We start from the raw sequence: 72,089 nt of genomic DNA, 5'->3' as shown, positions 1-72,089 counted from the left end.
TCACGGAAAATCTGATAAAGAGATGCCAGAGTTGTATTGCAGCAGATGGCAACCTCTTTGAACATGTTCTGTAATCGCGGCTTAATTTTACGAGCACCGATCACCGAAAACAAAAAAATGGCCGCGTATCTGCGTGCTTCGCTGCAAATGTCGTCTAAAGACGATAGAAGAGGCGCTGCGTGAGATATGGACGCCATCTGGCAATACGTGGGGAAACATGAGTGCTGTGTGGCGAGCTGGTAGTCCCGGCGCAGCAGCAGGCGAAGACCGGCGGTGACCAACGCGACCGGCGGGGACGCCAACCAGCCCGAACACGCGGTTTGGCGCGAAGCGCCGAAGCAGAAGAAATATCCGCACTCAACGAGTACTCTCCACACACTCTTTTATTTACACGTCACCTGGGTAAAACAGGAATGCCAGAGCGGCGCCCCATGGCATTCGTACAGTGCAATACTGAACCGAAACCGAAGTACAACAATGAGCTCGTGCAGAGGGCACGGAGGAAGGCAAGTTTCAGCGCAGATTAAGAAACTAGGGTCTCTAGAATTACGTATCTATGTATTTTTAAAGGAACACACCACCTAATACTTACTTAGTTATGTTGCGCCTCATATATACGTAATGTTTGCTTTTTTGATCAACAATGTACACAAGTATGAACCTAGTCAGTCGTTCAAGATGGCTGGCCTTTGGGCAAGTGGTTCAACTTTGGCCGGTTCAACTTTAGCTGAATCGAGTGACGTGCCGACAAACAGAAAGACAGACCAAAATTTCTGCGTTTAAGTTCCCCAAGAAAGACTATCGTCTTTAAAAAAGTCTCCTCATGCCGTTCGCCTACCAACGCCACCCGTGACTAGCTTCACGTCGTCGCCTTCTTTTACGCATCTCAAGTTCAAAAGAGACAATAAAGCTATTTTCTTGTTTTATTTATCCGCCTCGGACGCTTATCTCGGCAGCGCTCGGCCAGCAGCGTACATTTGCACCGTCATTCAACGAAAGACGGACGCCCAAACATCGGCCACCTTCAAGGCACCCTGTCGCTTCCCCGTGGCAGCCGCGGGCGACCTCGTTCACCGGTTGCACGTTTGAGAGCAGCACTATAGCAGTACGCTCGCGGCCCGTCACGTGGCCTCTTTTCAAATTTCGCGGGCTTTCTTTACAACGCGGAAAAAATAACACCGCGAGTCGTATCGTACAGGAAACAATTCAGTCCATGGTTTCTAAAAGTGCTCTACAGCTCAGTGTTCATATTTCGTGTTTTCAGCCAATAATTAAAAATTTAAGTAATTAAAAATAATTAACTAAATAATTTAGGGGAAAATAAAAAATAGCCTGAGTATCTGTAGGCTAGTACGAGTAGTATACGTTTGGTTCAATTTGCCTCTGAAGTGCCTTTCATTTTCAAAGTCTTGGCTCAAGTTATGTGGGACAACCTGTATATATCACCTTTGAATTCCAAAGCGCCGAGGAACTGGACGTGCTCACTACATTGTGAATGATTAGATTCCTTGACGCTGCCTTTATAGGAGGATCGCACAGAGAGCATTGACTTCCATGAATTCAAGCGGTTGCATAACGTGACAGAAGTTCTAAGGGCAAGTACCTATAATATATCCGTGTTCAATTTCAGAATACAATGTCACTATATAGGTTACGCAGATCGGTTAGTTATGCCATGTACACCGGCGTCACGGTCAGGTACACTTGTATTATTCTTCACACGCTTGGAGCCCCGCCACGGTGGTCTAGTGGTTATGGCGCTCGCCTGCTGACCCGAAGGTCGCGGGATCGAATCCCGGCCACGGCGACTGCATTTTCGATGGAGGCGATAATGTTTGAGGCCCGTGTGCTTAGATTTAGGTGAACGTTAATGAACCCCAGGTGGTCAAAATTTCCGGAGCCCTCCACTACGGCGTCCCTCATAATCATATCGTGGTTTTAGGACGTTGAACCCCAGATATTATTATTATATTCACACGCTTGGAAGATACATCGCATTCTCGGTGTGTAGTATGGAGAGTTATAAAAACAAACAAGTACACACAGACAAGCGTACAAACAATCAAGCAAACAGGTATGGATAAATCTCACTCTTGACACATGCAAGTCATAAATCGACGTGATTCGATGTTTGCGAATATTTATCTTTCATTTTTTTGCAGCTAGCTTTCAACGAGTGTGACCCAGACTCTAGCGGGAGTGCTAGCTTGGAAAAATTGCGAGATTTCGCCGATACTGGTGGTGAGTCATTGCTTCGTTTTGTTATGGGGTTCAGCGAAGAGCATAGTGGCGATAACGGAGGCTGTGCGAAGCTTTCCTCCTTGTTATGGAGTCACATTAATTAATTGCTGTTGTCAATTAGGCAGAGATGAAAAGAGCCGGCCGCCAGCGTCGCACGAAGGACACATGCGATAGCATCGCCCCGCGTGCGAGGCCTGGCGTCGATGGCTCGTCAAGCAGAGAGAAAACGCCCCGCGAAGGAGCGTGAAGGGGCGCCGCGGGGAAGGGGGGATGAGTCGCTTGATCAGCAACTGCGAACTTTGCTCAGAAGGGTGCGGTCGCGAGCGCTGTCGCGCGCACTGTCTCGACAGAAATTAGGAGACGGCTCGTAAGCTTGCTGTGCTCTCGACGTTTACTTCGCGTTTAGAGGACAGACAGCACGGAAACCACTTCGGTTCCTGGAGCGGCCGTATTCCCTTACACCAGCGTTTTCTTGAGTTGCGCGAGATTTAATCCAAAATAGTTAGCTGCTAGCCTTTCTTCGTATAACATCCGAATTCATTGCTTCAGCCTTGCGGCGAAATTGTGATTTTTTGTTGTTACCGCAGCGGCGGTATAGGTTACATGCCGCCGGCGTAGCCTCGCTAGCCGTAGGGATGGCGGGCCATGCCGAACTTCTGTTATGCTTCTTCCGGACAGCCAAGTCACTTCTTATTTCCAACTCTGGTCTGTACTTAATTATCCTCCCGTCTACACTTCACTTGTCATTATAGCATAGCAAAGGAAGGCCTCCGAGACTAGTGGTCAGAAATTATTGTCAGCACCAAAGACACGATACCCCATTACAGAACGTCGGTGCAGGGGACCTAGCGAGATGTCTCGTGTCGTGCGCATCCGAGCTGTGCGTAGACGCCAACTGAGAGGTGTGGACACAGAAGGGCGCTTTGGATATCTGCTTCAATTCCCCCTCCCCCCACTTTAACAGCGAAGCTGTTTAGCAAATCGTTTCTTGTCTGGCGAACCAAAAAACTGTCATCAGAAACGGGTATGTGCCGCAGAAATTGGGTAAATCCCATTACTCACCACTGTTCGACTAAAAGTGAAGAAGGCAACAGTCAGCCCAACAAATGTTGGGCTAACTGTTAGCTCGAACGTTAGCCCAACAAAAGCCGAAGACCCCGAGTACGTACACTGACAGAATAGACAGTTATAACTCATAGTTTAGCGTTAGCGTGATAGCGGGGGTTAAGGGAATAGCGTTACCGTGCCGCAAGCGTTCGTTGTGAACAGCGCGTTTTAGATTTGCGGGATAGTGTTTACGTCTGTTTACGTGCCCAAGCTGTGACGATGGCGTCATCTAGCGGAGGGCGAATGCGTTGAAAAAAGTGAAAAGAAAATTCGGCAGATCCCACGCACTGTGGGAATCGATGTAATGCGAAGCAGCCAGCAAAGAGCTGCATACATCGCCTTGTTTGTCTTTGAGCCAAATGAAATCATTCATGCCATGGCATCTAGTCCACCATATATCGCATTTTTGCCATGCACGCATGCATGCACAATCTAGTGTACACCAGGCCAATGAAACGCATATTCTGGTATATAAATGCATGACCCGTCGTTTATGTTCATCACGCACTCGTGTCATGCCATACCAATTTTGGTATATATCACGTTAACAAAACGGCCGGATGCGCACCATGACAGTGGCATGTAAATCATACCGTACATGACATGCATAACATGATTCGCATGTTAAGACCGCTCATTTATGTTCGTCATACAGTCACATCGCGCAATACCAATTTTGGTGTATATCAAAGGAGCAAAATGGCCGCGAGTGCACCATGAATAGAGCATGTAAATCATGCCGTACATGACATGAATATTATGGTTTTTCATGTTACCACCTGTCACTAATGTTCATCATACGGTCACATCGCGCAAGTACCAGTTTTGGTGTATATCAAGCTATCGAAACGGCCGCGAATGCACCATGAGCGTGGCATGTAAGTCATGACATACATGGCATGCATGTCATAGTTTTCATGTTACCACCTGTTATTCATGTTCTTCATACAGTCACATCGCGCAATATCAATTTTGGTGCATATCAATCTAGCGAAACGGCCACGAGTGCGCCATGAGCATGGCATGTAAATTATGACGTACATTTCATGCATGTCATGATTATCATGTTACCACCTTTCATTTACGTTCGTCATACAGTGGCGTCGCGCAATACCAATTTTGGTGTATACCAAGCTAGCGAAACGGCCGGGAATGCACAATGAGCGCGGCATGTAAATCATGACATACATAACCTGCATGTCATGATTTCCATGTTACTACCTCTCATTTACGTTCGTCATGCAGTCGCGTCGCGCAATACCAATTTTGGTGTGTCAAGCAAGCGAAACGGCACGAGTGCGTCATGAGCATGACATGTAAATCATGTCGTGCATGTCATGCATGTCATGATTTTCATGTTACCACGTCTCATTTACCGTCGTCGTACAGTCGCTTCGCGCAATAGCAATTTTGGTGTACATCGAGCTAGCGAAGCACGCGAATACATCATGAGCGTGGCAATTAAATCATGACATACATGACATGCATGTCATGGTTTTCATCTTACCAACTGTCATTCATGTTCTTCATACAGTGACATCGCGCAATACCAATTTTGGTGTATATCAATCTACTGAAACTGCCGCTAGCGCATCATGAGCGTGGCATATAAATCAGGTCGTACATGACTTGCATGTCATGATTTTTATGTTACCACGGCTCACTTACGTTCGTCATACAGTCGTGTCGCGTAACACCATTTTTGGTGTATATCACGCAAGCGAAACGGACGCGAATGCACCATGGGCGTGGCATGTAAATCATGACATACATGACAAGCATGTCATGGTTTTCATCTTACCAACTGTCATTCATATTCTTCATACAGTCACATCGCGCAATACCAGTTTTGGTGTATATCAATCTACTGAAACTGCCGCTAGCGCATCATGAGCGTGGCATGTAAATCAGGCCGTACATGACTTGCATGTCATGATTTTCATGTTACCACGTATCACTTACGTTCGTCATACAGTCGTGTCGGGTAACACCAATTTTGGTGTGTATCACGCAAGCGAAACGGACGCGAATGCACCATGAGCGTGGCATGTAAATCATGACATACATGACATGCATATCATGATTTTCATGTTACTACGTGTCAGTTATGTTCGTCATACAGAAATGTCTCGTCATACCAGTTTTCGTATGTATCCCTTCATTTAAACGGCCGCGAGCGCCCCGAGACCATGTCATGTAAATCATGCTGCACATGACATGCGCGTCATGATTTGCATGTTAGGACCTGTCATTATGTTCGTCGTGAACTCTTGTCACGCCGTACCAATTTTGGTATATATGAAATTAACGGAACGGCCGCAAGAGCCCAAAGGCCGTGGAATGTAAATCATGCTGTTCATGACATGCGTGTCATGATTTTCATGATATGACCTGTCATTTATGTTCGTGATAAGGCCATGTTATGACACACCAATTTTGGTATACATCCGATTAACGGAACGGTCAGGGAGCCCAAAGGCCGTGGAATGTAAATCATGCTGTTCATGACATGCGTGTCATGTTTTTCATGATATGACCTGTCATTTATGTTCGTAATAAGGCCATGTTATGACACACCAATTCTGGTATATATCCGATTAACGAAACGGCCAGGAGAGCACAATGTCGTAGGCGGCTAGATAGATAGATAGATAGATAGATAGATAGATAGATAGATAGATAGATAGATAGATAGATAGATAGATAGATAGATAGATAGATAGATAGATAGATAGATAGATAGATAGATAGATAGATAGATAGATAGATAGATACGCTCAAAGTCGCAGAAGTTCGCTAAGAAATGCTTCGCATTTAAAAAAAAACTGAAAATGCTCGCCTGTATCCCCGCACGCAGCAGTATTACCACTTTTTTTTTTAGTAACAATAAAAGTAAATAAATGTGGACTACGCACCAAAAGCGAAAATTTTTATCTTGCAGATTTGTTTACACCGATCTTCTAGTTAGGCCTAGGGACGTTCAAAAGGGGAAGCGATCTCAGAAACTACGCTAAGTTATCCGTAATACTCGGGCGTCGAAGCTACCTGAAGGCGAACGAAGCCATTCTACGCAGTCATTTGCTGCGAAAGAAGTGAATCCGTCCACATCAACGCTAAATTCAGTTCGAAGCGGGCGTCCAAAACCGCCGCCATGTTTTACGTACACTACGTTAACCACGCAAACACGGTAACGCTAAATCTGAAAAATAGTGTGCGTACGGTAAACGCTACGGGTCATTTAGCGTACTGCGCATGTGCATTTTGGCCCCGCTATTCCGCTAAGCCCGCTATTCCGCTAAACCCGCTAAACTGTAATACCAGGGAACGGGAAAGGCAACGGCGGCTACGAGAAGACCCCGAAGCGATGGAAGGCCTACGCCATCGACGACGTGCCCGTAGATCTATGAGAGGTGCTAACGCTTAGTTTCAGAGCTACGTTCTGTCTCTGCAGTTTGGACATCCGTGTCGTGTCTCTGTCTGCAGTTTGACTCGAACCTGCCTGCGCTGAGAATCAACGTAGAAACAACCTAGCATCACCTAGATAAAGCCTATAGCAACGACCTAAAAGCTATAGACCTATAAACAACCAGATTAGTCTTCAGAATCGTCCAGTTTCAGCTGCTACAAGCCTTGTGCGACTTAGTGCAAGCTTGGCCAATTTTTTTCAGTTCAGAACATAGCGACACATGTCCTGTGGTAGCACAGACCCTGTGGCACATACCATGTTGGTGTTTCTACAGTGGTATCCAAACTCACGCCCAAGGCGACCTTTCACCCTGAATGCCAGCCACCAATCTCAGAGGTTCTGCTTTTGTGCATTTGCACGCAACGGACTCAATCCGCCTTTTCCATTTTTCTGTGCTGCCCTCTGCCGTTCTGGTAGGGTTTTGGTAGGGGCTGGGACAACCGGCATTGCCAGAAGCAAAGCCTCCGAGATTGAGGGGTGTTTCGCGACTTCTCCGCTAGGGGAAGGGCGCATGCGCCACGGCATCGTGAAAAAGGTGAATTCTGGGAGCCAGGAACATGTCTTGGGCGTAAAGTTTTCGACACAGGTTTAACCGTAGGTTCGAGTGAAACCTGTCCATTATAGGAGGGCACACACACGTGCCTAGAGGGAGGGCGGACATATTAGTGTTCACGATCTTCGGGCTCGGGCAACACCACCTATTGGATCGGGAGACGAGAACGACCAGATGGCAGATATCCCTTGCAGAAAAACATGGAGGACGCTTTCAGGGCGGAATTCTTCGGTAATGGTTCAGAATAAAAGGGCAGTTGCTTAACTTAATCGTTCTTCACGTGCACCATCCCCAGGGTTGCCAATGGTGGCTACTTTTCGCCAAATTGGCGAATTTGAGAGGCCCGGGGCGACCTAAAATTATGAATGGCGACATGGCGAATTTTTGGCGATTTTCGGCTTAGGTCTCCACTGAGCAATGCATCCTAAGTTCAGTGTCTTTCCAATGAATGAGCGGCAACATTCCCGGTATTTTTCTTGGTTTTAGAGTAGAACGTGCACATTACGCGTCATTCGGTATGTCCGTCCTGTAACTCGTGTGTATCTCCTCAATTCATCCAAGGGCGTCCGTAGAACTTTTTCCAGGGGTATGCATCAGCAGAGGGTGGGGGAGGGAGAGGGGGGCATACAGCATAGGTTGCTTTTGTTTCATTGCCGTGACATGACCGGCAAGATGTAACGTGCATTGTTGGCTGGTAATCCTGAATGATGTTTCACGCAGATATGCGGGACTGGAGTGTGCTAATCAAGCTGTGTAGCTTACTGCTACTGCATAGAAAATTATTATCCAAAATTCCAAGGGGGGGGGGGCAGCTGCCCCCCCTTGCACCCCCCTCCGGACGCCTATGAATTCATCTAATTTCAGCAGGTACTCGAATGTCCCCCAGCGACATTTTAGCAAAATGTAAGTCAGCGGACTGCCTCGCAAACCGCGAGGGGGCAGTGTTTGACTATAAGTATATAGCTTTAGGTGGTTTAAGCTTCTCTAAAGTTTCGCTTCTGAAGGGGCTAGACGAAGGGTTGGCCGCGTGTTCCGACCATTTGTTCCGCCAAAGCTCCAACTGTTCTGAATAGCTTGGCGACTTATTCACTGTTGCAGTACCCCCAATTTAGCTTATTTATCGAGGCATTTTCCACTGCTCTCGGTGAGCGTGTGCAATGAAAACAATTGCTATAAACATTCTACATTGTCTACCTGTTCATTATTAACGCATCGGATTGACACGTGTAGATGTAAGTGACTATAAGATAGGGTCGGTGGCGTCCTTTATCATATCAGTTCACACTTAAAAAGTGTAAGTCTCACTAATGATCGGTTCCTGCAAGAATTCTGTCGTGTTACCGTCAATGAACCTTTTAATCTTTTTAATTCATATAAGGGTACGTAAAGCTGCCTACAAACAGCGCTTTCACGGTTTTCGCCCAAGGTTTACCACACCTTTAGCTTTGAAACGAGCCGACAGGGATGGAAGGATATCATGAGCGCTTCATTCATTCACCCTTGCGCCACCACGCACATCTTGCGGCTAGTCGGAGAAGCAGCACCATGCACTCCCATGGTGAAGCGGGCGATACGACTAGCATTGAGAAACGTCAATATAATTTAAATTCTACCGAGCTATACGTGAGTGGAAAGTTTGATTACTATGTATGCCGCACATATCTAGGATGGCGACTTTTTTGGCGAAATTTGTAAAAAAATGGCGACTTTTGGCGACTTTTTGCTCGTCGTTTGGCGACATTTTCTCGAAAGTCAGTGGCAACCCTGACCATCCCCACGACAGAGCACTTCAAGCGGTCTGACTGGTTGCGTGGTCTCATCATACGTATCGTAATGCGTAACTGCAGATTCTGTAGCTGCGAAAACCGTACTTACATGCAGTCTACCCGTTGTACTGTTGTGTTTTTCAGATGTCGACCTTGACACGGTCGTGATGAAGATCCTCGCTCGGAGATGTGGCTCAGAAAAACGAATGGAATTCATGGATTTCATTACTTTTCGTCTGAGGCTAGCGTGCATGATAAGTGCGTAGAATATATTCTGTGCTTATTTGTGGTGTTTTTGCGTATACCGGGTGTTTCAAGAAATCTGTCCAAAATCCTCAAAAATCAGAAAAATGCTATTGCTAGCTGCCTTCACAATTGCTTCTTCTGCAGTGGTCGGCATCCTAAGATGATTAAAGGCATCATTTGACACAGTAATTACAAAAGTTAACCTAATTAACTTTTTAATTAGTGGAGTTCGGCGGTTATGTCAAATGAGAGAATTGAAGTTCTTCATGCAAAGAAACCATCGCAGCCTTGAGATATGGGAAAAGCGGCCTCTAATAATTATTGCGGCATATAAAATTCAACCAAATTCAACGGCGAAACCGAAACCGAAGCATCAATGGGCGCAACAAGTGGACGACCAGAATGACGTCACTGTTCAAGACAATGATTACAGAGGTGTAGTTGTTCCGCGTTCGTTAGCGTATGTGGACCACGCGTGCTATAATTGCAAGCGCAGCCCGCTCACCCACAACGAAGTCGGTTGGGGGTTGGTATAACAACGCTCACTCATTTTGGACGTCTCAGGAGAACTTCCGAGTTTCGGTTTCAAATTCGCCGCTCAATACGGGTGAATTTCATTACTTCGCAGTTATTAATAGAGGCCGCTTATTTATTTATTTATTTTTTGAAATCTCAAAGCTGCACTGGGTTCTTCGCATGAGAGAGATAAACATTTTAATGAAGCTGGAGATGTTTGCCTGGCTGTTCGCCTGACATGCTACTCCAGGTGCTGGGTGACGATTATGATATATACAGTGATAACCACATAACACATACAGTCACACAAGTTTACAAAGTTTTGCTCAGGCTCGTGGCCCGCAAGAAATTCAACAGCGCTTTCGTGGAACGTAGCGCACAGGTGCTGCTTTGCCATGGGCCCAGAACATGTCGCAACTCTAAGCACGATCCCCGTTGAACATGCAAGGCTGCATTCAGAGACTGTCTCTCTGATGCGTATCGCTTGCATTCACAAAGAACATGATGTAGATCTTCTTGGACGTTGCATTGGACGCACATTGGTGAGTCCGACAGCCTTATCTTGCTCCTGAAGTAGTTGGTGTATGCGACGTTCAGTCTGATGCGGTGCAGGCATGTTTCATCTTGCCTGTTTAGGTCTCGCGGCATGTCAAAGTTACACGATGGGTCAATCTTGTAAAGTGGTCCATACTGGTAATTAGCATCTGTCCAGAGGGATCGCTGAAGTACTTCGATTCTCCCATTTGCATTGCCTCCACGATCGGACCGCCTTCGGCCAACCTATGATGCGATGATGATGACGTCATTCCGTGATGACATTTAGCATCACTCGTCCCCGCCGCCGCAGGACGCGAGATTCCGCCTACGCGGGACGCCGACGGTCAAATTTCGCGTTTGATGAGGCGTCTAAGGCTTTCGCCTTAATAGAAGCTAGTTGCCTACAACCTGTCCTGTCGGGGACAAAAACTGCTCAGTACACGAGATTTTCGGCGAATCTGAATGAGAACATAGTGTCGGCATGAGAATGCATGAGGCTTGAGGCTTGGCATGAGAACATAGTCTCTGTAATTAAATTTTTTCAGCCTGCAGTAGTTGCTCGAACCAACACAGTCATGCAATAAATTGGAAAGATCGTGAATTAAAGGAGCAGGGATTCGCATTTGCCGCGGAGCCCGTCTCCTGGATACTTTTGTCCCTACGGTTCTGCATACCACTCGCAGAGCGAAACAGCGGGCGCTAACCCTTGCCGCTACGTTGGACTCTTGGCATGGTGTGGAAAGTGGGGGAAGCCGCATTTATGAAGTTGTGAGACCTATGGACGACAAAACGTAGCGTTTCAATTAAGGAAGGGCTAAATATGCTAGAGAAATTATTGATAATTGGACACTATTATTAATACTTTTATATGAAGGGGCACGAGAACGATTCCTAGTAGATTTCAACTGTCGTTTTTAGAGCGGAGCTTTTAGGCGCCCGCTCCTGCGTTGAGCGCCGTCGCCGTTGGCTGGCGCCAGCGGCGTAACCGATAGAGCGAACGAGGACGAAAGACAGCGAATGTCGAGTCTGTCGATATCGCGAGCCACTGGCCTCTAACCTCGCTTTCTTCCTCCGTCATGCGCGCTGGCCCCTCGGTTGTAGTAGAGCTCGTGCTCATACAGAGCTGGCACGTGGACTGCGACTGGTTTCGCTTGTCGTAACGGGGCGGTCGGTATTTCGCTTGGTTCGCGACGCCCGCATTGCACAGAGTCCATGGTGTGCGTAGCACATGAGCGCTGTCGGCGTTTCGCTTGGTTCGCGACGCCTGCAGTGCACAGCGTGGTGTGCGTAGCACTCGAGCCCTGTTAGTTTCTGTGGGAATATGTAACGAACGTTGCATTGCTACAACTGCGGATAGCGCAAACTTCAAACACAGTTACGCACACGCCAAGCGAAACGCCGACCGCGTTCGAGTGCTACGCACACCACTCTGTGCATTGCAGAGGTCGTGAACCCATCGAAACGCACGTGCTGGCCCTGCATGCGCACGAGCTCCGACCGAGGGGCCAGCGCGCGTGACGGAGGAAGAATGAATGAATGAATGAATGAATGAATGAATGAATGAATGAATGAATGAATGAATGAATGAATGAATAGTGAGTAAGCGCGACAGACGAAGACGTAGAAGAAAACCGAGAAGGACACAGCGCTACTTTCAACTGATGTTTTATTTTCTCACGAACCGATAAATATATACCGAGCGAATGGAAGCAACAGAAACAAAATAACATTCAGTGGATAATATTGTTGAACCGAGCACGTGTACACAGTACCATCATGACATAGCAAAGTTATGTTATCGCGACAAATCAAGATATTGTAACTCTTTACAACTCATTCATTCATGAATGCAAACCAACTAGCCCACCAACGTGTTTTAGCAATGAATGAATGAACAACTTTATTTGACCCTAGTTAAAAGGAAGGGGGCAATAGGACAGGAATGGAAGGGGGGGGGGGCTACTTGAAGCAGGCCCTTCTACCCTCTCAGCCCACTCCAGGATGGCCTCCTGAATGTCGGGCCTCAAGATGTCCAAGGCAGCCTCCCACTGATCCTCACTAGAAATTAAGCGTTTCAGGAAAGGGGGGAGAGGGTGCTTAGGGCCGCTCCACATGATGTGGTTTAAGTCTGCTGTAGAGGAGGCGCAGGAAAACGAGGTTAGAGGCCAGTGGCTCGTCGTACCGAGACTCCGCGATCGCTCTCTTTCGTCCTCGTTCGCTCGATCGGTTAAGCCGCCGACGCCAACGGCGACGCCGCTCGACGCAGGAACGGGGGGCTAAGAGCTGCGCTCTAAAAATGAAACATATGTCGACACTTTACAACCACCGCATTATATCCTCGGGACACTGTTAAGTCACTTGTGCATTCAAATCATTTGCGTCAATGCGGCAAAGAGATCTATGCAGTCGTTTCTTTCTTTCTTTCTTTCTTTCTTTCTTTCTTTCTTTCTTTCTTTCTTTCTTTCTTTCTTTCTTTCTTTCTTTCTTTCTTTCTTTCTTTCTTTCTTTCTTTCTTTCTTTCTTTCTTTCTTTCTTTCTTTCTTTTGAATCTCCTCATATATCCAGGTTTCTTTGGTTTTGTTGTTTTATACCTCACGTGTCTGTACTGTTTCCTTTTCTTCCAGACCTTTACAAGGGTTTCATTGCCAACACGGCTAAGCCAGTTCCCTTAAGCCTAAGCATGGTGAGTCGAGAGCTCTTGCTGATAGTTCAAATGCTGCTCAACTAATAATGTGTCTGTTCTTGCGCAGTTTATAGCATTAACCATGATCATCTAGACGTTGGACGTTGTCTCCACATTACATCCATGGAGTCCACAGCAAAGAAGTCTTCGTGGGTGACGAGTTACGGCGCTGAAATTTGATACCAATAAAGTGCAATCGGAGATATACTGTCTCTCTTCTTCGCTCTTTTGTTCTTGATGCTCGTCCTGTAAGAGCAACGCGTGAATTTTGTTTACTGTAGTGCGCCGGAGAATATATGCTTAATTGGCGCGCAGGTGCACATCCACGTCTTCATCAGGGGAGGAGGGATCCGACATTGTGATGATCATTGATGATGATTACTATTATTATTAGACGGATGGCTACGATCGGTACTACTGCTTCTAATAAAAAAACGTTACAGAGAAATCCTACACCCTAAAGAAAATCTAGTGTTCCGGGAGTATTTCTGCCGCAAAACTATAATCGTCAGCGCACCTGCCTTGCGTTCTCACCGCGGTCCATGCACTTCCCGGTCACGAACGGCGAGCGCGCTATCAGAGTGATATAGGAATATTTATAGGAAAGTGGCGAGATCCGGGTTTTCAAGAAAGGAAACGCGAGGAAGCCAGATGGCGATTATAGTTGTGCGGCAGAAATACTTTCCGGGTGTCCGATTTTTTCCTTAGAGCGTAAGCATACTTTATGAGATTAAAAGACGAAAACGTTTGAACTGCAGTATAGGGTAGACATTTGGAGTGGCTGGTTCGTGATCACGAGTAGAATAACAGCGCAAAAAATGCAGGACGAAGACAGGACACAAACCACGGCGACACTTTGTGTCCTCTCGTCTTGCTGTCATTTTTTGGGCTGTTTTTCTGCTCGTGATCCCTAAAGCGTTTCTTACGAAGTGCGCCGCCTATTCTTGCTCTTGTTCGCTTAGTCACTTACTCACTGCGACTCTCCTATGAGTCCTCCTTCTTTCCTTCGAGTTGTGACTTCTCCTTCTGCTGATTTCCTAAGCCGCGGTTCCAGGTGGTTGCTGCTACATGGCAGAGCGCACGCCGAGTTGTTGGCGCTAGCGTCAGCAACGATGGGAGAGGTCACGTGCTTTGCGCACACGGCTTTTGCGGACGCCAGCCGGGTGCGCGCTTTCGCTAACCTAGTAGTCGAAATAGTCTTCATTTAAGAGAGAGCATACGGCAGAGCCGTCCAAATGGGGCGGCGTCCCCAGTTCGGGATGCCGCGGGCCTGGGCTGACAGCTTGGCCCTGGTCACCAGACGCTACCGGTCTTCACGCCTTGAGGCCATCAGCTGGCTTCTCACTGCTCGAAGTTTGGTTTCGTGATGGCACGTATCGATGTGTTTAACCCGCATTCCCATATCATATGCTAGAGTGCACTTGTTCCAGAGCATAAGGTACAGTCGTTTCTGTAGCTGCATCCTATCCAAGAAAGGCCTTTGCGTTAATAATAGCAAATTCGCGTCCCAATGAGCGTTATAACGAAGTAGTAACAACACATCAGAACACACGAACAAAATTAGTGAATGATGGTGCCCGGAAGTTATAATTTTCATGCTTGCCACCACTATATCTGTGTAATGGTTGAACTGTAGCCCTAAGCGTAACCACAAATTAGGAACTTTAAAGCGACTAGTGGTAGTGCATGCTGAGCCAACGGTCAATTAACTTTCATAAAGAAGAAATCAAATTCTTTAACAGTTAGTTTCACGTGTTTTTCTTTATTTTTCTCTCACTTGCTTCCTCTCCTTATTTTTATTTTTCTGTGTTTTTTCGATCTTTTTTTGTCTCTGTTTCATTTCTATTTATTTTTTCTCTCTCTATGTATTTCTTTCTTGCCCTTCCTATCTTTCTTGCTCTTTCTTCCCTTTCTTTCTCACGCTTGTTAATGGCTGGGCCTTCAAACCGCCCCTCAATGCAAAATTCTCATCTTGTACGCTTGTAGAGGCGGTCTTGAGTATTTTGTTTGCTATGTACACATACATTAGGCACATTTGTAATAAACACCATGAAGGAAAGAAAGAAAAAGTGCTGGCGTGGCTCTGTGGTAGGACACGTGCTTGCCACGCAGAAGACCCGGGTTCAATTCCTGCGCGGAGCATGCTTACCTTAGAGCGCAGCTCATAGGCGCCCGTTATTGCGTTCAGCGGCGTCGATGTCATGGTAACCGGCAGAGCGAACGAGGACGAAAGGGAGCGAACGCGGAGTCTGTCGATATATTTCTTCCCCCGCCACGCGCGCTGGCCCCTCGGTCGGAGTTCGTGCGCATGCAGGGCTGGCAGGTGCACTGCGGCTGGCTTCGGTCGCCGTAAGGGGGCTGCCGGCGTTTCGCTTGGTTCGCGATGCCTGCAATGCACAGAGTGGTTTGCATGGCACTCGAGCGCTGGCAGTTTCTGTGACAATATGTAACGAATGTTACACTGGTACAACTGCGGATAGCCAAAACTTCAAACACAGTTGACGTTGCCCCAACATGAAACGTATACATCCGTTCTCCTAAAGAGCAGCTCTTAGGCGCCCGTTCCTGCGTTGAGCGTCGTCGTCGTAACCTGCAGAGCGAGCGAGGACGAAAGAGAGCGAACGCGAAGCGCAGCGGAGGATGGAAGACGGCGATAGCGAGGAGAGCGCGACGAGGAGGGAAGACAGTGGCGATACGACAGGTTCCGCGGCGACCACTTGCGGCGCCGCAGTAGTGCGTGCCGTCGTGGGGTCGCCAATGACGTCATCACTAAGGTATGCAGCCAGGGCGTCCACCGATACCATATATGGAAATAAAGCGCTGCATGAACGGAGGCCTGTCCGCGGTGGCTGTTGTGGAACGCGCCCACGCGCTGCCTTCCGCGGCATTCCGGCGGAAGGCAGTCTGTGGCGGTTGATGTGAAGTGGGCTGCACGTAATTGTCCGCGCCAGTTACGCCACTCACGGCGGGGTATGCAACTGTGCGTACATACATGTCTCTCTGAAACTGTTTGCCTCAACTTATCGCAAAATCAAAACACCGAAACAGCTGCGCTCAGAATTCGTATTAGGCAGTATCGTAATCGTCGGTGAATTTTTTATTTGCATTTTTCGCGATTTCTCGCTTACAGCCAAAGAGGCTGACACCGGAATTTCTTAGAAGCGAGCTCTTTAGCGCTATCGCATACTTTTCATTGCACTCGCTTGGCGCTGTTGTGTACGGGAGACTTCCCACAGTCTCAGTGGTTAAAAAAAAAAAAAACGAATAGAAGCTTGCACGGCGAGCGCGGCACATGAACAGCGTTTCGTAAACATGGTATACTTCAGCGGCACTTCAGCGGTTAGAACATCTGGACATCTCCCAGGGATCAGCCCAAGACGCGCAATCTAAGTACAGGAGATACACGAGTACTGAAATGCGGGGTATGCAGCCTGCAGCGGACAGACATCGCGATCACCGTGCAGAATAGGGTAAGACGCTTTCACCCTCCGCGTTGGCTTGTTGGCCGTGGCTTTGGGCCACTGAGTGCGAAGTCGTGGGTTCGATTACCGGACACAGCAGGGGCCGGACACTTCAGTTAGTTTCGGTATTGGAAATAGAGTGTCGCCATGACGCTGGTAGCCAAGCGAAAATTCGTTAACATTTGTATATGTCTGTTTGTCTTTTTAAAGTGCATAACAATAAAGTGATGCAATTATGTGTACAAATAAAATGTGTTTTTGGCTATTTTCTATTGTTAACGTAATATACCTTTACTTAGTCGCATCCTTCGTTGAGCTAACGGGTGGCGCTTTCGTTCCTATCGCTTCGGCTGCCACAAGCAAGGCGAAATTTTTCAGCTTCCCAGCGGACGACAGGTAAGCACGCCTTTTCGTCAGTCGTTACAAAGAAGCAAGCTCTATCCTTATCAGAAAGTTAGTTGCAGGATGGAACGATAGATCTTCCACGCTTGCTTTGTAGTGGGCATAATTTTTCCGTTTGGCGTAGCGCCTTTTTCAGTGATCTTGTAAGAACCTGAAGCTACCTGACCGTTATTTCACAAGCCGATTGATGCGATAGCTCACGCGCAGACGGAAACTTCGCTTCGATGTTGGCGGGCGGTCGATCTTCACCTTTTCTGCGAAAACAAAACTTGCAGTTTATGTTTGCCGAATGCACGTAAACTTTTGCTCCACAAACTGGTTTGGCTGGACGGCATTCCGATGGCCAGTTTTTGTCGTCAGTTAGCATCTTTAAATATTCATGAACGGGGCAGAAAGAAAAATTGCGTTGCAGTCACCATTTGCTTTTTGAATTGCAAGCTCGAGTTACCTAGCTGACGACCGACGTACGCTTCGCTTTTCAATGTGTGCCTAGAACGACAGGCTTTTCTCGTAGCTTCTTCGTAATCTCACCTTCAGTTTCGATTTTGTGTGTGGTTTATCCGTGTTCACTGTGATATTTCGCGCGTTTTCCAAGTGTGTCGTATGGTGGAACTCTAAAAGAGGATACCTGGCGAAACTGGCATGGGTGCAAATGCACGGTGGCTACTGCATCTGCTCGGATCACTTCACAGAAAAGGCTTGCGCCGACACGACCAAGACAGGACTGTTGTGGCCGGTCGTTTCGACTGTTGGAATGGAAGAGTGGTCCCCGATCGATAGAGATAAGACAAACAAGTTATTTGTGGTTCCGACACTCTGCGCTGCCGCAGTTCATTATTTTCGGGCACTTTTATTGTCTAATGAGAAATTCACGTGCCATATTTAAACCTGAATTCAAAGGACATCATTGACGTTGGATATTGGGCCACCGTCTTAACGTTCAAGTGATTATCAACGCTACGTTCCTAAAGGTGATTCAAAACTTCTCTGTTTCCATTATTCTCTCGGGCAGAAGCCACTGCTGCTGCATTTCACGACTACCACGACCAAGAAAGCCCTATATTTGCCCTATGCTCCAAACAGAGTGCACGAAGCTCAGGACAGGAAACAGGAAATGCACAAAATACGGTCAGCATATTATATGAGTCTTGAAAACCACTCAAAAGAGCACCGTTTCGATCGTCGCTGTCCTGATGCATCGAATGCAGTCGATTTGAGTTTCTTTTAAAACTGCTTTTTCATGCCTTGAAACTAGGTCAACCTCAAATGACGATCAATCATCAACTGAAACTTCCTTTTCCAACATTTATTGTTACATAAAAAAAATAAACGTACCGCGTACTACACAGTAAACCACTTTACAACCTTAAGGGGGTTTTGCCGTGTCTATAACTAACACCCTTACATCCTAGGAAAAAGGTGTTTTCACGTATCAAAACACCCATACCATAGGGTGTTTCCAATGGCCTAAACACCCTTATCACTGAAAAATGTGAAAAAACAATCTACCAGTCTGGGAACATGCACTTATAGATGACATCAGCATAGAAGGTGTACGCACGCGCCAAACCGCACACACAACAGGGCGTATTGTAAAATACCACATGGACGGAGCGCTCGTGCTACACAGCCTTACACTGACCATCCGGTATATATAGCCATAGTATCTTAAGCCACCGTTCAGTACTGGTGGAGATATTCCTGTTCCGTATAAATGAAGATTACACATTAAGAGAATAGGCGTAAATTTATGGTATGCTTGTAGATAGCCCTAAAAGAGACATATCTTTTAATCCAAACTCGCCTAAGATCCAACGACATTTTAATCAGCGACTCCCAGTTATCATCTGGCACGCTGTGGTATGGGCCATAGGTGTTTCGATAACACATAACACCCTTAACTCCTAAAGGGTGTTTAGTTAGAGCATTACCCCTTAAAGGCTATTTTGGGGAAGGAAAACACCCTTACACCCTAATTTTTGCAAATTTTGGTTAGGCAAAAGGGTGTTTTGCTTGCTTGAAACCCCCTTAAGGGTGCAAAGTGGTTTACAGTGTATTTGTTTGTTGCATTAAAAATGCGTCAGTAGTACCTAGACCAGGGGTCTCAAACACGCGGCCCGCAGACCTTTCGCTTGCGGCCCGCGGCCCGGACATGACTGTCTTCGTCCAGTTTTTTTTTTTTTTTTTCTTAGGAAGTATGTTCGTGAGCCTTAAACCCGCTATGGACAGCTGTCCGCACCAGAAAAGAATTTGGTGGGCAAGGCCGATAGTCGGCTTTCTCTTCGAATGTTTTTTTTTCTCCTAAAGCAGCACCCAGACCAGCGTGTCGCGAACGGATCGTTTCCTCCCCGTGTTCGTGGTCGTGGCTTGCCTCGTCGTTCCAGAGCACTGTTATATAAACTAAGAGTCGGTTCAGTATTGGTGCGCGAACGCTTATTCCGTCAAGGACGTGTGAACAGTCCGTTGTGTGCAGCTTGTGGCTCATGTGAAACACTTGAGCATCTTATAATACACTGTCCCGCGTTTGCTACGCAGCGGGCTTTGCTGATTAAGGAATATAAATTCCTCGGACTTAAATGCGCGACCATCGACGATTACCTCTTTCCGAGAGGTTGTGTATCTCGACGCGACCAGGCCCATCGAGCTCTGCTGACCTTTATGGACCAAACAGATCTGTCCACCCGTCTATAAGCGTTCCTTTTTGTGTGTGTGTGTGTGTGTGTGTGTGTGTGTGTGTGTGTGTGTGTGTGTGTGTGTGTGTGTGTGTGTGTGTGTGTGTGTGTGTGTGTGTGTGTGTGTGTGTGTGTGTGTGTGTGTGTGTGTGTTTACCTATTTTTGTCCAAGTCTTCGTCAATTTTTTTTTCTTCACTTCCTATCTCCTTTCCTCTTTTTCTCCTCCTAACTTCCTTTCCTCTGTCTCTTCCCTCCTCCCGAAAGAGCAGGCAGGCGTTGTGCCCCTCTTGGTGGCAGTTGCCAGCTTGCTCTCTCCCTCTTTTCTCTGTGTCCTTGTGCTTGTATGTATACAAATCAAATAAATAATAAATAAATAAATCAAGAGGTAATTTCGTAGTGACCCAAACCCTCCACCTCCAAAATACCGGGTTTACCCTACCTCCCGCTTCGGGAGAAAGATAAGACAGAAGGCGGCGAATAAAGGAGAAGGCCTGGTATTGGTTTAGAATAACAGAGAGCTGAGCTAGTTGGTAAGTATTCGGCGTTTGTGGTGTCCTGACTTCTTTCTTGTGTCCGTGTTTGCACGCCCTGTCTTATAGAATGAATACTGGTATTGGTGTTTTTCTCAAATCCCGACGCCAAGTCGCCTTCAGAAATGACGCATATATGAAAGGTGGCTCTTATATGGCCTCCTTCATATATTGGTCATATAAGGCCTTCTTTCAAATGGCAAGGTTAGCTGACATTTTGTTCAAATTGCCTGCAAATTTGGCGTGACTGACGGAATTCCCGCTTACCTCGAGGGTATACCAGGTGACATAGGCGTCTCCGCAGCGGCCGTGTCCTCAGATGGTGTGAAATGCGAAAGTAATAATGTCCGTGTATACGTGCCTCATAAGCCACCCTGCAGTTATGGTGTACGTTAACCGTACACCCGCCACGTCACAACACCCATTCTATAGTTTACTGTTTAGCGACGTACCGTCTTCAATGTTTCTGGGTCATGGAGGCCACTCCAATGGTTGAGAACTTAATTGGTTGAGTTCTTTTACTTTTTTTTTACACTGGATTTGTCTTCATTGCTGAAAGCTGGTCCTTCCAGGGCGCTATAGGCAATGCGGGCACGTGGTGCCCGCGATAATTGCCGTTTCGTGAACTTCGCTTCACGTGTGTGATGCATGGACGATTCATGTACATACGCATCCAGCTCGGGCTTTCGAACAAACCCAGATATACAGATATACAGAGATAGCTCTGAGCAAGTGTGATACTCGGGGAATGCTGATAAGATATTTTATTTTGACATTAAAGTCAATTTTCGCTGGGCGCACCTACTGAGTGTCAATTCTGGTGACTTCACGCACCGGTATGGCTGGTTGTGATGCCGCCATTTACCAAACCATGCAAAATGACCGTTTGTGCGTCACCAGAGGAGCCAGGGAATGGAGCGACCGTGGAAACGTCCCGATATCTTGCGCGAGCACGTGACGAGAAGCTCATACCGCGTCGTGACATCAGGGTACAGTAGGAACCGAATCTAGCTTTTAAGAACATGTTCCAATTATTTTTCAGGGCGCACTCACGCTTACCAGTACGTTTTCTAGGTTTTCAAAAGCTTGCTTTTTGTTTTGACGCAAAAAAGCGACTACTGAAAACTTTCGTGTCAGTATCCCTTTATTTATATTGCCACACATGGTCTCTACTTAGTCTCCGTTTTGCATTCTCACCATTCTGGCGCGCAGAACACAGACAAACGTCGAAAGTAAAATTATTTTATTTTCCGGCGTTATTATAATGTAGTCCCGCATGCTATAAAGCGACAGCTGGAGCTCGGACATCCGTTTCCGAGTTTAACACCATAGGAGCGGACGCTCAGCAGTACATCGTGTACTTGAGCCACTGAAAAGAAGAGATAAAACAAAAAGCGGAGTAGTTGTGTCAGATGAACACGCCATTCGTCCATTACGATTTTCGTGATCTAAAATTCAGCTTCACAAGTGCGCAACTAACCTCATTCCGACTAACCACCACCTCGTTCTCCTTTTCTGGGTCCCACGCTTCATAAATGTCTGGAAGAAGAAGAAAGGAAAATGACATGAGTCACTTGATATGCGTATATGCAGGGTTTTTCACGTAACAACAACCAAGGTTAAAAAAAAATGTGGTCAACTGCAACTGAATGAAAAGGCGCAGCAAACATTGTCGTTACTAAACCCCTTCTTTCTTTGTTAAATGCGAAGAAAAAAAAAAGAAGTTTGGGGGCGGTTCTCACACAGCTATACCAAAATCGTAGGTATGAATAAAAGAAAAAAAAACGCGAACTCATTCGCAATGCTCATAATGACAAAAACACGAACATGGAGGTGCAGTTTAGCCCTTGGCTTGTTGGCCGCCTACAGCGCCGCCACCGTCAGTTAGGAAAAGGCGAAAAAAGAAGCACGACAATATTGAAAATTGTCACAGTTATCCTTACCCACTCACTTTCTGTCGATGTTACGGCTCTCATTTTACATTCTAAGGCTCGTTGTCACATGATTTAACACGGCAACATGTTGGGGATGATACACGTCATCTGTGTTACGGAGGTTTTCACTAGCGGCGTCAATTACTTCACGGTCTGATATAACCGATAAACCGAAAGCGCTGCTGCGTTAGCGTGGCTTGTACGTGAACATTGGACAGAAATCTGTGTAGTTGGCATAGGTCGGCAAACTTACTCATGAGTCAGGGGCGTAGCCAGCAATTTTTTTCGGGGGGGGGGGGTTCAACCATACTTTATGTATGTTCGCGCGTGCGTTTGTATGTGTGCATGCCTATATACGCAAGCAAAACTGAAAAATTTCGGGGGGGGGGGGCTGAACCCCCCCATACCCCCCCCCCCTTGGCTACGCCCCTGTCATGAGTTCACTCACTCAGACTCACATCGAGCCGGGAGTCTGAGTCTGAGCGAGCCCAGTGAGTAATATTTTGGTGAATTTGAGTCCGAGTGAGTCCGGCATATAAAACTTTTAGTGAGCCTGAGTCCGAGTGAGTACAGTTGAGGAAAATTTTGCTGAGTCTGAGTCCGAGTGAGCTCTAAGGGCAAAATATATTTCATGAGCGAGTCTGAGCGAGCTCCACATTTTTTGCTGACCTATGGTAGTTGGAAAAGAAGCCATATGCTTAAGTAATAGAAGACAACAACCAAGAAGTTTAAGGCAAATTTTACTGGGAAGTTAAAAGCCGTCGTGACGGCTTTACCAAGCGTTTATTACAAATCCATTCGTCATTTCGCAGAAAAAAAAAATGAAACACCCGCGCGTAGTAGGGAGCCAGCTATTTATACGTTGATTTCTGTGGGTCCCGAAACGTCAGGTTTCAGTCCTTGAGTAAAAGCGTTTACTTAAACTGCGTGGTCGGTCTCCTTTATTAGTCGTAGGTTTTAGTTAAAAATTCGTACGCACCGATCATGCACATGAGCTTGACGGCGCAGCCTATGAAATCTGTCAGGCTGATCTTGCGGTCGTGGCCGTAGCGTAGCACGAGGGCCTTCAGCACATGCTGGTTTACGCTGTAGCCTGCGAAGAAATATTACGTCACTAATGATTGCGTTGTTTTCACTAGTTTTTTGTAAAGCATTATTTTCTAATGAGTGTCGGCAGCTGCCTTCGTTAATGACAACGCCTGCATAAGTCAGCCCCTACAGTACCCAAGACATACGATAGTTTGTTTGAAATAAGTTTCCATTGATTCGGACGTGGTCAGGCGTCGTCCCTTTATTGGATGTACGTGACTTCGCAACATTGCAGCTTCGAGGAATTTGGCGCAAACTGACGCCACGAAACATGCCTTTTATTCGTTTATGAAGAGCTAAAAGAAAGCAAGGGGATTGATATTCACGTTTATGTTCGCTTATCCATAAAATAAACAAAGAAAAAGGGGGCGGATGAATGCTATTGGTTCGGCCACTTCGAAGATTTTAATAAATGCTGCAGATTTATTCGCAAGCTATAGTTCCTCTTTCCACAGACTTTATCTCTATCTGGAACTTGTTTCACAATACTGTACCTACAGAAACTGTAATGCTGCGTTCTTTGCTTTAAAAAAATGCAGTTATTTTCGGTGTACGACCGATATACGTCTGTACAAATGTTCTTTCGAGAAACTCCTGAATGTCTCAATTTCCTCACATAAATTGTGCAACAGAAAATGTCAGATTGCTTTGAGTTGCACCCCTCAGCTCACCTGCGGACCGAAGAGCATTTCTTAATGCATACGTGCTGAGGTATCCAGTAGAGCCCTTGTCGTACGATTTAAACGCCTCCTGCAACAAAAGAAAGCACGTAACGGATCGATATTACCGTGAGCATAATTCAAGTCCAATGCACGTCACCTCCAAGCGATTTCCAAATACTACTGTCTTACGCCAGTGGGCTCCTTTTCAACGCCTGTAAATCGTTTTGTTCTATCAGTCTACCCAATCATCTGCGTCCTCTACTGTTTTATCTGGAACAGAGCAGCAAGTTGGGCTAGTTGGTTGATGATCATTCTTCAAAGGTATACTGCGCTAAAAGGAACAAGGACACAGAAAAGGGGGGACAACACATGCCCCCTTTTCTGTGTCCTTGTTCCTTTTAGCGCAGTATACCTTTGAAGAATGTTTTATCTGGGGGCATGGTCATCTACATTACGTGTTACCTGGACTCCTCTGTAAGGTTCACTGAACATGCCCTTTTCAAAAATTTTGGCTACAGGCTGGATGTAGTCGTGGCCATCCAGAAAGTGCCTTGCCGAAAGAATTTTTCGTATTGGTTCAGGATTGAACAACTTAAATGAAATTGAACGGTTATGTGACTATGGATCTCTGAGGCGAGCTTCAGTGCCCATAGTACCTTCCCTTGCTTCGGCTAGTGTCCCCAACTTTCTCCACGGTTGTCCCCGGCAGCGTACTTCCTCCTGATTCTCCCAAGTACCGGAAGCAAGGGAGCACATGATGTTCACGTCACGAGCCGCGTCTTATATTTTGCTTTTTTTTTAATTTTGCACCGCAGAGCATTTCCAGTGGCGGCATTGGCGGTCCTCATTGGATGACGCATCGTCCACCATGGGATGAAGAGCCAATGCCACGCGTCGCGGTCAGTGACGTACAAAGGATCGCTTCTTACGTATGGGGCATGCGTGCGAGTGACTTCTTCCATCTTTCGAAGCTAAGCTCCGCTCCCTCGACAGAAAGTGAGCGTGGTCGTTCGTGTTATTTTTCCACCGTTTTCTTGTCACGCGGAGGTTTTATGCTGCGCAAATACGATCGGCACCAACTGATATTCGAGTCAAGATTCTTTGTTTGCAGTGCCTAAACCTTTTGAACGGGGCATTTAATCTCAACTTCCATCGCTGACTGCGCACTATTCAACTTCCTTTCGCGTTTCTTTGTTATCTTACTAGTTTTCAAGTTTCGAGTTGTACGTTTACAATTTTCGCTTCACGGTGTGTTAATCTCTTGCAAGGTGGTCAGAGTATATCGTCGCTTCGGCATTCCAGCCACATTTTGCATCATTTATGCTGGCCGCGGAATTTTTCGAATGTCATCAATTGTATATACTACTGTTTTCCAAACGAAAGTTCATCATCACTTGCCTTCCACTTCTGAATATGTTTGTGAAGTAAGGCAAACTCTTCCACTGTCAACGTGCCGGTGTAGTCGTCCTGTGACAAAAATGTCAAGGTAACACGAGCAACATTCATTGGTGAAAATGCACAGTTTCCATCAGGGTTGTGGGAGTTTTTCCATAAAAGCTTTTTCTTTCAATGACAGCAGTAATCAGTTTTATTTTTGCTTTCTTTGTGTGAACTCATAACGGGCGCCAAAGCAGTGCCTCGATGGCAGCATGCCTTAACCTAATATCATAAAAATTACTTTATCGGTGAAGTTTTCACTAATTAGCGCGAGTTGCGAGTGTTTAAAGTGGGTGTTTAAACATAAATTTGCGCTTATTAATCATTATTTAAAAGATATTACATTACGTGTGCTACGCAAAGGCTTATGACATGTGGATACATTTGTCGAATTCAATATACGAACAGGCACATTCAGTGTCTAATATAGGCCACATACGTATATGAGGTAATCTTACAGTACTTTCCAAACTGTTTTCCTTCTTTTTTCCTTTATCGCTTTTTTTTTTGCATTGAAGGATACATCAATGAGTGCCACCATGCTTCGGCATATGTCCAAGGAGAAGTCCAAAGGACCACCATCTGAAATTAGAGAAAGATTATTCAGAAAGAGAGAGAGAGAGAAAGAAAGCAAAGACAGGAAGGATAGCAAAGCTCTCCTGATTTGCTACCCTGCACTGGAAGAAAGGGAAGGCTGGTAACTTAATGTATGCCTGTTATCCTAATGAGTTGGTCGCAAAGAAAACCGAGACAGTACGTGGCGTAGCTCGACTTCACTATATATTCTGGTCTCTTTCTATTCTATACTTACCCTTGAGCTAACGGCTGCATTCGTATAATCTAAGATTCAGCATAATTGCCCCCTCGCTGTGCGGTGAGTGTGCTGCTCAAGTGAGTCAATGATATAGCTATATTCGTGAAATAGCGCTTAATGCTATACAGCCAGCCAAATAAATTGATGCCAGTAAGTGTTCGCCCTTTGAGTTCTCTTCCGTTTGTGCATGTCAGCTACCGCACAATAAATTAAGCTTAAGGGATGCACGCGCATTATGTTAAGTGAATAAGGAATGACCAAATCGACTGGTCATCGTTCAGCACTCTTTCTCTCTCTTACAACACTCTTTCCAAGGCGCACGGGAGGGAAGGGGAGTAGCATACTGATAAGGATGAAGCTTCTACACCTATTCCTTATGCAAGCTTCCAAGAGACATGCAACATGCTAAGTGCAGTGGATTAACACCTTCCGTTATTTCTACGAGAGTGATCAAGGGGTGTATACTCCTTAACTTACTCTGCTCGGACACGTTCTTGAGCAGCGTCTTCAGCGCGTTGCAGCAGACGGTGCCATCTTCAGCGGCCACCTCGTTGAATGCGTCCTTCAGGTTCTGGTCGATCTCCTCTTCGCTATCGTCACCGCCGTCTTCGCCCTCTTTCTTGTCACCGTCGATCTCGTTCTCCTCGTTTCCGGTAGCTTTGCCCGGCTTGTCCTTGCCGTCTTCTTTCTCTTTGTCCTGCGCCGTACAGGTAAAACACGTTACAGCCGATAACGTCCTCTAAGTGATGACGCCTTCTCCTCGAAAACGCTCAGTTTTCTATCGTTACCCATGTCCTCGAAATGCAGGCTGTACTGCACTTTGCTCGGTAATATCGAAATGCGAGGTCACTTATATTATTAGAAGCTCTAACTGCCTGTGTTATTAACGCTTCTTCGCACGGGCTTTTTGGTGCTTTTCTTGCAGCCGAAAAAAAAAAGCACGTGAGGTGTTCCATGCTGTAATCGTAATTAAAACATCCTTTCTTTACGGTGAAAGTGCCTTTCCAATTTCTTTGTGTCCATATCAGACGTGTAAAGAAAAAAAAACACACACTCAGAACTCATTTTATTCGCGAGTTTGAGGAGACAGTTCTCCAGCTTATTCAACTGTCTACGAACTGCTGTAGCCAACGATATGGCTTCGTATGATTGCACCAGTTTTCAGAGATCGTGTTCAATGGGGTTCAACCATAGAGACATACCTCGATGGGCTTTGAAATGATGGCAGGTGCTTCGTCATGTTCCCTGAAAGAGAGTGTCATTCATACGGTTTATTACTGCACTGTCGGTAGAAACACGCGGAATTGTTAGTAAGACACAACATGCACCCTTTCTTTATTCGCGTGAAAGTATACGTACTTGCATCTCTGATGAGTTATTACTTTTTAAGCAAAGCTTTAGTGCTCGTTACCGGGGCATTGACAAAGTAAGAAACATTTACAGGATCTTTCTTTATGCCACTTCTCGATTATTTTTTTTTACTCTGGAAAAGATGTAAGAGATTACACTATGTAGCCCTTTTTATATGGTGTATATTGGAACCTTACCAACTAGCCCAATTGTCGACCTTGCTGCTATTCAGCAAACAACAACAACAACAACAACAACAACAACAACAACAGCATTTTAGGAAATATCAAAGGAGGCTTCGGTTATCATCGAACCACGCATACGCGCGGGCTTCACCAAGTTTTCAGATACACATTCACGGTAAAAACGTGCAACTGCTGACCTGCACTGGCACTTCTTTTCAGTGTAGATCCTCAAAAGGAAGTCTCCCGCCTTGTCGGATTCCGCTGTGCACGGAATTATGCAGAAGGTGCCCGGAAGCAGCCGGAACCGGGTGGTGTTTTCGCGGGTAGGGCTCAAGTTTTTGCTTTGGCCCACTTGTCGGTAATCCGCCATGTACTCGATGGTCAACGGCGCCGGGCAGTTGTCGGGGTCTTCGATCTGCGATAAAAGGAAACGATATTCAGGAAAACAGATGCTGCAGTTCACTCCAGGTGATAATGTCTCAATCCAGTGTCGCTACATTTCTCCATGACAAATTAAAAGTTCGAAAGTTTGAGCGGTACATTGCAGTACGTCCCTTTTGCATTATCTTTCTTGCTTACCTTCCGAGTTCCCTCTCTCACACTCCAATGTAGGGTAGCAAACTGAATGTTTGTTCTGAGTAACCTCCCAAACTTTCCTATCTTAATAATAATAATAATAATAATAATAATAATAATAATAATAATAATAATAATAATAATAATAATAATAATAATAATAATAATAATAATTACTATATGATTATGATGAAAATACTTGCATGGCTCTATAAATGTAGCCTATCCCCAGCGCCGATTATCAGTCGCCCTGTGTGCTTCCTTTTACTCCCTGTCTTATTCTCGGTAGTAAAATGTTTCCAAGTCAAAACCAACTAGCAAAACTTTAAGCTTTAACTGCACCACTCATAAGGCTAACTGCATCGGATGCCACAGTTTACCAAAACTTGCTTATTCCGTATGCATGAAGCTTTGGAAAGCGACGGAGAAAGACGGGAGGCGGGCATGCTTGGCGGCACGCCCGCTACTCCGGGTGAGAACGATGAAGAATGACGTGGTATACACAGTCCGAGACAAATACCGAACCGTACAGAAATGAACACCACAACATTCAACAAAATGAGGTGTTTCAGTGAGACCAGTGTCTCTATAGTACAAGCGGTCTAAAAAAAAATAATATCCGGGGTTTTACGTGCAAAAACAACGACATGATTATGAGGCACGCCACAGTGGAGGGCTCCGGAAATTTGGCCACCTGGTGTTCTTTACCGTGCACTGACATCGCACAGTACACGGGCTTCTAGCATTCCGTCTCCGTCAAAATTCGACCGCAGCGGCCGGGATCGAACCCACGACCTTTTGGTCAACATCCGAGGACCATAACCACTGTACCACCGAGGCAGACTACAATAGGCCTATTGTTTTCGAGTGTTCTATATAGGGCGCCTTGGCGACAACAGTTACATTCGGATTATAGAAATCGAGAGTTTTGACTACATTCGGCGGTAATTTTTTTTTTCCAGAGCACCATGCCCTAGCTCAGAGTGCTACGAACGCTGGGCGCGACTGACATGTGAAGAGTTCCGGTCGCGTGAATCCTGCGGCTTCCGCTGTTGGCATGACATCATCGCGATGGCATCCCCAGTGCCTGAGCACACTGTTTGCAACAGCGATTATCTGTTTTCTTTTCTGGCTTACAAACGCTCTGGCGAGTAGCTGAAAACTTCTTCAATGGCACAGATCAAGAACGGTTCCCTGTCATTGCAGTACGAGTCAGAGCACTGTAGCTACCAGCTGAATGTGCCATAAGGATGTTCAAAAGGGATCATCGTTTCAAGCAAAAGTGAAGCGCATGCATGAAACGTGCAACTACCTCGTAGAGTACGAAGCCGATGTTGAGCCACATGTCGTCGTGAACCTGGAAGACGCGACGGTTTTTCTGCAGCAGCGCCACGATGACCGTGCACTCGCCGTCTTGGTCTTCATCGTCCGGCTCGTGAAGAGTGATCATGTACTGCGGATTGGTGGCGAACTTTTCTGCGGGTCAAAGACAGTTATACCTTAGAAGGGTAGCGGTTGGGGCTAGTTGGTGAGTCATGACAATTATTACAGCGTAAAACAGTTATACCGCTTAGTAGTTCGTGTTTCGGTCGGATATTACGATTCTTTGCAAGCACACTAAGAAAAACTATTACTGAACTCCTATAAGTACATATAGAACTCCCATAAGCAATTGGAAGCTTGTTCTTACTTGTGCTTACTTAACGCCACTTTACAACTTGGGCGCAGTTAACACACATTTAGAGTTTTCTCATGGGGTACCATCATTTTCGTCGGCGCCGCCAGCCGTTGTTCCAGGAACCCAGGAGCCTTCAAACTTCGCCACCTCCCACGTTTTCTCCGTGCCGGATTCCTTTATTTCACCAACCGTGGAACCGGGATCGAGATGGCAGAAGTCAATCATCTGGAAATACTTGAGGAAGTCCTCCTCCGAAATCCTGCGTAAATTGCAATATCTTTGTTACCAAGGTGAAAGCCATAATGTGGCTATGTTAGCATTCCCCTCCGCGAGACTTTGAGATAACGCAAAGGCTCGCAAAGATCTCGTAAGGTCTCGAGAGGTCTTGCAAGGCTCCTTCCAAAAACCCGCGTTACCTTCTACCATAGAGCGATGACGTCTCAGCATGACGTCATCTTGTGATGTCATCATGAAGTCACCGGTCGCCAGAATAATGACGTAATCATGATGCCATAATGACGTCACACGTTGACATCACTACATGGCGTCATCAATCGACATCGTCGATCAGTCGAAGGTGGGCCGATCTCGGAGGCTGTGCAACGCCACTTCAGGAGCCGGAAGCTGGAGTGGAGGTGGGAGGAACATTACAATCGAGTGTGAACATACAAGTAATTTATTGTGTGTCTCTCACACTGCGACTCATTACGTCCTGCAGAAAGTCTTATCACCAATTGTATAACAATGCATTGCCAATTGTACAGCAGGCTTCCGCCTTCATACATGTTATCTAGAGTGTAACATGCTGTTCTTTTTTTTTAATTATAATCCGCTTATAATTTTTTTTCTATGATGGCTTAATGCCTGTCTATGACGCTATGGAGCTGGTCATGAAGGCTGTTGGTTTGACTCCCGACTGCGCCGTGCCGCGCATGTATCGATAGGGACTAAATGCATGAAAACATAAAAATATGGTGCGCACCATTACGACGTCTTTCGAAATATATTGTTCAGTTTCTGGACACGAAGCTTCGTCATTTTATTATCGGGCAGCGATTCAAACTGAAAAACATCAAACTCAAACATCATACTGAACGAGATTAGAGTATATTTGGTGGCATTCAGATTGTATGTTTTCTTTGGAGCGCTGCGAAGCTGAGAACCACTATTTGCCGTTTTTGTTACTGAGACGCAATGGACTGTTGTTATATGTGACAGTTATCTTATCGTTCTTATATTGATGCCACCCTCATTTGCCAAAACGGTAAAGGCGTACTTCCTATCCAGCTGTTGATAGAACGAATATAGGATGGGTAAAGGGCGAAGCAGTTTCTGTTAGTGCTTTTCTTTCTCGTACTACACAGTGTCGTCCTGTTGGGATACATGCATATCATGGCGAGACAGTGCGCGTGCTTAGGCGACACACACTAGGACGGCAGCCAGAGCTCTCCTCTCCTCTTACAGGCTCCCTCCTCTCTCCCGTGGCTGCATTTTCGATGGAGGCGAAAATGTCTGAGGCCCGTGTACTTAGATTTAGGTCACGTGAAAGAACCCCAGGTGGTCGAAATTTCCGGTGCCCTCCACTACGGCGTCCCTCATAATCATATCCTGTTTTTGGGACGTTAAACCACAGATATTATGAGACGACGCCCAGTTCAGTAATCGAAAGGTTATATTTCAATGTCCAAAGCGGCGCAGCCCGCGTGACAACGAAGATGATGATTACAATGGTTTCTGTACAGATGAAGATGAACTATATAGTCAGCGCTCACACTATTTTCCCCCTTCGCGAAAGCGAGCAGCAGGTTAAGGGTAGGAACGCCGAATATATGGTTTCAGGCGAGAGACATGAGCGATCTCGGTGCTGCGGCGACGACGATCAGTAGCCGCGCTGGATGGAGCGACGCGATAGTTCACGGCAGATGTCCTTTCCAGCACGGTGTATGGACCGAGATATCTATGAAGAAATTTTTCACAGAGCCCAGGGGTACGAACAGGTGTCCACAGGAGGACTTGGTCGCCTGGACGGAACGAAACAACTCGACGTTTCGCGTCAAAACGGACTTTCCTCTTGTCCTGAATGGTAGCAGTGTTGGCGCGGGCAATTTCACGGCAGCGGGCGACGCGAGCAGCGAACTCTTCTGGAAGGGACGAAGATGGAACAGAGGGCGTGGATAAAAAAAGCCGGCAGATCCCACGCATTGTGGGAATCGATGTAATGCGAAGCAGCCAGCAAAGAGCTGCACACATCGTCTTGTATGTCATTGAGGAAAATGCGTGTCATGATTTTCATGTTAACTCCAATTATTTATGTTCGTCACACAGTAACGTCGCGCAATACCAACTTCGGGGTCGATCAAGCTAGAGAAACGGCCGCCAGCGCCCCATGAGCGTGGCACGCAAGTCATGCTGTACATGACATACGTGTCATGACTTTCATGTTAACTCGTGTTATTATGTTCGTCACATAGTCACGTCGCGCAATACCAATTTCGGGGTAGATCAAGCTAGCGAAACGGCCGCCAGCGCCCCATGAGCGTGGCACGTAAGTCATGCTGTACGCGACATGCGTGTCATTATTTTCATGTTAACTCGTGTTATTATGTTCGTCACATAGTCACGTCGCGCAATACCAATTTCGGGGTAGATCAAGCTAGCGAAACGGCCGCCAGCGCCCCATGAGCGTGGCACGTAAGTCATGCTGTACGTGACATGCGTGTCATGATTTTCATGTTAACTCGTGTTATTTATGTTCATTACACAGTCACGTCACAAGATACCGATTTTGGTGTATATCAAGCTAGCGAAACTGCCGCCAGCGCTCCATGAGCGTGGCACGTAAGTCATGCTGTACATGACATGCGTGTCATGATTTTCATGTTAACTCGAGTTTTTATGTTCGTCATACAGTCACGTCGCGCAATACCAATTTCGGGGTAGATCAAGCTAGCGAAACTGCCGCCAGCGCCCCATGAGCGTGCCACGTAAGTCATGCTGTACATGACATGCGTGTCATGATTTTCATGTCATCTCGTGTTATGTTCGTTACACGGTCAGGTCGCAAGATACCAATTTTGGTGTGTATCAAACTAGCGAAACGGCCGCCAACGCACCATGAGCGTAGCATGTAAATCATGCTGTACATGACATACGTGTCATGATTTTCATGTTATGACCTGTCATTTATGTTCGTCATACAGTCATGTTACGCCATACCAATTTTGGTGCACATTCGATGAACCAAGCGACCAGGAGAGCACAAAGTCGTAGGCGGCTAGATAGATAGATAGATAGATAGATAGATAGATAGATAGATAGATAGATAGATAGATAGATAGATAGATAGATAGATAGATAGATAGATAGATAGATAGATAGATAGATAGATAGATAGATAGATAGATAGATAGATAGATAGATAGATAGATAGATAGATAGATAGATAGATAGATACGCTCAAAGTCGCAGAAGTTCGCTAAGAAATGCTTCGCATTTAAAATGTGGTGTCCAGAACAAAAGTCGGTTCACGGCCAAACACGAGGAAAAACGGGCTGTAATTCGTCGTGCGTTGTATGGCAGTATTATATGCAAACGTGACGAAAGGGAGTACAGTGTCCCAGTTTTTGTGATCTGGCTGAACATACATGGATATCATGTCGGACAAAGTTCGGTGAAAACGCTCTGTAAGACCATTTGTTTGCGGATGATATGCTGATGTGGTCTTATGTACGGTGTTAGAGGCCTCGAGGACTTCAGCAAGAACATGGGAAAGAAATGTCTTGCCACGGTCACTAAGGAGAACACGAGGGGCACCGTGGCGCAAAATAATGGCGCGCAGGACAAAATCGGCTACTTCCGAGGTAGCACCAGAGGGAAGAGCTGCCGTCTCCGCGTAGCGAGTGAGGTGGTCCACGGCAGTAACAATCCAGCGGTGACCGGCTGGCGTAAGCGGGAGGGGTCCGTATAAGTCGATGCCCACGAAGTCAAAGGGAGCGGACGGGCACGGCAGAGGATGTAAAGGGCCTGCGGGAAGAGATGTGGTACGTTTTCGGTGTTGGCATGACGCGCAGGAACCGACGTACTTCGCCACACTTGTTGAGAGGCCAGGCCAAAAGCACCGAGTTTTGACGCGCTCGTAAGTCTTGTGAAAACCCAAGTGGCCAGCTGTCGGGTCGTCGTGCAGGGCTTGTAAAACCTGGAGACGAAGTGAACGAGGGACGACTGGAACCCATTGGTTACCGAGAGGGTGTTAAATGTGCCTACATAACGTTCCATCTCGAAGTTTAAAACGTTCAAGCTGTCGTCTTAAGCGGCTGTTGGGGGCACGGGATAAGCCAGTAAGCCGATCGATGATTGTGCGGCAGTATGTATCTGCATGTTGGAGCGAGGTGAGATCTGTGGATGAAAGAATGTCTACTGAGGCAACGGACTCTTTCGGACTACCGGCCGTCTGCTTGGTCACTTGGCTGGTCGGTGGTGAACAGATTGAAGGCGACACTTGGGCGCTTGGCGAGAGCGGGCACCGCGACAAAGCGTCAGCATCTTGGTGTTGCCGACCCGACCTATATGTGACACTGTAGTCATACTCTTGCAAACGCAGTACCCAGCGGCCAAGGCGTCCCGACAAATTCTTGAGAGACGATAACCAACACAGAGCATGATGGTCAGTGACGATTGTGAAATGCCGGCCGTATAAATAAGGGCGAAACTTTTGTACGGACCACACGACGGCGAGGCATTCTTGTTCGGTGATGCTGTAATTTCGCTCAGCAGGAGAAAGAGTGCGGCTCGCGTAGACCACGACTTGTTCTTCGGAAGCGTGGTTCCGCTGCAGCAGGACGGCACCGATGCCATGTCCACTTGCGTCAGTGTGTAGGACAGTAGACGCTGCAGGGTCGAAATGCCGAAGCACTGGCCGCGATGTGAGGCATCGCTTGAGAGTGTGAAAAGCGGCTGCGCATTCATCCGACCAGACAAAAGTTGTGCTCGCGGTCAAAAGCTTGTGCAAAGGAGCTGCAATAGTGGCGAAATCACGCACAAAGCGGCGGAAGTACGACGCTAAGCCGAGGAAGCTGCGAAGGTCTTTAGGTGTGGTTGGTGTAGGAAAGTGCAGTACTGCAGCAACCTTGTCGGGATCGGGCTCAATGCCATGTCTGCTGACAACGTGACCTAATACTTTGATGCTGCGGCTGGTAAACCGACACTTCTTAGTGTTTAGCTGGAGACCGGCCTTAGCTAGACAGGTCAGAACTTCGTCTAGCCGTTCCAGGTGCTGTGAGAAGCTGGACGAAAAGATGACGATGTCGTCCAGGTAGCAAAGGCAGGTCTTCCATTTTAATCCACGCAGTACCGTATCTATCATTCGTTCGAATGTGGCTGGGGCATTGCAGAGGCCAAAAGGCATTACATTGAATTCAAAGAGTCCATCAGGTGTGGCAAATGCAGTCTTCTCTTTATCGGACTCGTGCATCGGGATCTGCCAATAACCAGAGCGCAAGTCGAGGCTCGAAAAGTACTCGGCACCTTGTAAAGTATCAAGAGCGTCGTCGATCCGAGGCATAGGATAGACGTCCTTATGAGTAATATTGTTCAGCGCTCTATAATCGACGCAAAATCGCACCGAGCCATCCTTTTTTTTAACGAGCACAACAGGAGAAGATCACGGGCTTGCCGAAGGCCTGATAATGTTGCGTGCGAGCATATCGTTGACTTGTTCTTCTACAACTTTGCGTTCAGAAGCTGATACACGTTAAGGGCGGCGACGAATGACACGAGATCCGTCTGTGTCGATGCGATGAGCGGCCACTGTTGTTTGACCCAGGCCATCGGAACAAACGTCAAAGCAAGCGTTGTGTTTCATTAATATGGTCAGCAAGGCATCAGTCTGGGTCGGATTGAGATCTGTACTCAAAGTGGCCTTTAGAGCACGCGATGAACCTTCCGCGGGCGTACTCTGTGGAAATGACGAGTCAGTTGAAACAGTAACGACACATACGGGTGCGTCTTCGGTAATGCTGGCAACAGTAGTCCCCTCTGGCAGCAGTAGGGCTTCTGGCGTCGTGTTGTAGGCGGTGATGCTTGCGTAACCACGTGTGAACCGCACTAGACAAGATGCGATGGCGATGCCTCGAGAAATACAGCGCTGGCAAGGTGTAACCACCGCGTCGCCATCTATAACGTCTCGTGACCTGATCGTAAGTACACGTTCTTGCCCTGAAGGCAGGAGAAAATCCGCAGCTGTGACAAGGTTGGGCGGTGAAAAATCGGCAGCAGAAGAAAGCTCAGTGTCCGTAATACGAATGAGAGGTTGACCGCACGAAATGACAGCCGACGAAGCCGATAGGAAGTCCCAGCCTAAGACTATCTGATGAGCGCATGAAGAAAGCACAGCCAGCTGTACATGATGGCGGACTCCGTCGATGAGAACGCGCGCAGTACACTGTCCGGTCGGGCAAATCGGATTGTCATTAGCGCCGCATAACAGGGGACCGACATAAGGAGTTTGCACTTTCCGTAGACGAAAACACAATTCGCGGTTAATGACTGAAATTGCGGCCCCAGTGTCTACAAGGGCGTCAACACAAACACCTTCCACACAAACAGGCAGTAAATTTGCTGGGCGAGACGGAGGAGTTGTGACGTTTCGACAACGAGCAGTTTCCCCTCCAAAAATTGCAGCTTCTAGTTTTCCGAGTGGCTGTCCAGAGAGATCGGAGCAGGACGCAAGGGTGATGTCGTACGCCGAAATGGTGACGGAGAACGGCGGCGAGGTGAACGAGAAGGACGAGGCATGGCTTGGGACAGTGGAGGTGAGGGCGACCGACGTGAGGAGGATGGATACGGTGCTGGAGCGTAGGCATCAGATCTTGGGGCAAAGTCTCTTTCATAAGCAGAATAGCCACGTCGTTCATCCTGCTGACGGCGGCGGCAGAAACGGGATATATGGCCCCGTATGCCACAGTAGAAACAGACGGGGCGCGAAGGACGCCAGGTAGAGTAGTGTGGTTGCACTGGTGCCTGTGCTGCCATCGACGCCAGATGGTCGCACCCAACGTCCACAGGCGCAGATGAGATTGGTGCAAGGGCCCGTGATGCAACTTCTGCGTACGAAGGCATGCGAAAGGGTACAGGAGACGGGGCATGCGCGACGCTTGTCATCGATGCCAGTTCGTCCTTGATAATTTCACGCAGGTTGGGAGGAGGAGAGCGGACAGGCGAAGTGGCTGTGTTGCCCGGAACAAGGCCGTGAAGTTCCTCTCTGACAATGGTGCGGATCAGGGCTCGCAATTCATGTTCACCAGCAAAACGAGCGTCAGAGGAGGCGTGTGGAAGGCGCATGGAATAGAGCACGTCCAGGCGTTGGCATGTGGTGATTATGTCCTGAACTGCATTTGGGCTCTGAATGACGAGAGCATTGAAGGCCACAGAGTTCACGCCTTTTAGTATGTGACGGATGCGATCGGCCTCCGTGATGTCACTTTGGGCACGGCGACAGAGAGCCAGAACGTCTTCAATATACGACGTATCTGATTCGTCGGGCCCTTGGATGCGGGTTGCGAGCTTCTGCTTCGCTACCTGAGAGCGTCCTGCAGATGTACCAAATATCTGACGGAGTTGTGCCGTGAAGGCTGCCCAATCAGGAAAGCCACTTTCATGGTTGTAGAACCAGGTTTTAGCCACTTCCCTGAGGTAAAAAGGAACGTAGCGTAGTTTGTGGGCCTCGTCCCAATAATTACAAACACTGGTTCTGTCATAATTATCGAGCCACTCCTCGACGTCTTCACCGCGAAGGCCGGAAAATACCGGAGGGTCTCGTTGCGACGTACTCACTGTGTAGTTAGGCCCAACTGGCTGAGCAGAAGCGGTTGCGGCAGCGGAGGCGTTGTTTTGTGCCATCACTGTCGTTTGCGAGCACAACCGTCGACCAGACCAGAGCTCCAGGGGTGACCGGTAGAGCAAGAGGACGTGGGAACCACAGCACTCTCCACCACTTATGAGACGACGCCCAGTTCAGTAATCGAAAGGTTATATTTCAATGTCCAAAGCGGCGCAGCCCGCGTGACAACGAAGATGATGATTACAATGGTTTCTGTACAGATGAAGATGAACTATATAGTCAGCGCTCACAATATTATTATTATTATTATATTATCTCTCACTCCGCACGTTCATTTTTGAAAATACAGAAAACCTGGACACGCTTTGCGTCCCACATTCTCGCCAAGTATGCCCGACTCACCAGAACTCGCCGTCTTCTTTGATCACGAGTCCCAACTCCTGTCGTTTTTCTTCGCTCACGTTGGTCCACTTTTTTGACCTGCAATGATTACATGTCATGGCGACTGACCGTCCAGCAGCGCCTACGGCGACATACGAGCAGAAGAGAACAAAAAAAAATTATTCACAACTCAATCGCGGGATCGACATTGAATGAAGACGTGACCCGCCATCACTGGCGTAGCCAGAGGGGAAGAAGGGGGGGGGGGGGGTTCAACTCTCCCCACCCCCGAAAATTTCCAATTTTGCAGGTCTGTCTATGCACGCACCCATACAAACGCACGCACGAACCATAAAGTATAATTTAACACCCCGAAACACCCCGAAAAATTTTTCTGGCTACGCTCCTGGCACGCCACGATAGCTGAGCAGGCAAGGTGTCGCAATACTGAACACAAGGACACGGGTTCGATTGCCAGCCATGGCGGCAGCATTTCGATGTGGGTGAATTGTAAGAACACCAGTGTACTTAGAGGTAAACATGGAACTACGTTGCTGGAATTAACCACGCGTGAACACACTTCCAAAATTTCACCACCACAATGTCTCACTTATTATATGTGCCTCCCTAAATGTGTGGTTAGTTCCGCATCCAAACACCGTATACAATACCTTAAATAGAATAAACATTGAGATCCTTTTTACTATACTATAAAAGTAATCCTGCACTATTTCATGTCCAGGAATTCCGGGGATTGACCCTCGGGCAATTTATGAAAACTTCACCGCAGTGCATCAATGTAGCTCAACAGGCAGAATGCCAAATTAAAATATTTTGAACTATTGCCGCACTTCTACATATTTCAGTAAACAATGGCCACAGGTTGCTGTCTTCTAAACGAGCTTCACGATTGGTTTTAGTGTCTCCTAGATTAACTGTGATAAAAACGTCAAATGTATAACAAGAAATCAACGCATACTTGTCAGACCAAGCGCCTTTCCACTCTCCACTTCCCCACGGGTTTCGTATGCGAACAATTCGCTCCTCCCGTCCGTCCACTGTCACCTAAGAAGAACGTCGACAGAGTCATGTAATAATGGCTAACTGATTGACAGATTTATTAATATACGATTAGAAAACATTGTGAAAATTTGTGAAAATCGGGACGTGGGAAGAAAAAAGGACGTGACCAGCGCAAGCGCTAACCATATGAACTCAATTACTGAAGAAGCAAAACGCCAGGAAACATGCAAGAAAGAATTGCGAACACGCCAGTCATTGTCACCTGTGAATCTTAACGCATGTAGATTCCCAGGATTTGGGGACATCTGTACGTGGCGCCATCTTTTGGCGGCAGCAACGGCGTCCTGCCGTAACTGAATGGGAAATAGGCAAAAAAAAATCATATCTGACCAAAAAGCTAGTTACCGAGAAAGACTCCCGGTTCTGTACAAAGAGACCCCTGGAATGTTTTGGTAAAATTACAGTATCGCACTACAAAGCGTGTGGCTTCCCAGGACAGTTGAACACCACCCATGAGAAACGCATGGGGTCGCATTGTAAAGTATTAAACACTCAGGGAAGCCACGTGATTTGTTGTGCGACACTGCAATTTTACCAGAGTGTTCCGGTTGGTCTCTGCTCTATAGAACCTGGAGTCCTTTTTGGTGACTAGCTTTTTTTGTCAGATACGATTTTTTTCGCCTATTTCCCCTTCAGTTACGGCTGGCCGTCGCTGCCACCGGTGAGAGATGCACGCGACCCCAAATGCACGTGTCCCCAAATCCTGCTCATAGATAGTTGTTAACCAGTCTCCACGTTCGCCAGACCCCATATCCCTGTGTTAACGACATCCGCCTTCACTCCGCCGGGAGAGTATTTTCACGTGTTTGGGCAGTTGTAAATGCGAAATCATTCCTTCGATACTTTGGCCCGAGTAGTCTTGTAACTGGCCTCGGTACGGTTGATATACGTAGCCCCGTCTGAACTATGCCTCTACATATGCGCTGGTCGGCGGATCCGTTCTCTGTGACATTACACAGTAAGTAGACAAGTGGCACGTATGGGCGTCGGCAAGGGGTTGCAAAAGCGGCACTTGCCCCCTTTTGGGCACTTGCCGCTAAAGAACGTGTCTAAACGCTGCGTATTCACTTCGTCCAAGTAATAAAGTCAGCTGAGTTCCTTGCCGCGTTTTCTTTTTTTCACTCGAGCAAAGTAATCACATGCATGACATCAACGTCGCACCTGGAAAAACGTAAACAACTGACGTACAGATGACCCAACTTTGTGTGAGATAAAATAATTGCAATGCATTCAGCATTAACATAAATGTCTCCATCAAAGAACCTTGGTGTTTATCGTTTCCCGCAATATGTTAAGTACGAATAACCTTTTTTTTACCTGTGTGGCACCAGTGACGCTGTACTCGTGAAAAGCTTGTAGTCCTTTCTTGCCTTTCTCTGATTCCTGCAAAGAGACAGAAAATTGCAGTGTTTGTAGACCGTATACGATAAGTGGAAGCAGAACATGAACATCTGTGGCTTTCTTTTTACAATATTTTTTGTAATGACCGGGCATTTCCTTGGTTGACATGCCTGTCGTTCCTCTTTTGTTTCGTTTTCTCTGAAAATCCAATCAGCTTCGCAATCCCATACATTTTCCTTCTCTAGCCTTGGACCAGGATACCCTTCATATACTATAGCAAGATTTCTTGCCAGGTAAAACAAGTTCTTTCACGCTCACAACAGTACGTACTCCTTTATACATTGTCGTGCGTTAAGAAAGTGAAACAAAAATAAATGTGAACGAAATTCAACACGGTAATTACAGAAGGAGGGATAAGCGTGCAATCCTAAAAAAATGGCTGTTATTTGATGCACCGTTGCTTTCCACTCATTATCGAATTGCACAAGAGCACACGAAAAACGATAGACACTCGAGATATTGTCATCCATGCGCCTACCTCACTGGGCTCTCTATTTACATGAATTAAATCGGGGGGGGGGGGGGGGGGGGGGGGGGTAGAAGTACGGGAACTACAATATAATTACGAGGCACGTCATAGAGAGACTACGGAAACGTCGCATGATCCTTTATGCATTCACCTAAGACGACACGACGGTGAAAGCCATACTCTTCTTCCTTTTCTCCTTCTTTTGTTCTTAGTAGATTGTATTAATTCCCCTCCCGAACACACGCGCCTTTTCGTCTTCCTTGTTGCGCCGTTCTGAGGCCATGCATCTGTACCAACTCGCCCAATTGTCAGTGCTATTAATTCCCCTCCCCACTCCCTCACACGAAAGCTTTCTACACCTAACGTGGTTTTGCACTGCCCCTGGCATCGGAGGTCATGGAAGCGTTTTGCACCTCACATGGTCTTGGAGTGCCTCCGGCATCGGCCCACCTTTCACCAGGCGGAGATGCCATGTGAATATGTGATCATATAACGTCACACAATGTGACGTCATGATGAAGTCACACTATGATGACTTCTTGCATCACTTCGTGTTGACGACGCCGCCGCCGCCGCCGGTCACTTTTCGCGTTTGTTGAGCCATCTAAGGCTTTCGCCTTAATAATCATGGGCTCCCGAGGTTTTATAACTTGTACCTAAACCTGTGTACGCAGCTGTTTTCACATTTTGTCCTACATCAAAATGCTGCCTCCTGGGCCGATAATCAAAACCCCTGCCCTCGAACTTAGCAGCGCAGCAGGTAAGCTGGTAAGCTGTCACGGCGTGTCACAACAGGCTCTCTGAAGTTCAAATAGAGAAAAAAGAAAATGGACTTACGACGATGGAACACGTGATGAGCGATTTCCTCGCCAGTGCCTTCTGAATAATCTGGAACAAATTCTTGGGCGGGTGCTCGAGCATAAGCTGCTCCGTGAGGCCTCCCGTGAAGGTGCCCAGGGCTTCGTTGCCGCTACCTCCAACCAGGGCAGCGTAACCACCGTGAAGCCTGCACAGCGTGTGCATTTGCGAACATTTGCCTTTAAAGGGATGCAAAAACCCAAAAAGGAGAATAAAAGATGTACACAGGACAAGCGCTTTCTCGCAAGTGACATGTTTGCTTGGTCGTACATCCGGCTTTACCAAAAGGGAAACGATGCATGTCGTATATATATATAGCGAAATTTCCCGCCAACAGTACGTACAGTGCGCAGCCTCATGCAGAGTCGCACGTACGAGTGAAATGTGTCAGCTCCCTCAGGGAAACGGTCTATACGTAGGGCACTAGACTAGTGCAATCTACAATTCTAGGTTAACATTTCGTTCATTACTGCTAGTCTACTGCTATTATTATTATTATTATTATTATTATTATTATTATTATTATTATTATTATTATTATTATTATTATTATTATTATTATTATTATTATTATTATTATTATAACAATAACAAAACGCCCGAGAGATGCTTATCAGACTGGCAGTCTGGACACGTTGGTATTCCATCATGAACGGCATGTTCACGGTGAAGTTTCTTCTTTATGCGACATCAGGTTCGCGAATAATGTCTCCTATAGAGCCATGAGTTACGGCAGAGTAAATGTGTGCTAGCCTCCACACCTCCCACCCCCACTACCCTTCCGCCGGCCACCATGTACTTGCAGCTCACGTCGATTGGATGCTGCCCCATTTCTACTGGCTCATGGGAAACCTACGCCTCTGTGCACGTCCATTACTTCGTTTCTGCGCCAAATCAAAGTGGGCAAGGACCCAAACAGACGAAACGTGCATGTACAAACGTACAAGTGTATTGCGCTTGCGCACTTTTCGCCTTTCTGTGTCCTTGTCCACTTTGATTTGGCGCAGAAACGAAGTTATGGATCACCGACACCTACAGCTCAAACCAGGGTTCTGCCCATGGTGGGCGGTGGTGGAAATGCCACCCACCGATCGGCTTCACCGCCCATCACTTTCGGTACACCGCCCATCGCTTCAATTGTCCGTTGAAATGCGCGCCTGAGGAACCAATAATTAGCAACTCTGCGTGCGCGAAGCCACCGAGACGTGCCTCCCGCTACCTGGTTATGTAAAGAGGAGTCTGAACAGGAGGCCTTATGGATAAAAAAATTGCCAACTCCAATGCCAGCACTTGAACACACGCGCCCTTGCTTCTGTTACCTACGCGCGTCATGGATGCCACAAATGCGCGGCCAGAACTCAAATGTGGATGTGTGTCGAAATACGGGAGGGTTGAAAGCTTCAATCCCGTTCTCAAAATGTCCGCCCCTGAAAAATTTCCGAGGAGAATCCTGGCCCAAAACCACACCCTACAATGTGTACGTCCATCTGTATTCTTTATATATACTTATAAACAGCAAGAAGACAGCAAGAATCTTTCATCCAGCAGTGGTGCTCTGAAATATAGGCTCACTTGGCATAGGCTTTTTCCAGGAGAGCGCTCCAGAACTCGTTGCTCGCGCTGGATGAGACGAAGGCGAGCGTTTTTTCGTCTTCCCGGTAAGGGAGCCTGTCGTCGATCACGATGTCGATCCATCGGTTGGCCTTCCACAGACGGAAGTGGAAGATGCCGGCGTACTTGTCCTTCTCGAAGCTCTGGCCCTCGGGCACCACGTTGTTGAAGAGGTCCTTGTGCAGGGTCAAAGTGGCCATGGATGCCAGAACCCAGCAGTTGCCTGGCAATATTAATGATGGTTTTTTTTTTAAACTATATGTTGCTTAGGAGATGTTGGCGCTTTTGTGTAGCGCCGGCTACTTATTTTCACAGATGATATATAATTCATGAAAATCACGGCAGTGAAGAAAATTACAGAAAAGAGCACTTTGGGAGAGTTTGTGTAAGTCAGTCAAACCATAAAAGTTATCACGTATTCACTAAGTCCATTCCCGTTGTGACACAAAAAATTTCTTTCTGGTGTAGCGATTAGTGTAGTTCTAAATCCAGCGACAAATGCAGCTCCACTACTGCAAAACCTGAGAAAGTGCGTAGCGCGGGCACCCAGCGATTATCGTTGCGCTGTTGTTAGTCTCTCTCTATGAATGATCTCTCGCAGGAGTTCGTAACACAGGCGCAGAAGAAGCGCCGGTGGGAGGAGCAACGGCGTGCCTGGCGAGGCGGTGGCGCCCTCTCTTGCGCGGCGCGGGTGTCAGCCGCACGTTTTCGAAGCGTTTTTAGTGATCTTAAGCTAATTTTGGGATTATTTCTTGGTTACTCTTGTTAATTGTATTATTTTAGATCTTGTTCGTTTATTTTAACGTGGTTTTGAGCATTGCTAGCCTCGTTTTAGGACTGTATTGACCATGATACGGACATACGAGCGCTATGGGACGGGGACATAGACAAGAGGTACACAGGACAGGCGCTCAACTTTCAACTGAGGTTTATTGAGCAGACATGTAAAATTTATACAAGCAACCAGCTAGGGCGATAACAACTGTGAATCATCCACCCGATAACAAAAGTGCCAATACCTCACCAAAAAACCGCGTCATGGCCACGCACCACGCCGAATCAAGTACCTACCGCTCAAAGGCGTTAGAAAACGTCCGATATTGAAGACCGCGACACACTTACATATGAAAAAAAATATATATATATATACCTGGAAAGACGCATGCGCACTCAAGAAACCTTAACATCAAAATCAAGCCTTAACATCGAAACCCAAAAGAAGCAGGCGCCATCAAAACTGAACAGGCCATCAACGAACCATCCTAGCAATGAGGAAACAAACTACCCCACCGTCGGACAAAAAAGAAATGTGGTCTACAGAATCTGCACATATGCTCAACGGAACTCCTAAAAACCTGACCACGAGCCGCGTAAGTAAAATAAACAATTTTCCCCTAACACCATAAAAACCAAAACAAAACTTGAACACATAAGATCCGCGTCAAAAACCATAAGAAAACAATAGGTCATTAACAATGCTTAAAAAACAAGGAGCTGCGTCAGAAAACAGTGGTAAACGAAGTTTAAAAAAACAAAACAAAACACTCAATCCTATAAACAAAGACAACAGCACAAAACATCTACGCCAAAGAATGGTAGCTTACAAATAACCTTCTAGGAAGGCGAGTTCCTTGTCACAGAGTGTGATAGAAGGTACACTGATACACTTATCACCAGACTTGTGAATGTGGTATGCTTCCACGATTTCCCTTTCTGTTCTGTCATGAGAACGCTTAAGGAAATCAGTGCGCGCAAACTCCGGGCTGCACCCACACCTTTTACAATGCTCCGAAAGGTGGCCACCAGCGTTATTCTTGATTGACAAACTATGCTCTCTCGCCCTTTCATTGAAACATCTCCCCGTTTGCCCTATGTATACTTTATCGCAGCTCAAAGGAACGCGGTACACAACGTTCGCCGCGCATGCGGTGAACTGAGTGGCATGCCGCTTGGAACACTGCATGCGACCACCCTTAGAAGTGAGAGAGCAAATTTTTGATAGTTTGCACGGCGCTGAAAACACAACATTGACATGGTACTTCGAGATAACTTTTTTCAAATTATGGGAAATGCGATGGATATAAGGAACAGCTAGAGTTTTCTGTATTTCGTCAGTCCCATTGTTAGTTGTACAAGTGCGCTTCATCTTCTGCAGAAGGGACTCACAAACACTGCTGACCAACCACGGTGGGAACTTAGCTGCTTTTAGACGGTCAACCTGGATTTCAAGCGCTTTTTTCATTTCATGTTGACAGGATTTTTCCAAAGCCGCTTTCACACATGTCGTGGCGATCCCCCTTTTGATAAGCTTGGAGTGGGCACTGTCAAACGGCAACAAACCTTTCTTGGACCTGGGATTATACATCCAGCATAAATGATCTGGCTTGAAGATAAGTTTTAAATCTAAAAATTGAATGGAGTTCCGCTCTACCGATTCCCAGGTGAACTTAAGACCCTCTGCAGATCTTTCGAATAGGTTCAATATGCCTGCAGTAATATTGTCAGGAACCGGTCCTTCTACGTCACTGAATATCAGCAGGTAATCATCCACATATCTGAATGCTTTAACAACCTGAAAATCGCCAAGTTTAGGTGCGATACGCTTGTTTACACAGGATAGAAAAATGTCGCACAAAACAGGTGCGACTGAAGACCCAATACATATTCCTGATTTTTGCACAAAATGTTGACCTTTAAAGCTAATAGCGGTCGACTCAAGGTAAAACTCGAGAATTGAAAGGAAGCTGTCACTGCTCACCCCCGTTGCGTTCTGGAATTCAATCTCACCGGTCCCGTCAATCACATCACGTAACGCACAGAACAGTCCCGCGTGAGGGATGGAATAAAACAGTTCCTCGACGTCCACGGACAGCCCGGTGGAGCCGGACACATCACTGAGACCTTTGATGATGTCAAGTGAACTTCGCACTAGGAAGGGGTCTTCTATCACCAGAGAACTCAGGTGCTCCTGTAAATACCGGCTCACAAGGCCTTGCCAGGATCCCTTTTCTGTGACGATCGTCCTAAGCGGACATTCCGGCTGAAACAAGTGCCTTGGAAGCCTTCTTCACAGGCAAAACGCACAAGCCGGAATGTCCGCTTAGGACGATCGTCACAGAAAAGGGATCCTGGCAAGGCCTTGTGAGCCGGTATTTACAGGAGCACCTGAGTTCTCTGGTGATAGAAGACCCCTTCCTAGTGCGAAGTTCACTTGACATCATCAAAGGTCTCAGTGATGTGTCCGGCTCCACCGGGCTGTCCGTGGACGTCGAGGAACTGTTTTATTCCATCCCTCACGCGGGACTGTTCTGTGCGTTACGTGATGTGATTGACGGGACCGGTGAGATTGAATTCCAGAACGCAACGGGGGTGAGCAGTGACAGCTTCCTTTCAATTCTCGAGTTTTACCTTGAGTCGACCGCTATTAGCTTTAAAGGTCAACATTTTGTGCAAAAATCAGGAATATGTATTGGGTCTTCAGTCGCACCTGTTTTGTGCGACATTTTTCTATCCTGTGTAAACAAGCGTATCGCACCTAAACTTGGCGATTTTCAGGTTGTTAAAGCATTCAGATATGTGGATGATTACCTGCTGATATTCAGTGACGTAGAAGGACCGGTTCCTGACAATATTACTGCAGGCATATTGAACCTATTCGAAAGATCTGCAGAGGGTCTTAAGTTCACCTGGGAATCGGTAGAGCGGAACTCCATTCAATTTTTAGATTTAAAACTTATCTTCAAGCCAGATCATTTATGCTGGATGTATAATCCCAGGTCCAAGAAAGGTTTGTTGCCGTTTGACAGTGCCCACTCCAAGCTTATCAAAAGGGGGATCGCCACGACATGTGTGAAAGCGGCTTTGGAAAAATCCTGTCAACATGAAATGAAAAAAGCGCTTGAAATCCAGGTTGACCGTCTAAAAGCAGCTAAGTTCCCACCGTGGTTGGTCAGCAGTGTTTGTGAGTCCCTTCTGCAGAAGATGAAGCGCACTCGTACAACTAACAATGGGACTGACGAAATACAGAAAACTCTAGCTGTTCCTTATATCCATCGCATTTCCCATAATTTGAAAAAAGTTATCTCGAAGTACCATGTCAATGTTGTGTTTTCAGCGCCGTGCAAACTATCAAAAATTTGCTCTCTCACTTCTAAGGGTGGTCGCATGCAGTGTTCCAAGCGGCATGCCACTCAGTTCACCGCATGCGCGGCGAACGTTGTGTACCGCGTTCCTTTGAGCTGCGATAAAGTGTACATAGGGCAAACGGGGAGATGTTTCAATGAAAGGGCGAGAGAGCATAGTTTGTCAATCAAGAATAACGCTGGTGGCCACCTTTCGGAGCATTGTAAAAGGTGTGGGTGCAGCCCGGAGTTTGCGCGCACTGATTTCCTTAAGCGTTCTCATGACAGAACAGAAAGGGAAATCGTGGAAGCATACCACATTCACAAGTCTGGTGATAAGTGTATCAGTGTACCTTCTATCACACTCTGTGACAAGGAACTCGCCTTCCTAGAAGGTTATTTGTAAGCTACCATTCTTTGGCGTAGATGTTTTGTGCTGTTGTCTTTGTTTATAGGATTGAGTGTTTTGTTTTGTTTTTTTAAACTTCGTTTACCACTGTTTTCTGACGCAGCTCCTTGTTTTTTAAGCATTGTTAATGACCTATTGTTTTCTTATGGTTTTTGACGCGGATCTTATGTGTTCAAGTTTTGTTTTGGTTTTTATGGCGTTAGGGGAAAATTGTTTATTTTACTTACGCGGCTCGTGGTCAGGTTTTTAGGAGTTCCGTTGAGCATATGTGCAGATTCTGTAGACCACATTTCTTTTTTTGTCCGACGGTGGGGTAGTTTGTTTCCTCATTGCTAGGATGGTTCGTTGATGGCCTGTTCAGTTTTGATGGCGCCTGCTTCTTTTGGGTTTCGATGTTAAGGCTTGATTTTGATGTTAAGGTTTCTTGAGTGCGCATGCGTCTTTCCAGGTATATATATATATATTTTTTTTCATATGCAAGTGTGTCGCGGTCTTCAATATCGGACGTTTTCTAACGCCTTTGAGCGGTAGGTACTTGATTCGGCGTGGTGCGTGGCCATGACGCGGTTTTTTGGTGAGGTATTGGCACTTTTGTTATCGGGTGGATGATTCACAGTTGTTATCGCCCTAGCTGGTTGCTTGTATAAATTTTACATGTCTGCTCAATAAACCTCAGTTGAAAGTTGAGCGCCTGTCCTGTGTACCTCTTGTCTATGTCCCCGTCCCATAGCGCTCGTATGTCCGTATCATGTATGAACCAACTTGCCCAAACACAAGTCATGTATTGACCACTTGATTGTGAGTGTGACCACGCCACATGATATGACAAGCCGGGCCCCTAAAGTGCTTCGCACTTAAAACAACACAAAGTACAGTCCAGTCACATAAAATATGGCTTACATAAAATGCAGTGACACGAGAACCGTATACAATGAAAATATCACTACACATGACGTCCAGTCACGTAACAACACTGAAATTGGCAAAGTCCACTCATGGGGACACAGAATACGTTTACACATGAAGTGACACATAACGCGACACGTTCAGGTCAAATTATGTGCATAATATCTGCCTAAAAGGTTTTCTCAATAATTTCAAAATGTATCCCTCGCTTCTAGAAATTCGTTTAGGGCTAACAGTGCCCGTTTTTGCAAGGCATGTGTTTGTCTAAAATTATTAATTTTCTTTCGTGAAAATACTTTGGTCGTCGTCAAGCGCCCATCGTTACTTACCGAGTCCACCTTGTTCGACATCGAAGCGACTGAAACTTTCATTTAGGAAGGCGGGGTTCTCGCAGATCTCCTGAAAAGAAAAATAAACGACAATTTAGCAAATGTTTAATGGCACTGGCATGCAACTATATTGATTAAGGAGTCACAAAGCATTCTGAAAGTTTTAACTAAAGCCTCGCTGTTCAACTCCACGCAACCTCCCCCACACAGAGACACATACACACTTTCTTTGTGATACTGTCATTTTTAAAGAAATTGTTCGTGGCAAAGAAAATGCTCAAATATAAAGAAACCTTAAGGGCGGCTGACGTGAGAAGTTTATGAAGGCGTTTGTGAGAAACGATCTCCAGTTCAACTTCCAAATTTACCTTCTGCGACCCCTTGAAATTATTGCCTTGGTAGTGTCCCTGTCAACCGCCTCAAAGGTTCAGTGGCTGCATGGCTTTTCAATGCTGAACACGAAGTCGCGGGTTCAATTCCTGTCTGAGGAAACCGTATTCCAGTGGGTGCGGAATGCCGAAACCTTTACAAGGTATATTTAGGCGCACGTAAACATTTTAATGTCCAAGCACATTTCTACATCAAGAAAAGTTAGAACAAGCTTTTTCATCTCTTCTACGGGTGATGGACAGTTCACTTAAAACAAAAGAAACAATAAAATGTCCATCATATAAATATCTATTTAGAACAATAACTTATTAATGAATATTTCGTTTGCTGAACTATGAATAGCTGTTAACGCCTTCCAGGGTTCCGAAAAAAGAAAGAATCTATATTAGAGATTGAGTTCATTTGACCGCGCTGAAATAGAAATTTTTAGGTATGCATAAAACTGCTAAGTACGTTCTAGAAGTGATACGCTTGGCATAGCATAGTTCTATAGATATGGCTCCAACTGTTCAACATAAATTTTGTCTATTCTTTTTTCTCCCCTTCCCCCTCCCCCCGTGTAGGGTAGCAAACCGGGTACAACCTGGTTAACCTCCCTGCCTTTCCTTCGCTTTTATCTCTCTCTCTGAGCATTCTGCTGTGGCATCTCCCGTAGCCTTGGTTGACTTGAGTTGAATAAACTTTATTTTCCCTGACGGTTTTTACTGTGTTGCCTATACGTTTTTATGGGATTTTATTTTAGAAATCTCGGAAACGACACACCTTCGGTCACGCTGCTTCCCTTATAAAGAAGATGTTGCTCAGTCTGGCAGCTTAAATCTCACAAATCAGTCAATAAATGAGTCATTTAAAGCGCAAGGTTGCCAAGACGAGAGCAGTGCCGACGCAACGTTGAAAAGTGCGAAGTGTTTACCCAGGGCCTCTTCCAGACGACCTTGAACTCGGGTTTCGTGGTGCCCCAGGCGGTCTCCCGCACGCACGGAAACTCATGATCCTCGAAGAGCTCCTGGCGTTTCAGGCATTGTTTCAGCAGGACCTCGTAGTCCTGAGGCTCGCCGCTTTTCGTCTTGGTGCCGGAGAAACGCTCCCCGAACTGCGCGGACGAGAGCGCGTTGTTACTTTTGTTGTTGTTGCATTTTAGTATTTTGATGTGAAAACGTGGGAATGTATAGGCTGCGCTAGAGCCGGCTATCCCAGCGTCATGAAATTGATATTGAATTAATAAACAAATTAGAAAAAAATATCAGAAGTAATATTGGTTATTTCGGTTTGTTTGTTTGTTTTCTTTTTTTCCTTCATTTTTTTTGTGCAATAGCAGCTGCGGCTATGCTGCGCCAGGCACAAGGTGACAGCTAATGAACGGCGAAATGATGTCGTTTGTTTAAAAAGTCACAATATGTTTCAAATTTCAGCACAGCAGACAAGGGTACGAGAAGACCATCTCCAAGAAGTAGAGCAGGGTGGATAGGCGTGTGTTGTTTGTATAGTTGGCCGAAATATTTTCGTCTATGTGCAGCAGTATGGGGACATGTGATTAGGACGTGCGTAACTGTTAAGGGTTATCGACATTTTTCACAGTTTGGTCGTTCGTCTTTTGCGAGTAAGTAGTTGTGTGTCAGGTGTGTGGGCCCAATTCCGAGTCGGCATAAAATGACCTCAACAAACCGTTCTCGGTGACGACGGGTCTTCCATTCAACAAGTTACGGGTTTTACTAGGTGAAGCTTATTATTTTGTGCACGAGTCCCATTGCTGCTGCCATTTATCAAACAAAGCTGTACGAATAGTTCGGTGGCTGTCTTTAAAAAGAATTTTTGTTTTTGTAACAGTTTCGTGAGCAGCTGAGGAAGCATATTTGTCTGCTTTTTCATTGCCAGGTATCTTAACATGGCTTGGGACCCAGCGCAGTAGCAATATAATCACATATAATCGCCAGCGCAGAATGCCTTTGTGGGCAGCGCGCTAAACATATAGGCAGGGCTGGGCACAGATATCTTGAAATTGTATCGCGATACAACAGACTTGGGGAAGAAGTACTTGAGATACAGATACAAGATAATTCCGATATTGTACATAGCTACGATACTTCCCTATTGCATGTTAAGATACTTCAATTCATTTGCAAATTCGCTATTAAAGATCTATATAATGAAGCAGCAAAGGCCTTTGCACAAAAGTACTTACTTGAAAATTTCTTAACTGCGACCAACTTTGTTTAATTTTAATGAACTATCTGCTTGTATCCCGAAAGTTGTGTCTTTCTTGCTTAAATCATACTAGTTTCATTCCGAAACAACTTATTGGGGTTTGTTTGGCTGCTTAACATGACAGCTCTTTGTACGCTGCGCTGTCAGTGGTTTTTGCTTGACGCTTTTGTAACTGATGGGTGTCGCTACTCTACTTGGCGATCAGCTAGCGGGTTGCCATCTACTTGGAAGAACGATCATTAAGGTGCCTCCGCACGATGGCGCAAATACCGCCGCAAAATCTTACCTTGCCGTAAGCGTATTACCGTTTTCGTAATACCGCGTCACCCGACATAAGTAGAGCAGCAACAAACAAAAATAAAACCACGCGACTGCGCTCATGCGCTACCGTGCTGCTGCGCTCTCAAACGTACTTCGAGCGAAACAACCGGCGCGCAGACCTTAAGCCTATCACTTCTCAGGGACGATTAGGCATGTTTGTCGTGTGCGGCCGTCAGAAGTGTTGACGCACTGCGGAGCCGTTGCCGAGAGCAGCGACCTCTCATTTAGCCACGGTCCACGCGCCGGTTGTTTCGCTCGAAGCCCGTTTGATAGCGCTGCAGTACGGTAGAGCACGAGGGCAGTAACGTGGTCATATTTTTCTCCGGATTTCTTTAAACACCGGAAAAAATCACTACGCAGCATGTACGCTTCCACAAAAAATTGGATCAGCTGTTTTGAAATGCCATCCACGACGCAACGAAACGGACTTGGCACTAAAGTGAATATCAGAAGTGTTGCATAATTGATGCTAGGTAATTAACAAATTAAGCGCAATATAAAAATACCCTAGCGGGAGCCGTATTACGGTGAACCCGATGCCGTTGGTTTTATTCAGTTGAGGTTAACCACTTCTTTGCAAATATTTGACTCCAGTTACGTGAAACACCCTGTATAAACACGATACAGGCGGCATCCCTAAAAGCTATGGAAATAGAGCATGATGTATCGCCAACTTAGATGTTAAGTTTCAGGTAATAGAAAACTCAGTGTCTATGGAAAATAGCATAAAATGGCTCATGGGGACGCTCATGAGAAGAACTGAGTAATTGATATTATGTTTATCAAATACCCTTCCTAATATCTCTAAGATTTTGTCTTATAATTTCCATTATTATAATGCAAACTCAATTTCGCTGTTTACTAAGTCTTAAGCAGATTTTTTTTGTTTCTGTACTCTAGGCACGCTCAGATTATGTTACGTTTGTCCTCAACATCGCCTTGACATAACAGTAAACTCATACAGAATGTAGATCAGTGACGCAGAGAGTTAGAAAATAAGAATAAAGGAGAGAACATATTTTAGCAGCAGGTTACAAAAGAAATATTACAGCAGCAAACAAACGGACAAAAACTACACAAAGGTCTATAGGTAATGTAAAGTGAGCCCTCATGCTAACAATCAGATTATGATTAAAAGAACTTCTTGAATTATTTGGCAGGGAGAAGAAAAACGTATACAGCATACCAGCATATCTTACGTTACGTAAACGCTTGTTCTGTTGTATCTATAGCATCGGCAGCGGTGGTGCGATAGTTGTCAAAATCTCATTTGCATGTAAGTCAACCTCATCGTATGTAAGTAAAGCCTACATCCACGAGATCTCTCAAATCGCTGATGTGTGAAAGCCGCGAGACGCAAAGAAACCGCATTCTTGTGTTCTTGAGATTTCGCAACGAAGCACCACGCAAGACAAACCTCGTTAACGACACTATGGCGACATCAGAATTTTAGCGACAGACGGCGCGCGAATTGGAGTGCAAAGCACAGCAAAGTGGCTATGAACAAGTCGCATAGCAACGACACAACTAAAAAGAAAGAAAACATCGATAAAACAAAAGGTCGACTGCGCGTAGACGTTCGCGCGCCTGTATTGTCGAGATGACTCGAGTGCCATCACGTGACTCTGCTCCTCCAATAGGGACGCCTAGACCCAATCGCCTGTGCTCGCTGGAGCACTCTGGCGGAAAGTTAAACGAATTTTACTGTCGTTAGTTTGATTCAGGTGGCTCAGCGGCAGCAGTATCAGCTTGAGCAGCGGAGTTCAGCTGACGTTTATTGTTTCGCACCGCGTGTTTCTATAGCAGTATCTTGTATCTTAAGATACACGATACAAAATGAAATGTATCGAAAATACAGCTACAGATAGTCGTTTTGCGAGGCGTGTCACGATACAGATACAAGATACCCAAATTGTATCTAAGCTAGTGTCAAATGTACATGTATCTTTGATACTGCCCAGCGCTGCATGATATAGGGCGCACACCCAGGTCTCCCGGTTGTTATTCTTGTTGTTGTCATTCATATTGTTTTTGTTTTTGCTGTAATTATTACTAGTACTAATATCAGTGAAGATAGCTTGCACGTGTCGGCACGGACGCAGCATCATAGCGTGCTGGTACACCAACATGGCGGTTTCAGTGACGTCAGTGCAAGCCATCTATTAGTACTTTTATCGTCGTCGTCGTCGTCGCTGTTGTGTTGTTGCGGCGTACCACAAAGTTGCTGTCGACCCCTGGTAGCACCATGACTATATGATGTTTAAGCTCGCCGATGCGTTTCCTTGCGGCCCGATTATAACCACCTAACAATCTCGCTCGCGGGCGACAGCGTTTACTTTAATGCGCTGTCAAACATACGCATTATTTTAAATGTGTGAACTTAAAGTGGGCGAACAAGCCTCCTGACAGGCTTCAGCAGCCAGGAAATTTTGACATCCGAGATCGTGAAGCAGCTTACTGTATTTTTGATAGACATCTTAAAGGGTGGAACACGATGACGCAGGTAATTATCAAGGGGCATGACATACCCCGAACGAAGTTCTTATGCCTGACTCTTGTGAAACTCTGCATGTCGCATATGGCCACGCAAGCCTGTGTCGATTACAAGGCCACAATTCACTCAGGCGTCGTAATTATCTGAGACGCGTGTACCAATTCCCGTGAGCATAGTTGGCATTTGTAGTATTCCCTTCTAGTCACTTGCGAGCACATGTGACACAAAGGAGATCGAATGACGTCTTTATGGTGCGGCAGGTTAGACGTCATCGTCAGCATCATCATCAGCCTGACAACGCCCACTGCAGGGCAAAGGCCTCTTCCACGTTCCGCCAATCAACCCGGTCCTCTGCTTGCTGCTGCCACGTTGTACCTGCAAACTTCTTAATCTCATCTGCCCACCTAACTTTCTGTCTCCCCCTCGCGCGTTCGCCTACACTTGGAATGCACTCAGTTACCCTAAAATGACCAGCGGTTATCTAGCCTCCGCGCTACGCGCCTTGCCCGTGTCCATCTCTTCTTCTTGATTTCGCCTATGATGTCCCTAACATCCCATTGCTCACTGCGTCGTCTTCAGTTTAAGTTGAACCCTCTTTGTAAGCCTCCAGGTTTCTGCTCCGTAGGTAAGTACCGGTAAGATTATGTATCTTCCTCTTGAGTGATAGTGGTAAACTACCACTCATGATTTGAGAATGCTTGCCGAATGTGCTCCATCTTCTTATTCTTCTAGTTACTTCAGTCTCATGGTTCGACTCCGCGGTCACTACCTGTCCTAAGTAGACGTATTCCTTTACAACTTCCAGTGCCTCGCTACCCATCGCAAAGCGATGTTCTCTTCCGAGACTGTTGCACATGGCTTTAGTTTTCTTCATATTAATTTTCAGACCTACCCTTCTGCTTTCTTTGTCCAATTCAGTAAAAATGAGCTGCAATTATTCCCCTGAGTTACTCGTCAATGCGATGTCATCAGCGAATCGCAGGTTACTAACGTACTCTCCATTAACTCGTACCCCTAACTCTTCCCTATCAAGGGCCCTGAAAACTTCCTGTAAGCACGCGGTGAATAGCACTGGGGAGGTCGTGCCTCCCTGCCTTACACCCTTCTTTATTGGGATACTGTCGCTTTCTTTATGGAGGACTATGGTGGGTGTGGATCCGCTTTAGGTTTCTTCCAGTATGTTTATATATGCTTCGTCGATGCCATGATTCCGCACTGCCTGCATGACTGCTGATACTTCAACCGAATTAAATGCCTTCTCGTAATCTATGAACGCTATATATAGGGGTTGGTTGTTCTTAGCGCATTTCTATATCACCTGATTGATAGTATGAATATGGTGTATTGTTGAATAGCCTGTACGAAATCCTGCTTGGTCCTTTGGTTGATTGAATTTTAATGTCTTAATTGTAATAGTTATTATTATAAATAGCTTGTACAGAACGGACAGCAAGCTGATCGGCCTGTAATTTTTCAAGTCCTTGACGTCCCCTTTCTTATGGTTTAAGATGATGATAGCATTCTTACAAGATTCTGGTACCCTCACCGTCAAGAGACCCTTCGTAAACAGGGTGGCCAGTTTTTCAAACACGATCTGTCCACCGTCTTTCAACAGATCTGACGTTACCTGATCCTCACCAGCAGCTTTGCGTCTCTGCATTCCCTCCAGGGCTTCCCTTACTACCCCTGTCGTTAGTGGTGGGATGCCCACTTCTTCTGGGCTACTACTGCTTCTTACATTATCGTCCTGGTTGTCCCAGCTACTGTACAGATCTCCGTAAAATTCCTCAGCTACTTTAACTATCCTATCCGTATTGTTAGTTATTTTGCCTTCCTTGTTCCTTAGTGCATACATCTGATTCTTGCCTGTGCCCAGTTTTCTCTTCAACGCTTTGAGGCTTCTTTAGAGCATGTTCGATTCTCTCCATGTTATACCTTCTTATGTCGGCTACCTTACGTCTATTTATTAACTACGAAAGCTCTGCCAGTTCTCTTTTGTCTGTTGTTCTTGAGGTTTTCTTTAACTGACGTTTCTTAATGAGTTTTTTTTTCTCCTGAGCAAGCTTGCCAGTGTTTTGTCTAATGACTGTACATTCCTCCGACTTCCACTGCGCATTCCTTAATGATACTCGTCAGGTTATCACTTATCACGTCAACGCTAAGGTCGGTTTCCTCGGTAAGCGCCGAGTATCTGTTCTGAAGAGAGACCCTGAATTCCTGTACTTTCCCTCTCAGCGCTAGCTCATTAATTGGCTTCTTGCGTATCAGTTTTTGCCGTTACTTCCTCAAGTCTACACGAATTCGAGACCTTACCATTCTATGGTCACTGCATCGTATCTTTCCAACCACTTCCACATCCTGTACGATGCCCGGGTGTGCACAAGTCTTAGTTTCGCCATTAGGGCTCGTCTACGTCCACTTGCGGTTCGCCCATTTTCGGTAGAAGGTATTAAGATTAGGCCTGTGCGAATATTCGAGCACTTCGAATATTCTAACGAATAATACAGTATTCAAATTCGCTTCGATTTGAATTTAAATAATTGGAAATTTCGAAGTATTCGAAACGAACGAATAGGTGTATATTAGTCCGCTTGTAACCCCCCTGTAAAGGTAGTTTCACTGCAATAGAGGGATAATATACCGTGAATACATCTTTCCGGAAACAATTCGCACTGCCGCGAAGCCCCACTTCAAGGTTAAATGAACATACAGTAAAACCTCCTAATTAAGCTGGTTTTCGAATTAACCAAACATACAAAAAGCGGGTTGCAAGGAACTTTGAATTACTGGACGTATTCAGAGGTGGCTCTTTGCTGTGCCTGCTAGTTTGCGGCTTCAAGGGTTATGTTTTCCAGCAATACCCGATCCCACTTTTGCCGCTAAACCGGGGAAACGGCGGGCCTCGCTGCTGCCACCGCAAGAAAAAAAAATTACACCATCTCCCACTCAAGTGAACCATGAGGGGATGCGAAGCAGCATTGGGGGCGCATACCAAGTTTCCGTTACGTTCACTCGGCGTTTCCGTTAGTGTGTGAGGTTTGTATTTAGTGTTTGTGTTATCATTACGTTGTGTTTGTGCGTTGCTGTCCGTTAGCGCTGAGTGAACGAGTGGCGCAGACGTTGACGCTACAACTCATCTGAACGGGAGCGAAGCGAGAATGACAGAATCCGACCTAGCGCACGCGCCTATATACACATGAAATGGGGGAGGAAGAGGAGAGAGTGGGTTACAGGCTGTATTTGGCTGCGGCGCGGCTGCATCACGTGGAAGGAGAGTCTGCGCTGCGGCTGCAGCGCGGGGGAGGAGAGGAGAGAAGGCGACCGAACACCTGCGTAAAGGAGGGGAGTGGGAGGGTGAGTAGGCGCTTGCGCAGTGGAGCGCGGAGGCCACCGGATCAAGCTCGCTCATAAGATGCTTCGCATCTAAAAGCCACGGGATCGAATCCCGGCCAATGGAGGCGAAAATGTTTCGATGGAGGCGAAAATGTTTGAGGCCCGTGCGTTTAGGATTTAGATGCACGTGAAAGAACCCCAGGAGGTCGAAATTTTCGGAGCCCTCCACTACGGCGTCTCTCATAATCATATCGTGGTTTTGGGATGTTAAACCCCAGATATTATTATTATCGCATCTAAAAGACGGTCTTGTGGTCAACTGAAATGCGCGCCTGCGGAAAAGAAGACGTGCTTCACCGCAACACAGTGGTGACACGCGGGCAGCATGTCACGTGCTCCACGCAGCGTCAGCGCGTCATGATGCAACCATTCGCCCATTCTCTCTGGTGAAATAAAGAATTTAATATTGACCAGTGTGACGGAATCCGCGATGTGTTCTGGGTGGAAAAGATGATCATTGAAGTTTTCGAAGTAGGAGTTGCCGGCAAGTACTCCGCCAGTAGTGCAAGTGCGCAAATTGCCGGAACAACCGCCAATCGGAGGTTCGCATACATTGCGAATTCCGTCAGACCGTCCTTTATTAATTTCTTTATTTTCCCGGAGAGAATGGGTAAATCATGATGCGCTGACGTTGCGAGAAGCATGCGTCATGCCGCCCGCGTGTCACCACTCTGTTGCAGTGAAGCACGCCTTCTTTTCCGCAGGCACACATTTTAGCTGACCACGAAACCGCTTTTTTTTTTTCTTGCGCTGGCAGCAGTGAGGCTGGGATGCTTCTCTTGTCACTCATTAGTATCGCTACATTGCATTGCATTGTGGATCCTAAGGACCATCGTTTTTGCGAATTTGCGGCTAAATCGGGATCAGCAATTGGCACATGGCACCCAAAGTTTTCGAATTAACCGGACTGGCACTGAACGCATCTTCAAATTATCCACTGAAATTTACATTGCAAAATACTCGGTCGCAGAAATCCTTCGAATTATGCGGGACTTCGAAATAACCGAGTTCGAACTAATGAGGTTTTACTATTACCCTCACATCGATTCATAATTTTTTAAAGTTTAAAAGCTTGTTATACCGGCTTATATGCCATAAATATAGTAAATTTTAAAGCTTACATATTTTACATATTATCACTTGAATTCTACCGAAAACCAAATCCTGCTTTTATTCAAGGTTGCTTCTACTTCCTTTTAACCAAAAAGAATGACATTTGCACATGCCGTGTTACAATAAAAAAAAACATTGTGCAGGTTGGTTGGGTTATGAAAAATATGCTTATATTTCTTTATAATATGTGATATATATGCTACTCGAATTCAATTCGAAATTATTTGACCAAAATCACTATTCGCTTCGAATTCGCTTCGAACCTAAAATTTACTATTCGCACAAGCCTAATTAAGATCCGTAACTTATTGCGTTCTGCGAACTACTATACTAATGACTCCCATCTGGCATTTCTAGAACCGATGCCATATTCCCTCATTGCCTGGTCTCCAGCCTGCTTCTTGCCTATCCTGGCATTAAAGTCGCCCATCAGTACAGTATACTGTGTCTTTACCTTACTCATTGCTGATTCCACGTCTTCATAAAAGCGTTCAACAAAATGGTCATCATGGCTGGATGCAGGCGCATAGTCCTGTACCACCTTCATCTCGCACCTCAAGTTTAATTCCAATACTTGCCACCCTCTCACTAATGGTATAGTATTCCTCTATGTTGCCAGCTATATTTTTATGGATAAGGAACCCCACCCCCAGTTCTCTTCTGCCAACTAAGCCACGATAGCATAGGACGTGCACGTTCTTTAGCAGAGTATAGGCCTCATCTGTCGTCCTATCTTCACTCGTACTGCGCTCGTACTGTGTCCTTCCTTTCTTGTGTTCCGTCTTGTTTGTGCTGACGTTTTTACAATATGCACCAGTTCCAACTCGCCCACCTCTCTACCTTACTGCAATATCTTCACTGAGCCCTATTACATCCCATTTAAGACCCTCTAGTTCCTCGAATAGCACAGCTCCACTCACCTCACTAGATAACGTTCCAGCGTTAGACGTTGCCAAGTTCAAATTCCAATGCCGGCCTGTCCGGAGCCAGGGTATAGTGTACTACACTATAACCCAGGGCTTCTTAACACCCTCCGCTGCGTCGCAGGTCTGACCGCCGCCGCGTGGTCAGTTGCTTCGCAGCCGCTGGGGACTGAGGGCCGAGGGTTAATTGGTTGATCTATTCATGTGGGAGGCAGTGGCCGAGTACTGCACCAGGGTGGTCAGTCCTTCTCTGGTGATGAAGTGCGTTACCGGCTGTGGTCGCCGGTGAGGCCGCATACCAGGCCTCTTTACGCAATTCCACTATCACGCAGTATTTAGGGGCGAAGCACCTTAGGGTCTCGGCTTGTCGGCGGTGCATCGTCGTCTGCTGTCGCCGCGTGCATCGTCGTGACCCATTTTCTTGCGCGCATCGTCGTGTCCTGACCATTTCCTTGAGCGCAAGAGAGGGCGCCACCGCCTGAGCACTCGCCGTGTGGCGAGAGAGAGCGCCGGTGGGAAACACCGGCGCACACTGCATGCTTCTCCCCCTCCACAGGTTTCACGTTAGTAGAGCTGAAACACCCTTCCCTGCATGCTTCGCCCCTCCCCAATTTTTTTTATCTTGTGGGGAATTGTGCGACACCGGGGTTCGAACCACGGACCTCTTGCATGGGAGGCTGATGCTGTACTTCTACGCCATCGCTGCATCCCGTAAGGTCACGCAAAATCACGTAAAAACTAGTCACGTGACATGTTCCCGTCAAAGCACGTAACGCGTGCGCAGTGTGGGGAACCGACCGAAATTGGAGAAGAATAGCCAAGCCTAGTCATACTTAGGCCTGGCTATTCGACCTAGCTATTCGACCTCCGCTATTCGACCTCCGCAGTTGGTTCCATCCTTGCGCCACTAGTAATCTGCACTCATTTTAGGGGCGAAGCACCTTAAAGCGGCACCCGTTCGTCCCTCGTAGTCGTAGTGCGTAACCAGTCGTAACGCTAGTACCAGATCTTGACCTCCAAGGTGGTGCCGGTGGGAGATTTTTCCTGTGCGTTGTTGAACAATAAAAAATTCGCAGCGTGCGCGTTAACTAAAAGCCGAATTCTTCTGTCTCTCATTCCCCATTAGCAGCCATTGGCATGTTCCAGTAGGAAACGTTAGTATAAGTGTAAGTGTTAGCTAAAAGCCGACTTCTTCTGTCTCTCATTCCCATTAGCAGCCGTTGTTTACCTCCAAGGTAGTGCCTGGTGAGATTTCTCCTGTGCGTGATTAAACAATAAAAATTTCGTTCAAAACGCCGTTGACTGATGAAATAAACCAACGAAAGACGCCAGATGTTTTCTAAAAGCAAAACGAAAGAACGCCAGATGTTTCTAAAGCAAAACGAAAAGACGCCAGCTGCTTAACGAAAGACGCCAGATGTTTTCTAAAGCAATGGTTTTCTAAACAATGAAAATTCACAGCGTACATGTAAAATTAAAGTGAGCTGCAAGTCGTCATAACTAATCGAACCTTTAGTATAAACGCGCCCGATCTCACGTCGGTGATGATGTACTGGGCAGAATTCACGGAAGATTCACGGTTTACCGATGAACCTCCGCAGCTTCGCCCACTCATCATCATTCACTCTGTGGATATGCTGTGATTTTTTTTGACAGTGATGCTTTCAGGCATTAAGATGCAGATGACGACAAAAATCCCGACACATCAATACCTTAATATTCGGTTTACTATCCAACGCGAAGCGAAGCAATAAAAATCTCTCGGCCACTTTTGCATTTTCCCAAGACGACTCGAAAGTTAAAGCCATCTTCTTTTTCTTCTCAGTCCCACCCGAGTTGTCGACTAATTCACCGTCACCCTAATCGTGATGATGTTTTAAACACATCATCGCGATTAGTTTGTCCCGCAGGACCTCATTAAAGTTATTTCAATCAATCAAATCCACCCACTTCTCGACCAATCCCTTGCACTGGGTATGATCCACCATTACTGAGGAAAAAGAAGAAACTTCGCGAAGGCTCGTCATGGCGACATTTCCTCAGAGCTGCGACAACAACAAGAAATTCTTCCTTATCGCAGCAATATCGTTGCTCTCCGTCGTCTCAACGATCCATTTAGAGAAGCTTGCTAACGCTATAGCAGCACCGCCTTCAATCTCACCGATAGTACAGCATGACGAACGCGACGCACCGCAGGCTGCCTTCCGAGTCGCGCGAGCTAATGAGTGCCCGCACAAGATCGACTCACGGGACGTGCATGGACCGAACAAGGACTGGCACACTGGCGGCTGGGCGGTCCGCCAGCTCTGCAGTCAACCAGTGGACACCCTGTTCTTCGTTCACGCTGGGCCCAGCCACTGGGAAAATCGCATAAACCTGCGCGCCACACTGTTCGAAGAGGCCGCGCGAGCTGCTTTCAACTGGACGGGCGTCTTCTTCATCGGACAACACGTGGACCCCTTGGTGAACCTCTGGACGAAGCTCGAGGCCAAGTTCACCGGTGACGTCGTGATATTCCCTCACCCCGACAACTTCTCCACCATCATCAACAAGTTCGTCCGCGGCATGCGGTGGGTGACCCAGTACTGCCCCAAGGTGCGGAACATCGTCAAGATCGACCATGACGTCGGCGTGCAACCATTCGAGCTTCGGCGATACCTGGACGAGAAACTACCACTGGAGAACGGATCGATCTCTTGTCTTGTGTGGAAGTACGCTAGAGTATCACGAGATGCCCGCGACAAGCACTGCATCCCGGTGGACGACCTCCCCATGGACTTCTACCCGCACTACTGTTGCGGTCGCGCCATGATCATGACGACGGACACGATGAAGAAGCTGTACAGAGCCTCGAAATTTGTCAATGGTTATCAGATGGACGACACCTACGTGAGCGGACACCTCGCCATGTTGGCCAACGTCGGACACGTGGACATTGGCAGCAATATGAGCTTCGATACCTGGGATGTCAACACGGAACGCATGCTCAAACCGAATGCGATGTTTACGCATGACCACTCTGCCTACGGAAATTCCGTTGGCCGGAGAGCGCAGTGGGAACTGATGATCTGGATGCAAATGACGGAAGCTCCTGGTAGACACGGGTTCAATTCCTCTTACCGACTGGTCGACCAGATGTACAGGCGCGTTTTTCACGAGACGCGACGTGCCTTAGGAGGAAGATCGCAGTTGCCACCGCGTAACTTTTAATATTTGCTAGGGAACGCCTCACGCGTCGTCCACGCTGAGCATTAAGGAGTATAAGAACATGACACCGATAAGCGTATAAAAGGCCATTGACTAAAAAGTAGATGGAGTATTGTTCGTTAGAATGTTTCAGTGGAACCTAGAGGGACGACATCAACACGTGCGCGGCAGCGTTGCGATTGTGTACTTGCGTCCGGTACAACCTCCTTTATTGTTCTTTGCTTTCTTTTTGTTCCTCTGAACAATGCCAATATTTCTTACTAAAACCTTATCAGCACTCGGAATAACTCACGTAACTCATCGTTATCATTTCTGCATTGATAAGGTTTCTATGCGTGAGCAGAACTGCGTTTTTTATTCCTATTTCTGTGCGCATCCACATGTATAGATGTAAATAAGTGCAAATGCTGTATATGAATAGATGTGTACCTGTGTCCATGTGTAGATGTTTATGTTAATAGATGCGGCTATGTATATGTACATCTACGGACCGTAGTATGTATAATGTTTTATATGCGTAGATGTGGATGTAGGTGTGTGTAGATTATAATATGAATAGATGCGAATATGTATGTGCACACGTATAGACGGTAATATGTATCGACGTTTGATATGCATGGATGTCGACAGAGATGAGTGTAGAATGTATTGTAGCTTTGTAACCAACAATTCTATTCATATGCTGCATACTGGTTGCCAAACCAAGAGACGGGAATCCCGTCATGCTGCTGTTGTGCCGCGTTTTGTTCCCCGCTCTTGCTTTTTAAGACAGGGAGCGTGACATTATCATGTCTTACAAACTGATGATGCTATCACCTTTCGCTGGCAGCTCACTCGTGCACACACAAACCTCGTGGGTTTTCTTTTCGACTGCAGAAAGCACTGCACGGTTGAAAAAGCGAAGTGTTTTGAGCATAGTCGTACGAGCCCTTTCGAGTTGGCGCGGGGACAAAACGTTAACTCGACACCGATTTTTTTGCTTGTTTTCGCCGCATGCCGAGCGCGAGGCTAAGACGTTGGGAGGACGACAGAGTAACGCCCGAGCGGCTGTGCCCTGGCCGCCATCCAGAAGCAGCTGCGGGAACAGAATGCAGATTGGTGCACGTCCAAAGAATAGTTCCACCGCGGCGCCTCTCGATGTATAAACATCCAAGAAGACGAGGATGAACGCTCTCAAATGTTTGCATAGACAAGGACTGGCCTGTTTTAGCACCACAACAGTGAAATTAATAGAAACTGTATGTAGATAGAAATCAAACCTGCGTTCTCAGATCCCCCTGTAGATTTAATGCTATACAGTGAAACCTCGGTGATACGATCACAGCTGATAAGAATTTCGGGGTCATACGAATTTTTTCTTGGTCCCGGCCAAGGCTCATTGGCCTGCAATGTAATGGAGTGCGGTTGTTGCGAACCGATTTTCACCCAGCGACGTTTGATACGAACGTACGCTACCGCCCAGGTACGAAGAGGTGCTGTCCGCGCTGTCGCGGAAGACGCGCCAAGCACGTGCGAGCGCGGGAACGCAAGCGTGGGCGTGCGCGCCGCACCGCCAAATCGTCAGAATCACGGTGTAAGAAAAACACTTTTCTTACGGTCAGAATAAACCTTCAGAGACACGTCACGGCCTCCGAGACTGTTTACGCGAATCTTTGAGGCTCTTATGTGCCTCCGTGTGCCTTCGCGTTTAGCTTACAGAGGACATTAGCGCCATGCTTTTTCTTTTTTTCTAACGTATCGACGCGGGCTGCTGTCGTTGTACTGTGTTTATGCGCGCCTGCCTCGTGCATCAGACATTCTATGAAAGGTGGACGAGGACTGAAAGGAGGCGAGGACGGTAATGGCGAACGAGTCAGGCCTCACAACGTCAACATGCGCGACCGTTGAGGTCGCACTTGTGTGGGTCCGGCCGTAAATCTCCCCAAAAAACATCCCCAACACCTCCTCGATAACAAAGTCATAAGGCAGGACCGTGGTTCTGTAATTTTGTGGCCCTGATCCACCGCGTCAAAGCGCTTCTTTTGTCACTTTCGCTGCAGTACTCTGGTGTCATGCGAAAAAGCATACTAAAATTTGGAAGGGGCTACTGCTGTCGCGGGTCACAACGCACCTGGTTCATTAGTTAAATACGCGCCTACGAGCCGTGTATTTACGAGTGCTGGTGTGATTGCCGACATCTAAAAGCTAAACTGACAATCATTCAGAGTTCTTCCTGACGTTGCTGCGGCCCTGAAAAACAATAAATGAAAATGTACGCCAGCTTTCTTTTGTCGCATGCTAATTTTCCATGCTTTCTGGTGATACGAATTTCGGATGATACGAATATTTTTGCTGGTCCCGTGAGATTCGTATCACCGAGGTTTCACTGTATATAGACAGAGGTAAACAGGAAATGCCTTTTATAAAACTGCGTTGAGATTGGCACATGTGGAAGCAGCAAACATGTCGTTGGCATTCGGGCCCGGATTCATAAAAAAAAGACTTTTTACGCTATAACTACTCGTATGAGCAGATACGAGGCAATGAGCTCTTCGCAAAAACAATGGGGTGATAGTGATATCGGCTACATTTATGAACGTAGTCGGCCGATAGAAAACAGCATTCACGAAGGAAAGGCTTTGTGAATGTTTGCGCGCAATAGGTTTATTATCGCGGATATCAGCATGACACTCCCCTTGTGGTAGGTTAGAAGTAATCGTTTAAAGCTAAGTGAATAAGATGCACGCAAGACTGATAATATCATTTGTTATTGGTGATCGAGATGGGCCTCTGAGCGTGTAGATAAAAATTTCGGAATGTATACAAAGGATCACACGAGTCTGACCTGTCTTCTCGGGGGACTGACCCAGTCTACATGCTTCCTCATCTTAATAGATTCAGTGCATTCAAGATGACACGGCCCAGGGTTCTCATGACACAGAAATATACAAACACGAGAGGGTGGCACCACAGGTTTCGTTTTCCGCCGGGCATGAAACGGCCAAGCCCGTACGAGGCAAATTCATATGGTGAGTCTGCTGCTTGTCTTATTCTAAGTTCCGGGAATCACTGCGCAGACTGCGTGCCAGTCTGACACATGTTAAAAACGATAACATACTAACTTATTTATAGGAGCCAGTCTGGTGTAATTCTAGCAAACACTGGCGTAAAGGCATACGGTCGCTACAGCGAGCGAAACAACCGTTCGTCGCTTCAACGCGAAGTAAGCAGTGAGAGCACAGCACATAACAAAGGTACGGGCCGTCAGTTAATCTGTGTTAATCTGTTGATTTGTGTTAATCTGATCACGGTTTGCAGTTGCTGCCCGAGCGACGCAGCCCCCCCCCCCTCCACACCGGCACGCGTTCATGCTCCTTCGCCCGACGAAGGTGGCCAGGCGCATTTCATCTTTGCTTGCACCGCGCCCGTTGGCAGCTTTTGCAAGCTTTCACTCGCACGTTGAACATACGACGGGTGGGACGATGTCATCGATTTGGGCGTTATACGGAACACGACGGCGACGGCGACCGCAAAAATGCATCTCGAGTGTCCATATAGTTACTACCGCAATAAAAAAATGATTTCAAGTCGTACCACCCGCTGGGTGTTGTAGAATAGTTTCGGATTTGGACCTCGCACGTACCACTACGGTGACGACGACGCCGTCGGCAAACTTCCTCTTGCAGTGTACCTATAATTGATGTCCCAATAAAAATAACAAGTAAAGCGCGCGCGTGTGTGTCGCCCTATTCTCTTTCATCTTATCTTTCTTCTTTTTCCTCTGTCACTTTGGATAACAATAAAATGTAAGAGATAATGCATCAGATATATCGTTATGGCCAACCAAAGTGTAGGAAGCGGATAATGAAGTTCTTTATAGGACGTTCACCGATCGAATGTTGATAAATTAATTGCTACGCGCGCTCATTCTTTGTTCATGACTGCCTCCAAGGTTGAATTCAACAAGAATTTCGGCACTAAAGAATGAACAATGGAGGATAATGTATGACGTCTGTCGAACACCCCGAGCGCCAATTTGTGAAAAATGATACTCTAGCTCAAGTACTCTGTATGCCTCTTTTCAGTGAAATTTGTAGAAAATTTGCGCTTCAAGGCATAGTGTTCGCCAGGGCATGTCGCACTCCAAGCCACGCCGTCTACAGCATGTTACGTAAAGATACGGGAAATTTATGGGATCTACATTTGCCTTGAAGCTGATAATGCATCCTGCGCATAAGTTGGTGACGCATTGTAGGACGTCCTTCCTATATAGTTTGTCTTATGCAGCTTCACTTGCGTTTCCGTACGTTGAATTGCTTAACCTATGTGAAAGTATTTTTCTTTCAGACTCAACTTATTAGACTACGTTTTCTGCACTGTGTGCATTCGTGAGACACGAAAGAAAATAAATAGCGCTTGCTCTTGTACATTCCGTGCGAATAACGTGTTCTGGAATTCACGAGCGAACGTAGTTTACCCTTGCAGCCTGACTGCACTTAGAGTCAGCAACTTCTTCATCTACATAGGAAGCCCAAAGTTGCGCATTAAACGAAGTCGAACCTAACCGCTTGAACAACCTCCCTTACCCCTTCTCTATTGTTAAGAGTTATGCTTTATTCTAAATATTTATATTGGCATTGTCTTGAGTTTCATCTTGATGATCATTATATGAAAGCCACAACTGCAGCCTGTGTTAAGGCATTCGCCTCTACCTTAGCTGTACAAGTCTGAAAAAGCCATTTGGTTAATTTTATCTGCATTAATTGGAGGCTTCTTTCTGTAATTTTGAAAGTGTTAGTCAGAATTAGCAGTAAAAAAAAAAAAAAGCTTAGGGTATCGGCAGGGAATCGATGTCTTATTTGTCTTGAAAGAAGTGTACGCAAATGCTTAAGAAGGAAAGTTCCTACGCGAACTGTGATTTAAGCTTGCGTCTGAACAACAAGCACCCTGTCGTTAACGCGTTTATCGCAGTTGCCATCTCCATTAGAAAAGATGCCAAGGTAACTGGCCACCGGCACATGCTCGCGCATGTGGGCAGGCAACCATTAGTTCCGGGCCAACTCAGGGCCGTAAGAAAAAAAAAACACTATCACCGAAAAGAAGAAGCAGAGAAAGAAAGCTTTTGTGACGGACATGCCATAATTTGTCTCACCCTGTAGATTTTTTCCTTGGTCTTGTCCGCCATCGCCGCTGCTTCTCACCGGAGTATCTTCGTATATGACGCGTTCAACGCAGCAAGTGCTCTCAGACACAACAACTGCGTGAGCTACACCAAATGTTGACGATGCGACAGCGTCCCTGTTCGTCAGCCAAGTGCCGCTTCACTCCCAACAATGCCGCTTCTCCGAGTAACGACGGGGCGATTAAAATAACCCCCCGCTGTCGCGCGCTTACCCGGCGCCCAACGCTTTAAAGACCACGTGGGTGCTTCGAATACACCCTTCCCTTTAACTTACTGCCTTGTTTCCTGCCTCTCTCCCTTCCTCAAAGATTATGCTTTGCTTCTTATCTTTTCCGTTTGCTCCGTCGCCCCTCGAAGTCTCGGCTATAGTTTTTTTGACTTAGTTGTCTGTCACTCATAGATGAACGAGCGAGCGTGGCGGCTGGAGACAAAGCACACTGACCGACAAGACAGTCGAGACTTTGCGCTCTGGAATGAAGAAAGAGTAGAGACTGAATGAAAGGAATGGGAGAGGGGGGGGGGATTTGTTTTGGCTTCGCGAGGGCAGCAGCTAGGCTATCTTCGGGGCGTTTACTGTGAGTGGCGCTTAATTCAGCCACTTGACATCTCCGCGACTCTATGGAGGCTCGGCCTTCGCCCGCGGTTTCGTATTTAGCTGATAGCCCGCTTTTCTTTCTTGCACCGTTTGTTTTGTGGCAGCCACGTCTCGGCGCAACGAAGGCGCGCCTTTCAGACGCTCCGTCCTTGACCGCTCGTACAGTCGTGCTTTTTTCTGCACGCGTGTATATTGGAGCGTTAACTGATAACCCCATCCTGACTTGTTTTAATTCACGCGGTCATCCGATTGGATTTCTCAAGCCGAGCATCCAAGAAGTCATTAAGCGGCGTTTGCGAAAGCCTGTAACGTACGCGCTTACAAAATACAACCCGGAGAGTGTGTCAGCCGTACACATCTCAAATTCGTAACACGTGTGCTTTCTCGCTGTACTCCAATACAGCGCGCAACGCGATCCCGTTACGCTAGAATGAAAATAGAGTGCCGCGGCTCCAAGATATGCGTAGGGAAATGGGTGCGTAGACGACGCGTTATCTCTTGTTGCGATATCAGCTTATTTGCGTGCTTTGACCGATTCGTCGCCGTACGAAGCTGACAGGATCTTTTTAAGAGATGGATGGTTTGGCGGCGTCGGAGTGGCGGAGTTAGACGTTGTTTATCGTGTTACGTTGCGTGCCGGAGACCGACGCGACCTTTTTGGAGAATACGGCGTGCGTGTGCCCGAGGAATAAATTATGTGGTTGGCTAAGAGGATCTCAGTGTTACGAGAGAACTTCGGGGGTTGTTGATTACGTGCGAGGGGAAGCGACACTGCAACCATTCCCCGTACTCGGCTTGTTGCATGTACGCATAAATCGCGCAGTCAGTAAACAGAACGTTGTACCCATGCAAGCATGGCAGGCTGTGCACCAGCTAAGACGTAGACAGGAAGTGTCTGTTTACAAGATAATACTAACAATAATTGCTCGGTTTTTACGCGAAAAAACCACAATGTGGTTATGAGGTACGCCGTTGGAGGGATTCCAGATTAATTTCAACACCTTGGGTTCTTTAACGTCCACCTAAATCTAAGCACACGGGTGTTCTTTCAGTTTCGCCCCCATCGAAATGCGGCTGCCGTGGCCGGGAATTGAATCCGTGCCCTTGAGGTTAACAGCGCGACATTTTACGCGCTAAGCTACCTAGGCGGGTGCCTGTTTATGAAAAGAGTTGTCAATACAGCACGATATCCTACCCGTTATAACCTTAAGTAAGTAATTACTACAAATTAATAGTCATAATAAAATATGTTTAGTGTACATGCCTTTGCAGAGAAGGGTGTTTAAGGAAGCGTATACTGCTTCCAATTAAAAACTTATTTGCCAAATATCCCCCTCAAAGAGGGAGAGAGGGGGAAGAGAGAGAGAGAGCGAAGCGCAATTGAGCATGTAAAGCTGGAGATGTATAAATACATCCAGAGAGTTGCCCCGTTTATGAGGCACCAATCCCCAAGATATAACACGTATGCCAAGAACAAGAGATAACAGTTAAGGAAAGAAAAGGGGTTTAACCAAGGAATACATCCGGTCAACCTCCGTGCCGGGCTATGGAAACTGAATAAAAGAACGATCTACAAAAGAGCTGAGAAAAAAAAAAGAACGAACACCATAAGAGCATATCTATGTATACGTGGGCGTTTCACACAGTTTGTAGAGACATTGTGCATATGTATAGGCACATACAGTGCCACTCTTTCACATAGAGATACGGCAGCAGCTGACAATGCATTTTGTAGACGCGCAACTTGTGCTTCGGGATGTTGCGCGGTCCAAAAAGCAATGCTCTGTGCAGCAAAGGAGCGGGTGGCAGTTCAGCACTGCGTGGTCCATCGCCTTGTAAGTTTCGAAATTTTCGTACTGTTAGTGTCAATCCGCCTTTCAATAGATGATATCTCCTGTGTGACTGTCCTGCATACGATGACCAGAAGCTTAGGGCGGCATTGAAAGCCATTTAGATGACAGAGGAGATTTTGGAAACATGGCCTCGGGCATCTGCAATGTACGAGGCTATATGAAAGCGTTCTTGAGATGGACCAACCTATGTGCGAACGCTTGTGACTGACTGGACGCTGCACAATCCTTGGTGTACGTGTATCAGCACGAAATACGAACTTCTCTCCCCCTCTTTATCTTTGAGTACCCTTCTCCCGTTGCGTGGTAGCCAACCGGGGTCAGCCTGGTTAACTTCCATCGATTTCCCTTATATCACCAACCCAAAAGATAAGCCGTGGCACTTGACCAGCGAACACGTTCAGCTACTTAGGATATCGCTCAAAATTATGTAGACATTGCGCATGGTATACGTAGATCCTGTATGTAGCCTCTTCTTATTTCGTGATTTTGTGTGTGTGTGTGTGTGTGTGTGTGTGTGTGTGTGTGTGTGTGTGTGTGTGTGTGTGTGTGTGTGTGTGTGTGTGTGTGTGTGTGTGTGTGTGTGTGTGGTGTGTGTGTGTGTGTGTGTGTGTGTGTGTGTGTGTGTGTGTGTGTGTGTGTGTGTGTGTGTGTACATTTAAAGGTTTTCTCTTCTTTTACGAAAAAGTACCTCGACGTTAGGAGGCGACTGCAACAGTCGGTGTTTATCGGATTTGGATCATCTGGACACCACATTCACAACGACAGCACGCTACTACCGCACGTATTTACATGATGACTTCGCTGATACGCGGAGTGGGCGCTCTTTTTGCTTTATGTTCCACGATAAAGAAGGTGCCGCTTAAATAAGCAGCAAAACGTCTCCATTGCTATGAAACCTTTGTGTATGAGTACGAAATGCAAGCTTTGCATTACACCGGTACGAGTGCACACAGGTCACACAGGTGTACGGCATCGGAGTGCTTCGGCGCTTCAATATCTTGAGTGCTTGTACAGCCTCACACGACTTTTGGTGTAGCTTCGCATGGCTGCTTGCGAATCTGTGAAGACGACAGCTGCATCCAAGCACGTGGTGGTTGCTAATGCGATTGCCGCCTCTTCTGCA

The 72,089-nt window shown here is 46.5% G+C and overlaps 2 protein-coding genes across 2 annotated transcripts in view; one reads left to right on the top strand and one right to left on the bottom strand.

Annotated features, from left to right (window-relative positions):
- Nucleotides 1-1,668, top strand: part of LOC119391207 (calpain-11) — a 22,458-nt gene extending 20,790 nt beyond the window's left edge. The window contains exons 9-10 of the mRNA XM_049415195.1: nucleotides 1,527-1,595; nucleotides 1,651-1,668. Coding sequence (XP_049271152.1) covers nucleotides 1,527-1,595; nucleotides 1,651-1,668 — 87 coding nt within the window. The remainder of the gene's footprint in view (nucleotides 1-1,526; nucleotides 1,596-1,650) is intronic.
- A 19,739-nt stretch (nucleotides 1,669-21,407) lies between these two features.
- LOC119390005 (calpain-A) lies at nucleotides 21,408-68,755 on the bottom strand. The gene is made up of 19 exons (XM_037657506.2): nucleotides 68,489-68,755; nucleotides 50,615-50,794; nucleotides 49,312-49,381; nucleotides 43,508-43,769; nucleotides 41,915-42,083; nucleotides 40,525-40,590; nucleotides 39,104-39,189; nucleotides 38,146-38,223; nucleotides 29,990-30,165; nucleotides 29,541-29,704; nucleotides 27,850-28,067; nucleotides 27,320-27,362; nucleotides 26,595-26,814; nucleotides 25,827-25,885; nucleotides 25,265-25,333; nucleotides 23,876-23,954; nucleotides 23,095-23,208; nucleotides 21,662-21,720; nucleotides 21,408-21,550 (listed from the first exon to the last, which is right to left on the bottom strand). Exons 1-19 carry the CDS (start codon nucleotides 68,519-68,521, stop codon nucleotides 21,524-21,526), a joined length of 2,172 nt encoding a protein of 723 aa, XP_037513434.1. The 5' UTR covers nucleotides 68,522-68,755; the 3' UTR covers nucleotides 21,408-21,523.
- Nucleotides 68,756-72,089: the final 3,334 nt, after the last annotated feature.

This window comes from Rhipicephalus sanguineus, chromosome 4 (assembly GCF_013339695.2).
Source record: "Rhipicephalus sanguineus isolate Rsan-2018 chromosome 4, BIME_Rsan_1.4, whole genome shotgun sequence".
In the NCBI taxonomy this organism is placed as follows: Eukaryota; Metazoa; Arthropoda; class Arachnida; order Ixodida; family Ixodidae; genus Rhipicephalus; species Rhipicephalus sanguineus.
Note: the sequence above shows the minus strand (reverse complement) of the source record. Positions and strands in the feature narration are given on the sequence as shown.

What these genes read in the sequence shown, in the direction of transcription:
- LOC119390005 (XM_037657506.2), bottom strand. Translation starts at nt 68,521, where the DNA reads ATGGCGGACAAGACCAAGGAAAAAATCTACAGG. An exon ending in TCGTCTGGAAGAGGCCCTGG is followed by an intron (nt 49,382 to 50,614) that starts GTAAACACTTCG and finishes TTTTCTTTTCAG; the next exon opens with GAGATCTGCGAGAACCCCGC. An exon ending in TCATCACGTGTTCCATCGTC is followed by an intron (nt 40,591 to 41,914) that starts GTAAGTCCATTT and finishes GTCTCTTTGCAG; the next exon opens with GAATCAGAGAAAGGCAAGAA.